Genomic DNA, 60,948 nt, shown 5'->3' on the forward strand with positions numbered 1-60,948 from the left:
GCATTTTAATAATAGGACAAAGATTATCTCACCCTCTGTTCCCTGCAAATGCATTATAAATAGAAGCCATTAATAGTAAACATGCAGTTATTAGGTTGATTGATATTAAACTAAACTGAACTAGAGTGTTTTGATCATGTCATTTCTGGCATTCTAATGTGTGAAAATTCTCGCAATGAAATTTCGCAGCATACAATGTGTCAATTGTTCCATTTTAGCTTTTATTTCTTTTCGAGTAGAGAGGGTTTGCAAAGTGTTTTGGTCATTCATAGATACATTGTTGTGCTTTGTAAGTGCTTTGCAATTGTCTTCAAAATTGTTTTGCATGAGGGAAGTGCGTACTATAAAATATTCTCTTTTCATCATCTCCGACTCCCTCTCAACTGTCCTCTTTTTTTTTTTCCTGACCTGCTTTCCATCTTCACAGAGCTACGGGAAGCCTTCAAAGAGTTTGATAAAGACAAAGACGGCTTCATTGGCTGCAAAGACCTGGGGAACTGCATGAGAACCATGGGATACATGCCCACTGAGATGGAGCTCATCGAACTGAGCCAGCAGATCAACATGAACCGTAGGTGTTCTTGAACATACATGGCTCTGTTTGATGCTGCCTACATAGGAAGCTCACTAAGTTCTGTGTCCTCTGGTCTTATAGTGGGGGGGCATGTGGATTTTGAAGACTTTGTGGAGTTGATGGGCCCCAAACTTCTGGCTGAGACGGCGGATATGATCGGAGTAAAGGAATTGAGAGACGCTTTCAAAGAGGTGAGTGAGGCAGGGCTGCACGATTTGGAAAAATAATCAAATTTGTGATTTTTCTTATAAAAATTGTGATGGTGATTTAAAAAAAAACATTCCAGCTTTGCTGTGCTTGTTTGTAGGGCTGTATAATAATTTGTATAATAAATAATAATTATTATTTATTATATAAAAATATAAAACATACTAAATAAAAAATAAATAAGAAATATTACTAATATAATAATTCACTGCACATAAAATGGAGTATTTAAGAAAAATATGATAATAATTATTTTATTTTACATTACAACTGTAAAAATCAAATTGCTTTTTTTCTGATAAAATTCCAGGTTTGCTGTGCTTGTTTGTAGGGCTGCACAACTGACCAACATTTAGTGATTTTATATCAGTATGTCTATAAAATAATAAATATTCTTATTGTTGTTGTTGTAGTTGTTGTTATTATTTTATAGCAATTATAAAACAATAATAATAAATTATGATTATTATTATTATATAAAATATAATTTACTATTACTATATTTGTTACTATATAATATTTTTTACTATATCATTTACAATTACTATTGTAATATTTCACTATACAATAAAAAAATTCTATATTAATATTTATATATTAAGTAGCCTATATAAGAAAAATAATATGATAATATATTTTATATTATTATTTATATATTAAGTATATATGAAGAGTTCAGATGCAAAAGCCTCTAAGTGCCATCTGAAATTTTCTCGTCTATATTTAAATTCAGTAATTTTACTTAAATGCCAATGAAAATGACCTATTTATTGTCATTTAAGTGAAATTACTGAACTTAAATATTCAAGCTTGATAAAAATGATCATTCTAGAAGAAAATTTCAGATGGCACTTAGAGGCTTTTGCATCTGAACTCTTCACATATATAAATATATAATATATATAAGAAAAATATAATGATAATATAAAAAAAAATTTTTACATTACAACTGTAAAAATCAAATTGCGATTTTTCTGATTTTTCTGATTTAAAATGCAATTTTAAAAACATCCCAGGTTTGCTGTGCAACACAATTTGGCCAGCATTTTGTGTATATATCTGTATGGCATTAATAATGCCCACGTGCAAGAACACAGTGTCGCGCCTCAAACTGAAACATGTAGCGCATACTATGTATATTTCATTAAATCGCAGCCTTTGTGATGATTTTGGTTTTATTTCAATGAATAGTGCAGCCATAAGGTGAAGGCGCCACACAAAATGAAAATAGCTCACAAATAAAATGGCAGAAAATTAAAAACAAGGGGAAAATGAAGAAATAACATTAGCAAATAACAAATAACGTACCGTTTCTGTGTAGACTTCCTGCTTTCTTTTGTAAAACACTGTAAATTTGCCATTCAAAGCAGGATGATTTGGGTCCAGACATGTTAGAGAACAGTCTTGTTTTGTTCTCCTTCTCTCAGTTTGACACTAACGGAGACGGTCAGATCAGTACAGCAGAACTCAGAGAGGCCATGAAGAAACTGCTGGGCCAGCAGGTGCTGTTATTTACTATGCTGAACCATCTGAAAGCTCTTAGCTCTCCTCCAATTCTCTTTTCATCGCTTTATTGATCCTCTTTCCCTCAGGTGGGTCACCGAGATCTAGAGGACATTCTGCGGGACATCGATTTAAACGGAGACGGGCACGTCGACTTCGAAGGTGAGCAACCTTGTGTTGATTTTGCGCTGCTAATCAGTAATGCTAATTTCACTGCTGCAGTGTCTATACTGCTGCGCAACAGCTTGATTGAATCAGTTTATGCGGCCTGGGAGAAAAATGATCTGTCCGCTATAACCCAAAAAAGATTCGATTCACGTTCCCTCAGTGTTTCTGCAGTGAAATGTGATTATAATAAATCACAATTCCAGGGTAAATCCCAAATTTGTTCTCTTTTTGTTTTCAAAGTTGATCAACCTAAAGTAGCAAGCATTCTTGTGCTTTAAGAATAAAAAATACATAGATACTCTTACGTTCACAGCCCAAACTAACCAGACCGTGGAAGATTGAAGAAACCTTGACTAACATAAGTGGACTTCAGGGAAAAATGCAATGCAAAAGATAGGCCTGAGACAAATGATCCCTATTTTTGGATCTATTATTATTTCTTTTGGCGCCTGTTGCTGTGAGCCGCTGTGTCAAACAGTGCTAGTGAATCTCATCACGGTGAAGGCGGTAAAGTGACAGTAGTAGAGCTGTCAACCAGATTATCTCTTAACCACGGGATTATTTCACCTCTCAGATTAACCACGCGCAAAAAGAGCATGAAAACGGGAAGGATAAAAATAGCTAGCGCTGTTACTCCTGTTGATGACTGGAGGTGTGACAGTTCAACGTCCTCTTGCTGTATTTTGAGCTCGGGCTAAATTTGACTCATTCGAGGTCAGTAGTACATTTCTTTTTTTTTTGTAAAGCAAGAGTTTATAGAGCAGTGGTTCCCGAACGGTGGGTTACGACTCAAAACTGGGTCACAGACAGCAAGGGGAAACAATGCCAAATGTAAAAATACCACAAGGCAACATAATAATAATAATAATAATCCACAGTTTGTACTAAATAAATAGACATGCCAAGTTCAAAGGGGGAGAAATATTATTGTTAACAACATAACCTTTGTGAGGGTTACAAATTAAACTTGAACTATAAGAGTAGAATGAACTATAAAACTGTATTTTCATTTTAATATATTTATGGATATTTGTGTGTGTGGCCTGGTAAACCCTATGTTATGAGGATAAAATGTCCCACAAAGATGGCAATATTCGAAATCCTTGGCCTTGTGGGGACATTTTTAGTCCCCATAAAACATGACAACACAAAATTATTGTGTGTGTGTGTGTGTGTGTGTGTGTTAAATTAAACCACTTTCTGGTCTTTCTTCTTTCAGAATTCGTGCGAATGATGTCTCGCTAGAGGAAAGGTGGACAAACCACATCAAAAACTGGATCTCCTGTGCTCTGACATAGGAAGATGAGGATGGAGGAGATGAAGAGGAGAGGAAAGATCAGGAGGAAAAGGGAGCAGCCTCACAAGAGGAACTTCCGGAATATGACCTCAGACCTCAAAGCACAAATGAAAGAACTGCACTGTAACCCTCCATGAAGCCCAGAAGCCAACAGGACGCTCTTGTAAAAGAGATTCTTAATCTCAATGTGCTTCTTCTCCTGGTGTAATAAAGGTTAGAATAACAGTGGCAATGAGAGGATGCCTCACTAATACTGTGATCTCTGATATATATTTGTGAAACGGGTTTTTAACCCCATGCAAAAAACGCCCCGCGAGCAACCTTTCAAAAAAAATAAATAATTAGAGTTAATAAGCATCAAAATATCCAGTATACTTTCATTTACTGGCATCTCACACCTACTTTGTGACAGTAGGGTGCAATAACATTGCTGTTTCATATTTAAGCTATTTATTAATATTTGTAAAGTATATAGAGATGAGTGTGTATAGTTTCCCTTTAAACGACTCTGGCTGTTTTACAGTAGCCTATGATATATTAGATTATCACAAAGATTTTATTTTATATATCAATGTACTGGGAAATGCTGGAAAATCTTTGCTATCGATCATTTGCTATTTATTGTACAATACATCGGACCTATGCACTACTGTATGTGTGGACATATTTTTGAAAAAGTTGAGAAAGATTTGCCATAAAGAAAACATTAAACTGCCCTTTTTTGCACATTGTCCTTGCATGAATGCTAGTGCTGATGCAATTATGAGTCAACACAGCAGAGTAGCCTACTGTAAGCATACTTTGTGTAGTTTTGTCCTGTATTTAAATGTTGTGAGTTTAGTTAACAGTCAGATGAGCGTCTTTGATCTTAATTCACTCTCTGAGAATGTGTGTGTGTGTGTGTGTGTGTGTGTGAGAGAGAGAGAGAGTGGATTGTATCTTGTATCTTATTTGTGTGATTTCAAGTTTGTCTTAATTGAGTTATTCTATGCATGCCAAAACAACTTTTTGTAGAGTGTAGATTTCATTAAAGAGTTGTGCAATCAAAGAGTTGGTTTTACCTTGTATTCTTCAAACACCAAGACCAAACGATGAAAATAATAAAGCAATTGACGTCACATTTTATATCAAAGGATAAGTCATATGTACTCAGTGCAATACATTTTTGTCGTTATAATATATTTGATTTCAAATGCAGTCAACTGTTACCTGCATGACGCACAGAGTTCCAGCTCCAGCATCTGGCCAGAGTTGGTTCTGCATGATGGCATCCAACATTTAATTTATGAATGTCAATTTCACAATCACAATGCTCTCTGTAATAGGAATGACACAAACCATTTTTAGAAGGCCAGACTGGAACATAAGCACTGAATTAACTCTGTAAGGACAATTTTACCATATAAACATTTGAAATGAATTGGAACTGGTTAACTTTTTAAAAAATACACTCTTAAACAAAATGTTCACACTTTTACTAGATTAATTCATTTATCTACCAACAGAATTCATGAACATTTCCACCGCATTATTTCCATTACATCACATGCACTCTGATAACATTCTGTGGTGAAACTTACATTTGAATTTTTTTTATAACAAAATGGCCAACTTATTTGTTTAAGGCTATTCAAATTTGGCTTTTTTTATGCGTTCTAAATACATCCGATTAAATAATATTTTCACACTTATTGCACCATTTGACAAATTAAAGCTAGTAATTTTTCTTTCTTGTCGTTATCACAGACGTCTCATTTCATCTCAGGAAAGCTCTTTACAGACACGGTTGTGACCAAGTACGCTAATGTTTATTGGGGCAATATTGTTAGTTTTGGTGGAAATGACATCACTAATAGAACCGTTTTATTTCATTTTAAAAAATCTAAATACATACATACATACAAATCTAAATAAATAAATAAATAAATATGATCGGTTTTCAATAGTTTTTGATGGATTAATGGATTGGATTTTCAGAGTTTGAACGGTCTGGACAAGAGTCAATCAATCAAATCTACATAAAATGCATTTTAAAAGTTTCAAATTAAAAGTATGGTAAGTTTACAAGACAATTTTAGTGTGATTTTTGTATAGCCTAACAACATGGAAAGTGGACTATTAGTTTAAAAATATATGGCCTAAATATTTGTAACAAAATATTATTAATAATGCAGACGCCGCTGGTCTAGAATCGGCTATCCCCGCAACTATTTATTCCCGAAACACGAGCGCACCATAGACTGTAAATGAACAACTGCTCGGAGATCAGTGGGAGGGGCAAACATCCTCAGTCCACCGGAAGCGGAAGTTGTGGATGCTGCTGATCGAGCAACGCGCCGCTACTGATGCTCTTAAACTTGTTGCATAACAACAACAACAGCAGCGTCTCACGTTGCTAAAATGTCAAATTAGTATTTTATTGAGAGGACAAATCAGCATTTAAACGCCATCTTCAGGGAACAGGTCAGTATAAACTGCGGGTTTCATACATTTAAAGACGTTTGGGAGTTTAATTACGTGATTAAAGCTGTTGATAAGCGCTTTAGCATCCAGTCATTTAACGTTACATCTGCATACAAACAATGTTTCATACAACTGCAGTTTTAACCCATTTAGGGTTCATTTAAGATCTAATTAACATTTATTTCAGATGTTAAGATGAAGATTATGCTTTAGGTGTTATAATATAGATATTTAGCTTTTAGAGTGCTGTTGTATTGTCCGTTACAGTCCGTTAAATACTCATTATACTCGTTTAATAGTGTACATTTCATTACTCTGAATCTAATTCTGCTTTAGATGATTAATCATAAAGGGGGAAAAGCCATGTATCATTTTATTTATTGAATAATGCCAAAATATTTGATGTGGACAGTTGTGAATGGAAGCATATGGGTAAGTTAGCAATATTAAATTTGAAATGTAACTTGCAAAATGACAATGCAATATGTAAAATGGCAATGCATTTCTGTATTTAAATTTACATTTGCCACTTCATACACTAGTTTTAATATGTAAATTGAATACATATTTTAATGCTTTATACGTTGCTAAATTAAAATGAAAATGTATTACAGAAATTATTAGATGTTTAACATGTTAAACAAGCAAAAACTGCAGCACAATTATCATTTAAATGTTATTTTTCTTAATTGCATTTACACTCACAGTTGAGACACTTGCGACACATTTAGTAAAGACTAAACACATTCGTTAAATGTCCCGCAATGAATGTAGTAAAATTCAGTGTGCAAATTGAAAATACATTCCGAGCCGATCACACCCCCGCGCCCTCCCACCCTGTCAATCACTGCGTGAAGTTGGTCCCGCCCCCACCGTCAATCACTGCGTGAAGTAATTATTTTGAAAGAACAACGTGTTTTTTGCTAAAAATCAACTTAAAATATTACACAGTGTAGCTTTAAAAAACGAAGCAGCACAAACAAATTTTTTACCGGCACAAAACAGCACAAACAAACAAGACTATTTTGCGTGAATTTGGAGCATGTGGGGGGTTGGGTGACCTCAGAATGACTATTAATATTACAAAAAAAATGTTTTTTTACAGCACAAACGAAGTTTGGTAGGGTAGGTAGGGTGGTGGGCGGAGCCGGGACCAACTTCACGCAGTGATTGACGGGGTGGGGCAGGGGCGGGGCCAACTTCACGCAGTGATTGACGGGGTGGGAGGGCTGGGCGTGATCGGCTCGGAATGTATTTTCAGTTTGCACACTGAATTTTGCTACATTCATTGCGGGACATTTAACGAAAATGCAATCGCAATTGTCTCAACTGTGAGTGTAAATACAATTAAGAATTTTTTTTAAATGATCATTTTGACCGTTTTTGCTTGAACATGTTAAACATATCTAATCATTTCTGTAATACCTTTTAATTGAGCAACTTTTAAAGCGTTAAAATATGTATTCAATTTTTATATATTAAAACTAGTGTATGAAATGGCAAATGTAAATTATATAATTGAATTATCATTTTCATTTTGCACCAAACGTTGCACAAATGTAATGGAAAATGTAAATTTTAATACAGAAATGCATTGCCATTTTACATATTGCATTGTCATTTTGCATATTACATTTCAAACTGAATATTGCTACCCATATGCATCCATGATGTGGAACTCTTCAAAAACATTTTCCCCTCCTTTTTTCCTAGATATGTCAGAAATGGCAGTGGACGGTGATGTGAGACAATTTCAAATAGGTCATTGATGAAGAAATATTCATTCCAAGAGACTGTGAAAGGAGCAAAGATTGAACATTTATGCACATTTATTTATATTTCCAACACTCCTGTCTCATTCAGGGTTTTCTTAACCCTGATGTGTCCCGCAGACATGCCTGTAGCATCGTAAGGTGTTCATTTGATGGATATGGATATAAAATGATAATTTTCCCCTAAATGCCCATGAAGGCTGTGTTTCAGCGTAGGCTTCAGAAATTGAGGCACTATAGAGGAATCCATCAGTCTGAGTTTAGGTAATCTCGTCACTTTTAAATCGTTCCTTCCCTGCGTCTTGGTCAAGATGGAGTCCTACCTCTTCCCCTTCGACAGCCTGATCTGTATGCTTCTGGGCATTTCCTTCACGGTGTGGTTCACTCTTCTGCTGGTGTTCATCATCGTACCCGCAATCCTCGGCGTGTCTTTCGGGATCCGCAGACTGTATATGAAGTCACTGATCAAGCTTTTTGAGGTGAGTGAGACCATTTACAGTGATTATCTCATGATTAAATGACTGAACAAGAAAATCAGAGGAGCTGTGGAAAGTTAAACCAGGTGAGATGGTCTGTTTGTGGTGCAAACGTCTCATTATATAAGTTGGAAGGTCATTCAGGGAGTCTTTTGCTCTGTGTTTTACTACTTAGTTCAGTAGTCAGCACTCTCTCCCTTCACTAAAGATGCCAGAGGCTAAAAATAGAATTCACGTTTGACTGAATTAGTAAGTCTGGAGGGTCTGGCTGTCATTTGACTTTGCCTCAGACTTTAACCTGTGCTGTCACATATTCTTCCATGCATTGTTGATGCAGGAATCTGGCAGTTTGCGTTGGTTTGAAAATGTGTGAACTTCACCCCCGAAAGTATCCGACTACTCGTTTTAGAAAGTGTTTTTTTTAACCACATGAGAGAAATAATTAGTTTTGCTTCAGATCATCAGCATGTAGCTCTTTGCTTGAATTTATGTGAAAATATAAGCATAAAAAAAAACAAAGTCATTAATTGTGAATCCCACATTGATGGGTCAGGTACATTACCATTCAAAAGTTTGGGATCAGGATAAATTTTTTTATTTTTTTTTGAAATAAATACTTTTATGAAGCAAGAATGCATTAAATTGGCCATTTAGGTGACAATAAAGAAATGTATATTTATTCATCAATTGAGCATAATAAGAAATGTTAAATAATAAGGATTATTAGAATGATTTCTGAAGGATCATGTGACACTGAATACTGGACTTCTGAAAGTTCAGCTTCTTCATCATAGGAATAAAATATGAAATATATTAAAATAGAAAGGTTATTGTAAAAATATTTCACTGTTTTTTGATCAAATAAATGCAGCCTTGGAGAGTATAAGAGATTTTCACAAATATTAAAACAACTTTTGAAAATAGTAACTTGTGTTGAACAAACATTTGATTCACAGGTTGCTTTTGCATCAATATGCATTCATTTATGAAATAATTTAAATAATTCTGGTAACACTTTATTTTAAGGTGACGTAGTTACACGATACTACATGTACTGACTTAAGTAAATTATGCATAATTACATGTAACCCTAAACCTAACCGTAAGTACATGGAGTTAATTAATATTATTCAGTATTTATTTGAGTTATTACAATGTTACCATGTCACCTTAAAATAAAGTGTAACTGTAATTCTTAATTGTAACACTGCACATTTTGGCAATTTAGTAGGTCACCTGTGTGTTATGTGCACACAGATTGAATTGACATACTGGTCATAGTATGCATACCGTGTTATAGAAATAATTTAAGTCCTATTGCATGTTTCCATTGGAGAAACAATGGCCTGTCCTTGATGCTTGGTTTTCTCTTTTTGGAACGGACAGCAAGTATCAAAGATATCACACGCTTGGGATAACATGAAGCAAATCATTAGGTCTAATGCACGATTTAATGCAAAAAGATTGACAATACAATGTAATTTGAAAAATTGAGATGCATCATAACCACTTTCTTGATTCTGTCAATTTAATTCAAATCATGAGGTGCCTAAATGACCGATGTAGTCACTCGTTCAGACCGTCTCCAGACTCCCTAAGAACCTCCAGATGGCTGTTTTTCAGTGACTAACTTCCACTTACTCTTTTGTCCGGTGACCCTGAACAGGGGAGCAAAATTTAGTCTGACAAGCAGCTTGACTGTTCACTCTTTCCCCATCCCGACCGTGACATCCGCAACTCCCTGAGTCACAGCATCATCAGCAACCACGAGAGAGTCACTGTTTACTTTCACACAGCGAAAGGACATCTTTCCACACTCGGTGCTCAGCTGCTGTCCTTGCTTGACTAATCCACTTTTAATGATCCCTTAGGGGAAATTCAGATGCAGCAACATCAAATGTTGAGTGCACACCGCACACATGTACATGCATGTGCAGGTATACATAAACAAGGCCAAACATGGCAGATTTGTACAGGGATTACGCAAGTGTCTTAAATTGGTTACAGGAAGTAAAGACTAAAGGCCGATTCACACAGAACGTGTTTTTGCTGTTAAAAATGTGAGACCCAGATCCATACAAACAATGGAAAAACACGTTCTGTGTGACCGGCTCCAAAGAACTTCATTTTACACATTCAGTATATAGATTTTATTAGTTTTGGCAGAGTAATCTGTATCTTACAAAATCTGTATCTTTTGTATCAGCAAAATCCAATATCGATCAACTTCAAATTCATACATATTTCGATACAAGTACATAAACCAATTTCAATACAAGTTTGTTTAACTAAGTAAAATAATATAAGATGCATGATTTATTTTTGAGTTTCTGCATGGACATACAATATAAATTTTTATTTGTGCAGGTCTTATAAAATATGTTAAATTTGATTTTAAAAACTATGCACTACACAGATACTCTGTATTTAGTTCAGTGTGATGTGGCAGGTTTAAGACAAAGCGGTTCTTTTAGCCTGTTCATTTCAATCTGAACTGATTCTTTTAAGTCAAGTGCTCTGGTTTCAAATAGGTTTTATAGATTCCAATGTGAGGTTGGTAGATGCTTTGTGAATCATTTTAACTGAATCGTCATAAAGAACTGGTTCCACAAAACGATTCGTTCATTGCTGACCCATTCTTTTTAAAAGTTGAACTGTCAGTGGATGGTGTGTATGGGCTCATATGAGGTTTTCAGGGGCTTTGGCTGAACTCCAGGTCTCCACAAGGACACATGGATCAGCCGTTGTATTCTCCTCCCCGGTGGCTGTATCTCTGTGGAATTGGCGCCCCCAAAGGCTGTTTATCGCTTGAATGTTGTTTGTTTCCCCGTCCTCATGACAGCTGGGTGAGTTCTTTTGGGGTCGCAGATCAGCCCGCCATTGGGGATACAAAACAAATGTAACAAAAGGAAGATTAAGTGATCCAATTAAGACTCATGTCATGTAATTCCATAATGAAACGCGTCCATAACAAGATGAAATGGTCAAATAAAATAAATTTTTCACCTTTAATTTGGACAAACACCACAGTTTTGGCTTTGTTACTGCGATACTACAATGGACACAGCAGGATACTGTTCTGAACCATTACAGTGTGCAGTTTATTTCATTTGTCTGAATAATTCTCATTCTTCTTTCAGTGGGCGACCTTAAGAATGGAGCGAGGAGCCAGAGAGAAGAATCAGCATCTCTACAAACCCTACAGCAATGGTGAAACACTAAAAAGATCATTCACATGAGTTCCCACCAACGTCATATTTCCGACATTGTCGTAACCCTGCCATTGTCCCCACCCCACCCCACAGGAATCATTGCTAAAGAACCAGCGTCCCTCGAACAGGAGATCCAGGAAATGAGGCGTGGCGGTGCAGAGCCTGAGTTTGACATGTCTGACATCTTCAATTTCTGCCGGCGAGGCGTGGAGAGCATCGTCGATGACGAGGTGACCAAGCGCTTCACAGCGGAGGAGCTGGAGTCCTGGAACCTGCTGACCCGCAGCAACTACAACTTCCACCACATCAGCACCAGGCTCACGGCGCTCTGGGGGGTGGGCGTGCTCATCCGATATGGGTTTCTACTGCCACTCAGGTGAGAGGGAGATCGATGGATACTGCATGAATGCTTCGTGGACGGATATGGCCAGAGTTGTGGTTTTCAAATGGGACTATTCAATCAATTAGACGTGATGAACTGGCTCTGAAAAGATTTTGTTTCGGTTCCAGCTTGCAGAAATATTAGCAAACTGATGGAGCCTAAGTGAGAAATAGTCGAAGTACTGTGTGGCACAATTCCAAACCTTAAAAACAGATTGGACTTTAAGGATTCACTGGTTTTAAACTGTCAGCACTTTTAAGGCATCAGCAGTTTTAAGGCCTTACGGTGCCCAATGCTAAGTGCTCAAGGATAAACGGACACCTTGTATTTTTATTCAAAAGACCTATGCCGAAAAGGCTGTTTGTAATCTCCACTAGCCCAGGATGATTACTCTAATGCAGACATAATGTTTGTGATTATGTTAAGCTGTGTCCTTCTTTAGATCTTGCTTTTAACATTTGCCGTGTTGCTCCTACAGGGTCACGCTTGCTTTTACTGGTGTCGGTCTTCTTGTGGTTCAGTCGTCAATCGTTGGCCTGTTTCCGAATGGAAGGTATGTCTCGGTACACTTCTGAAGGTCTGAGGCTGTTGAGTTGGGTTTAAATACTTGGTCACAACATCTAATCATTGTATTTGTTTAGACTGTATGTAAGGGAAAATATACAGTTGCTAAATAAATCCCAAAAATGTTACAAGGATAAGGGTTTATTTTGCTACTTTGAGTTTACACAGCTACTTATTAGCTAATTTTCTGGCCCACAAAGGCAAAAACAACATTAACTACACTTTGTCAAAATTGAGCTATGACTGAATTTGGGTCTCTTAGACTATGATCTGTCATGTGACGCAGCAGTTTGGCTCAATTTTGCTGTGATTAAATGAAAACTGTAAAAATGTATAATATGCACTACCGTTCAAAATTTTGGGATCATTAAAGCTCCAATATATATCTTTTTTGTCGCATTTTCAAAACAATAACAAAGACTAAGCTTGATGATGCTATGAAGGAGAGTGGAACGATGGGAGATGTCGTTTTTACCATCCAGAGATGTATAGAATTCACGAATCATATAAATTATTTATCATCTAATAAATTAGTTTTTGTATTACCTGTTCATTTGATCACACTATGTTATGTCATCGTAATGAATTAGCCAGCAGGAACGTGAAATGTAATGCTATATTAGCCTGTTACTCATATGTGACTATTTGTCAAATGATTTGGTGGGTTAATGCTGCGCAGTTTTACACGTTTAAAACAATCGTACTAAAAGTACATTTGAACGAACCCACAGTATGTTCAAGAAATGGATAGACTTGGTCACCGGACTTAATAAAAAGCGTTACTGATTCAAGTACAAACAAAGTGCAATAAAACTGTATGTGTACAATAAATAATATATATTTGCTTACCACTCTATTAAAACACATGCGAGAGCGGAGTCTCTGTGGACAGTCAAGCCCACGTTTGTCGCGAAGCTCTCCTCATCCTGAAAATGCCACGCCGATATTGATTCTTGTTTTCCCAAAGTTGATCTGTTTACGGTTTTGGGATTTTCTGTACTCGTCAATCAATAATTGTGAATCATGATGACTGAACGACACAACAGCGGTGTGTGAGATATTGTATCATAGATTATGCATAGATGCCTCATTAGCAGTTTACGCATAGCGGCCCATTGAAACAATTCCAAGATATTGAGGAATATATGTATTGAATCTATGGTTTCTACAAGCGGAAACCGATAATATGTATTTAGATATATATTATTTAAAAAAATATAGCGTGGATATTATGTCATTGATAGGCGACAATGACCAAGGACGAGCCATTATTAAAAACTGGAATTTCTCTTGATTTACAAATCCTTGGGAACTTTTGGTATAATGTAAGTACACAACTGCATGAAATACCACACTGTGAAAGTGTTTTTTGAAAATTTTATTACAAAAATCTTACCTTTTATAATTAATAACCTTTAAAATGACTTTTATTCCGCAAAGACACTTTAAGTTGATCAAAAGTGACATTCATAGTGATGCAAATAATTTACTTTTCAAATAAATGCTTTTCTGTTTAAAGAATCCTGAAAAACTTTATCACTGTTTCTACCAGAATGTTAGCAGCACAAGTGTTTTCTACTGTCATAATAAAAAGAAATGTTTCTTGAGCAGCAAATCAGCATATTAGAATGATTCCTGAAGGATCATGTGACACTGAAGACTGGAGTAATGATGCTGAAAGTTCAGCTTTGATCACAGGAATAAATTACATTTTAAAATATATTCAAATAGCAAACAGTTATTTTGGATTGTAAAAATATTTCAAAGTATTACTGGTTTTACTGTATTTTTTCCATCATTGGAATAAATTAGCAGTTTTCTATTGTAATATATTATGAAATGTATATAATTTACTGTATTTTGAATCAAATCTTCTTTCAAAAATGTATAAAAATCTTTCCGACCCCAAACATTTGAATGGTAGTGTCAAAATCAATCAAGAGCTGTATAATAATACTTTAAACATATTAGAAAGTGTCTGTCTTTAGTAATAAGATATAAACGCATGCATCTATTGGCTAGTTGGTCTAAACGTTCTCAAAGACCCATTAAATCTCTTGTTCCAATGTAAAAGTGGTTTGTTTACAATGTTTTCTGTGCTCTAATGTGCAGAATGAAGAATTATCTCAGCGACAAGGTTCATTTAATGTGTTACCGGATCTGTGTAAGAGCCCTCACGGCCATCATTACCTATCATGACAGGTATTGACACACAAACACTTCAATATTCCATTATTAAACATTATTATTATTATTATTAGAGTTGTCATGTTGCTTGGTGACTACAGCTACACATCTGTATGCCTGTTGCATTGTTTTATTTTCCATATTTCTTACTATCCACTTACTTTTTTTTCCCTTCAAGTGAGAATAAACCCAAAAACGGAGGAATCTGTGTGGCCAATCACACCTCGCCTATCGACGTCATCATTCTGGCCAGTGACGGATGCTATGCTATGGTAGTGTGATGTTTGTGTTTATAACTTTGGTTCAGTATTGATATTTAATGTAAAATGAGTCCTCCAGTTTTACTCGCACCGCTCTGAGCTGGCCTCATTACACTAGCAATTAACAATTGTGTGTGCATCAGGTGGGTCAGGTCCATGGTGGTCTGATGGGGGTCATTCAGAGGGCGATGGTGAAGGCCTGTCCTCACATCTGGTTTGAGAGGTCTGAAGTGAAGGACCGACACCTAGTGGCCAAACGGTAACAGTGCATTTACTCACATGCATCCATTTTCTTACAATTTGAGCATTTCTGTTTGACACAAATGTATATATTTTTTATATATATATATAGTTTAAGTGACCACGTTGCAGATAAAAGCAAACTACCAATCCTTATATTCCCAGAGGGTGAGTGTTAAAACTCCTGTTTATAAATAACCATTTCATAGTGAAGTATGTGTGGAATAAATCAACTTTTTTTGGTCTTTTCTGAAGGAACTTGCATAAACAACACTTCAGTCATGATGTTCAAGAAGGGAAGCTTTGAGATCGGCTGCACAGTTTATCCTGTGGCCATAAAGGTAAGAACAACCTCTTTTATGTTATTCGTTGTCTTCATCGTCATAAAGTGGCTTTAAATTCCTCTGGCTGCTGTTTTGGCAGTATGATCCTCGCTTTGGTGATGCGTTCTGGAATAGCAGCAAATTTGGGATGGTGAACTATCTGCTGCACATGATGAGCAGTTGGGCTATTGTGTGTAGCGTCTGGTACCTTCCACCGATGAGCCGAATGGTGAGGGGTGAAGCTTCAAAAGAGATGAAAAACTACCATTCAAAAGTTTGTTTTAAAATTCAATTGATCAAAAGTGACAGTAAAGACATTTATATTAATAAATAATATATTATTATAGACTAAAATAGAAAATAGTTGTTTTGGATTGTAATAATATTTCACAATATTAATATTTGCACTGTATTTATGATCAAATAAATGCAGCTTTGGGGAGAATAATACTCAAAAACATTAAGAAGTCTTTCAGACCCCAAACTTTTGAATGGTATTGTATTTTTATTTTCTCCAAACCCTTCATTATATTTAGGTGAGTTTTATTTTTCCAGGAAGGAGAGGACGCTGTGCAGTTTGCCAACAGGGTTAAAGCGGCCATCGCTAGAAAGGGAGGACTGGCAGACTTGTTATGGTTGGTTCCTCTTTAAAAAAAGTGTCAGACACAAATGTAATATGAGTTGGGACTTAAAGAACACACATGGACATTTTAAAATGGAATAAAGCTTAAACCTTTTGTGCTCTGCATGCTCACAGGGATGGTGGACTGAAACGAGGGAAAGTCAAAGAAGTTTTCAAAGAGGAGCAGCAGAAACTTTACAGCAAGGTTTTAGTGGGCAGCAGCGAAGACCGCAGTCGCTCTTGAAGAGATGCAGCTCTGCTTGACTTCACACGTGCTGCTCGGCCCTAGACTGGCCCCTTCCTGAACCTGCTCGGACACAGCTGTAGAACTGAACCGATGAAGTCACTCGTGAGCCGGTGGGAAAGCTGTGTCGCCACTCGCCAGACCCTCGGCTCACTGCTGCGCCTCAGGAGCTTTTGCATTGTTGCACGATTGTCTCTGTTGCTTTCAATTCCTGGGCTGATTATGATTTACGTTTGGAGTGAGAGTTACACATGGCATACTTGAGTGAATTTTTTTTATTTTATATATTTATTTATTTTTTTCCTTCACAGTCTGTTTCAGTTTTGAATTTTTGTGCTCTGTTAATGTAATGCATGATGTCCCAGGAGAAGAAAGAGTGGAAGAGTTTGAAGTGATTTATTTAAGATTGTGTAAAAAAAGTGAAGGGATGATGTGCGTAGAACTGTGATGTTGATAGAACCATGAAGAACAATGTCTGTTAAGTGTTTAGCTGCTCAGATCATCTCCTCATGGCAGCCTCTCTAGTGTGCTGTTTGTTCTTTTTTTAATACACTAGTTTTTTTTTAACATTGCCTTCGTTTACTTTTTCATTTGTGATATATCCATAAAGTATGGAAGCTTGTTTCCGCCACAAAATAAAAAAAATTAAATGATAATTGCGACTTTTAATCTCACAATTGCGAGTTTACATCTCGCAATTCTGACTTTATTTCTCAGAATTGCGAGATACAAAGTCAGAATTGCGTGAAATAAAGTCGCAATTGCGTGTTATAAAGTCAGAATTGCGAGATACAAAGTCAGAATTGCGTGAAATAAAGTCGCAATTGCGTGTTATAAAGTCAGAATTGCGAGATATAAAGTCAGAATTACGTGAAATAAAGTCAATAGCGTGTTATAAAGTCAGAATTGCGAGATATAAACTCGCAATTGCGACTTTATATCATGCAATTCTGACTTTATAACACGCAATTGCAAGTTTATATCTCGCAATTCTGACATATTTTCTCAGAATTGTGAGATATAAACTCACAATTGTGAGATATAAAGTCCAATTCTAAGGGAAAAAAAAAAGACCTCAGAATAGTTAATCTCACAATTCTGACTTTATAACACGCAATTGCGACTTTATATCATGCAATTCTGACTTTATATCTCCCAATTGCGTATTATAAAGTCAGAATTGCGTGATATAAAGTCGCAATTGCGAGAAAAAAAGTCAGAATTCTGACTTTATAAGACGCAATTGCGACTTTATTTCACGCAATTCTGACTTTATATCTCGCAATTCTGACTTTATAACACGCAATTGCGACTTTATTTCACGCAATTCTGACTTTATATCTCAAAATTCTGAGAAATAAAATCAGAATTGCGAGATGTAAACTCGCAATTGTGAGATAAAAAGTCGCAATTATCTCTTAAAATGTTTTATTCTGTGGCGGAAACAAGCTTCCATAATAAAGTGTAGGGCAGTGTAATGAAAAAGGAAAATCATTTAAGTTAGAATGGCAGGTCAAAGGGTTTCTACACCTTTTTTCATTCCACTGACCTTTGTCTCGCGTTTTTATCAGCAAAAAATACATTGTGTGATTGCCTTAACTTTTAAAGGGGTGGTTGATTATGATTTCACTTTTCTAAGTTTAGTTAGTGTGAAATGTTGCTGTTTGATCTAAAAAGTTACAACACTCAAAGTTCAAAGCAAAGGGAGATATTTGCTTTTAAAGAAATTGCTTTTTAAGGACTACAACAAACGGCTGGTAGGAACTACACGACATTCCTCCAGGGTTAGTGACATCACCAACCCCAGAATTTACATAAACCCCGTCTCCGGAACACGATTTAATGATTATCATGACAGAATATGCTAATCAATGACTAGAAGATAACTACACATAAGCTCCATAAATTCATCAACTTAACCATTCAGAAATGTCCTGTTGCTTCTACATGTCACTTCTTGAGTCTCTCCATCATTATCTGACTCCGGTTTGAACATAAAAGGCTAAAAGTTTTTGAATTTTTTAGTGCATGTCTGTGCGAGGTAAAATGCCTTGAGCTGTTGAAGCTCCGCCCTCTGTGCCGCGAGCAGCAGCTCATTTGCATTTAAAGGAACAGACACAAAACGGTACGTTTTTTCTCACCCTCAAAAAGTGACAATTTTAACATGCTATATAAAAATATCTGTGGGGTATTTTGAGATGTTCCTGCCGATTCCTAGGCGAACTCAACTTCTTCCCTTCTGCATTTTGCGCCGTTTACTAACTTGTGTGTTTATAGCCTATTAAAAAATAAGCGTACTTTTATGTAAAATCATGGTTTACCCAAGGGGTTCATTTACAAAACGTTTAATTTCTGAATACTTGTTAAATATAGGCTTTTTGTCAGCTTGATTATTAGCATTATCAGCAGATGTCGAAATTTGCACAGTAGGCCTACCTCCCATGATCTAAAACCAATAATTTATTCCTATAGCCTATTAATAACAAACGGCAAACATGGGATCTATAGCCTAGTTATACTATGAACAAACTCCATGAAATCAGCCCCATGTTGGAAGAAGTTTCTATCAGTTCTCAAACAGATTGTAGAATAGGCCATTCAAGGACGACACAAGTTTTTAATACTAGAAGATCCATCAACATGTTCTTTCTTTCAAAACTCTTTATCATTGAATCATGTTTTAGTAGATTGTGATGGTTTTAACCCGGTGCAAAACCTTTTTTACTCAGTTAACTCTTGAATAATTTTTTTAACAAAGTCAGACATCTCCGGTTACTAAATGTAACCTCGGTTCCCTGAGATGAGGAACATTGCATCGGAATCTAACGCTTTAGGGAAACAAGCATGAGATTCCGAAGCAATGTTGAAGTGACTGAAATCAAAAGGCAACCTAATAGCTAATAAAGTTTTTAGCAAAACTAAATTGTAAAAACATGGTATAGTTTTACCATAATTTTTTCTTGCCATGAAAATAGCCACAGAAGCTGACATGGCATTAAAAAACAAACAATGACATCAGCAGAGATGTTCATGCTTGGTGTGACTGCACAGATCCTCCATATCTCTAAGCTCCAGAAGACCTTTACAAATACACCATAAACACGGCTGACCCCTTTTGTCTTATTGGCACAGGCCAGAAACACAAACCGATTTTGTTGTTCTTAAAGGGCATTTAGATTCAAAGCTTGTGGCAGACAGATGAGTTTGACAGGTGCACCACCATGGGGGTTTCGTATCTGTGGAGGAAGAGCCTTCAAGAGGACTCTGACTGTCTCGAAGGTGAGCTGAACACACGTGACCCACATTTTCTTATGAACAAAACATTTTGAAAGTGTTGAAGCTACACTGTGTAATTTTTTAAGTTGATTCTTAGCAAAAAAAACACTTTGTTCTTTCAAAATGATATGTGCTCATTAATGTGTAATTACTTCTACCAACTAATCAAGTATTCTCGTAAGCGTAGAATCTGCCATTTAGAATACATACGAGCGAGTCGCTCGAATGGCGGCAGCCATGTTGCGCCTCCATTTTGAAAATACATTAGCCAAAGAGGGACATACCTGGAAATTCAAGCTTCGCCTTTCGCGTTTTTACACTCAGTGGAAATGACGAGATTACTTATCTGCCGGCAGATTGAAATAATACGTCCACCGTAGGAGTTAAAACGCCCTCGGAATGGGAGGGGCTAGAAAGTAATATTCAGTTGGTAGTTATATACAATTTCACCGCTATAGATGGGAGAAAATCCTACACAGTGTAGCTTTAAGCATAAGACTCCCTGTTAATTCGGTTAGTTATTCACACAGTTAACTGACCAGCTCTTTGTGAACATAAAGTTAATGTTAAATGTTGCTACAGTGAAGGTCCGTTTAGCTTGTTTGAGTAAAGCTAGCATTGTGACAAGAATCCAGTTTTCTGTTGTGCAACTTCCTGCTGTTATTCTTCAACCCAGGAGGCGTCAGTCAGGCCAAAGCAAACCCATGAATCGAGATAGGGTCACCTGGGTCAACCCAAGAGCTTAGTGCACTAGACCCATGCTGTCGAACAACATCACATGTTTCTCATTGTTCATGTGTTCAGCAGTTCTCAAAGCTTCAAAGCCCCACTGGAGAGAAACTGCAGTCCTAACAGCTGAAACAACATGCAAATACTAATATTACACACGAATAATGTTTGCCTTCAATTCAAGTTTGTACATTTAGTTTAATACCGTCACATGGACAAAATTTCATGTTGAAGGCTTTTGAAAGCTTTGCTGCCATCTTGTGTTATTTTAGAATCACTGATAGACTATCGTAGTTTTTGTTAATATTTTGTATTAAACTTTATTTTTATATTATCTTTTTTTATTTTCATTTGATGTTTTAGTAATTTTGTGTGTTTTTGTCATTTATATATATATATACAGTATACATATATCAATGTATATACCTCTCTCATATATACATGAGAGAAAGAGAGATTTTTATTAAGTTTTCATTTATTTAGTTTTAGTTATTTTACTTCAACTTAAACTAGTAATAAGTTTTATATATTAATAAAATAATATATAAAATATATATTTTTATATATTAAAAATAATATACAGTACCAGTCAAAAGTTTGGAAACACTACTATTTTTAATGCTTTTGCAAGAAGTCTCTTATGCTCATCAAGCCTGCAGTTAAAAACAACAACAAAAAAAACAGTAATATTATGAAATATTATTACAATTTAAAATAATGGTTCTCTTTTTTAATATACTTTAAAATGTAATTTATTTTTGTGATGCAAAGCTGAATTTTCATCAGCAAGTACTCCAGTCTTTGGTGTCTTATGATCCTTCAGAAATCATTCTAATATGATAATTTGATACTCAGTTATTATCAATGATGGAAACAGTTGTGCTGTTTAATATATTTTTTTGGAATACTTTTTTTCAGGATTCATTGATGAGTAAAACGTTAACAGCATTTATTCATAAAAACAGCATTTATTCAAAATAAAAACATTTCTAACAATATAAATCGTTACCATCACCTTTTATCAATTTAACGCATTCTTGTTGAATTAAAGTACTAATTTCTTAAAAAAAAAATAGTTATTGTTCCCAAACTTTTGAACGGTAGTGTATATTGTTACAAAAGATTTCTATTCTAAATAAATACAGTTCTTTTTAACTTTTTATTCATCAAATAATCCTGAAAAAAGTATCTCAGGTTATAAAAAAATATTAAGCAGCACAACTGTTTCCAACATTGATCATAAATCAGCATATTAGAATGATTTCTGAAGGATCATAAGACACCAACGACTGGAGTACTTGCTGATGAAAATTCAGCTTTGCATCACAAAAATAAATTACATTTTAAAGTATATTAAAAAAGAGAACCATTATTTTAAATTGTAATAATATTTCATAATATTACTGTTTTTTTTTTTTTTTTTTTTTTTTTTTTAACTGCAGGCTTGATGAGCATAAGAGACTTCTTTCAAAAGCATTAAAAATAGTAGTGTTTCCAAACTTTTGACTGGTACTGTATACCGGTATACTTTTTAATATATTAGTATATATATTTTTTTTTTTCAGTTGATGTTTATTTTATTTCAAGTAATGTGATTTTTTTATGTTTTTTGTTAATAATAATATTTCCATTTATTAATTTCAGAAGGTTTCCACCACAGGACACAACTTTGCATCTGATTGGATTCCAATATTTCAATCACAGACCACCAAGAAAAAGTAATACCATCTATATACAGTCATGAAACTCTAGAGGGCGCAGGCTGATTTTAATTCAGGTCCTTTGCATGCATTCTGCAGGCAATCACATCATTACCGCATGGCACAAGCTGATTGGCTCTGCTGATCCTGCAGCCAATGAGATTGCTTGCTCAACAACATTTAAATAGTCTGGTTCAGTGTTTGCTGTAAGCTAGTCCTGCTATCAGAGTTCCTCTGAAACCCGCCACCTCCCCCAGCTCCACCTGCCTAGATCTGCTACAGGATTAATGTGTCTATTTAGTATTTGTGCAGCAGCAGCAAATCTTACATGATCACAGCAGTGGGTCTGTGTGTCTGTTAGCAGCAGGAAATGTATACTTGCTCTGCAGCAGCAGCAAAAATCTATCATCTTGTAATACATTAAAACTGCCATAATAACAATAACATGCTATAACTATTCAGAGCGTTGTCATGAGTGATTCATCTCAATTCTAGAACATAAAAGAACATTAGGATGTCTTGTTGAACTCATGATCTCTGACTCTTGTCTCAGAGTGAGCTTTAATTATCCAGTATGGATACCCGAAGAGCTCAGGAGAATCAGGACGCAAGTTCAACCTCAGCGACTCAGACAGTCCAACACTTTCAGAATACTACAGGAAGGACTAGAACGTGAGTATTTCATTTCACTCTTATCATATGATTCATTCTTGCATTAAAACCTCTCAAAGCCATCTGGAGCGATCCAGCGCAATCAAAAGTTCCGCACTTGTGAGAGATGTGGCTACGTCATTGTGTGAGAACCCTAAAACAGAGGACATATTATGCTTTTTTACATTTTCTACTTTTTTTTAGTGTGTAATGTTGCTGTTTGAGCATGAAAAGGGTCTGCAAAAGCACAAAGTCACACCAAAGGGAGTTATTCTCTATCAGTGCGCACTGATTCTGAACTCCCTGAAACTCCTCGATTGTAGTCTTCAGTTTTCTTCCAGGAATGGACATGTCACAATATCCCTCATTTAAATAATTCCTGCACAAAACATACGCAAAAAAAGGAGTGAGGCCTGGTTGAGTTGCGTTATAAATGTGTTGAAACTCTTGGTTATGGCTGTAACATTCTGAAACAAATTCAAAACGGCTGACCAATAACAACACACTGGTCCAGCCGACCAATCTGCACTTTTCAGAAGGAGGGGCTTCATAGAGACCGGAACTAAACAGAGCGTTACTGACAGACTGGGAAGAGAGGTGCTGCAACAATATAAAATAGTAAAAAAAAAATGCTTTTTGAACATTCAAGCATGAAAATTCTATTCTATTCTACTATTCTAGTTAACCCCCAAATCAAAATCAAGACTCTAAAAAAAAGGCATAATATGGCCTCTTTAAAATAAGCTTATATTTTTTCCATCCTGCGAGTGAATGGATGTTCTTGTCTCAACAAGAAGGAAAAGTTGAGAAATATATTTTTTTATTAGACATTTTGTCTAATTTTAAGCATCCTGCACCCTTCAGTATGTTTATTTGTATGTTTTAATATTTTAAGCAGTGTTATTTTAGTATCATTGAGATGTTATTATAGTTTTTATTTACAATTTGAGTCAGTTTAAAATTTTTATATTTGCCATTTCATTTTTATTTTAAAGTTTTTTAAAAATGTATTTTATAATTTTAATTCATTTTTATCAGTTTTCATTTTCATTTTAGTAAACTTTTTTTTTTTTTTTTAGCTATTAGCATTTAGCATTTTAGCTATTATAACCCTGGTTTTTAGCAAGTGGATGTTTTTTATGATGCTCATCAAAATACAGTTGCTCCAAAACTTTTATAATAGTGGCAAATATGTAATCTAAAGTTCACCTAAAATTAAAATTCTGTCTTAATCTACTCTACAGAACAATGAAAGTGGATGATAACCATGGCTATCAAGCACCAAAAACGAATGAACATAAACATGTCCTGAAATCTTCAAGTCCCCTGTGTGAAAATTAAGCTGTGGTCTTAAGATGTGGTGTTTTTAATATTCTACAAGACAAAACATGCAAATTCAAGTCAACAGAGTATTTTCAGTGAACCAAAGACAGTTTTAAAAACACGGTTTATGACGTCACAAACCACCTGGTAACCAATCAGATCAACGTGTGATCGTCAACGAGTGAATCTCTGAGCTGGTGTGAGTGAGTGGAGACGGAGCTCATTTGCATATTCATAAAACCGCGTATACTAAATGAGACAAGGAGTTACATTCAAGCTATTTAAATATTTCATTTTGGTGATCAAAGATGAATTTTAAGGGATAAAATTATCCCTACAGATGGACTTTAAACCATACATTAGCTTTGTGTTTTTCATTGTATGAGTCTTCTTTTGGGTTCCACATTATAAAGAAAGTTTCAAAAATCCACGAGTAAATGATGACCATTCAGATTTTTGGCTGGATTTTTCCTTTATTGCATTGGTTCTTAGTCCTCTCTAGAGGGCAGTATTTTCTCATGATTCACTATCATAGTAATTCAATACATGCAGTCCGTGACTGAATGATAAAATTATGCTTTCAATTAGTCTCTGGCATCTTTGTGGAAGAGATGACATAACATAGAAAAAAAAAAAAAAAGAGTGTGACATTTCATAGATGATTTTTTTATATTATGAATGTATTTTTGCTTGCTGTAGCAAACAGCCTGCAGTCTGACCTCAGTTTATTATGCAAAAGAATCCAATGATAAAGAGTTAGACGGCCGTGCCCTGTTGACTTCCACTCCCCATGTAGAACTATGAAGGCCTTGAACGACAGGTTTCAGGGACAATACAAGCGCGCATTATCCCCACGAAGGAACTGGTGTTTATCCTCCTCGTGTTTATTAACCCTGAATGACAATGAAGGTTCATCAGTAATGTATGATGGTGACTTTGTGTCAATACCTGCATGTGTTTTGTAGAACAACAACAGATTAATATACAATTATAAATTATGAAACAAGTAAAGTCACATATAGCGCTTTATACAATTCAGATTGCTTCAAAAGCAGTTTCACAGTAATAAACAGGAAAATACATGTTGTAAAGTTCGTCACAACTTTAATTTCAGCTGTAAAGCAGCTGTACGGTATACAGTGGTATAACTCCCACAAACAATTCTTTGTTTTGGTTGAATCTATCTCTATATTAGGTCATTATAAAACTTTATTTGAAGCAATCAGGGTGGAAGTGTTTGTTTTAGTATCTTAAATGGCTTATCTCTGTTGGTTTGCTCTATATATCAGAGTGCGGTGTTCTTTGCAGAAAAGTCTTTCTTTTAAGTTTTAAGTCTCTTTTGCAATAAGATCAGAATAGATCCTGTTCATTTGTGTTCCTATTTTCATGAACAATGAGAACTGGTCACTGCCAGCATGACAATTTAGTATAATTGTTGCTTTGTGACACTGTGCAGTTCTCCAATGTCTAAATTTAGAGGATTTAATTATACATCTCTATAGTCATAGAAGTGTCATAATTGAAAGAAGTTGAAAGTTATTTTAAGCTACAAAATACAAAAGTAGCTGGGTACTCGTGTGTGCAATGAAACAAGTTGTTGCTTGTTGCTAAAAACAAGTTGCAAGAAGCATTAGTCATGGTTTAATTTAGGCATTGTCATGTAAATAAAATCTTAGAGATTAGTCCATAAACCTTCCTTAGAAATCAAAATGATAGTGTGTATATATATATATATATATATATATATATATATAGAGAGAGAGAGAGAGAGAGAGAGAGAGAGAGAGAGAGAGAGAGAGAGAGAGAGAGAGAGAGAGAGAGAGAGAGAGAGAGAGAGAGAGAGAGAGAGAGAGAGAGAGAGAAGAAGCACAAAAATTAAGCCTTTTTCAGAGAGTTTCCAGCTTATCCAGTTTCCAAATATCAAAACAAACAATACAAATTCAATACATTTCAAATGTTAGGGGGAGGTATAAAAAGTATTATAGGAATACTTTAAAGAATGTAGCCTACATGTTTGTAAAATTCGAATAGCTTTTTGTTTCTTCGAGGGCAATATTGATTCAGTATAATGCGCCTTCACTTCATTTTTAAATGCACATTTATGAATGTGAAATTTACACTATCAAAATAAAAAAAATTAATAAAATAAGTGCGGGGTAGATTGTTTCCAGCTCTGCCCAATGAAACAATTATTCGTTGCGTCACAACAGGCCACGCCCACACGCAGTTGCTCCACATGAACAGGCGTGTGGGCGTGGCCTCAGAGTGACGCTCACTTGTTGCTTCACAGGATAAGTGAAACTTTTCCAGCGAAACATTAACAAACCTTTGACACAACTTCTCTTCTGGGCAGGACGGCTCGCGCGTCCTTGTTGCTTTTTCAGGTCCAACGTAAACTGGTTAGGTTTTCACAGAAATGTCTCTGGCAGAGCAAAGCCAGCAGTGGTATCCCACCAGCGTCCAGGTAACGGTGCTCCAGGCGCGGGGGTTGCGGATCAAAGGGAAGAATGGCACCAACGACGCGTACGCCATCATGCAGGTGGCCAAGGATAAGTTCTCCACCACGGTGGCCGAAAAGAGCGTCGCGCCGGTGTGGAAAGAGGAGGCCGCGTTCGACCTGCCGCTCTTTCACCCCAGTAACGCGGAGCGCTGCACCCTACAGGTGTGTGTGATGCACCGGGCTCTGATGGGACCCGATAAAACACTCGGTCAGGCGACCGTCAACCTCCTGGAGCTCCAGGACGATAAATCCCGTAATAAACCAGAGTGAGTGAACGTGACATTACATGTATTCTGAAGACTTGTGCATTCTTGAGTTCTGTTGCGTCACACTGAAACATTTTATATATATATAAATGCCTATGAAATGCCATAATAATAATATGAAATGCCTTAGTTTGTCAGAAGGATATCAGATATCCTCTGCCAAATGTGTGTGTGTGTGTGTGTGTATATATATATATATATATATATATATATATATATATATATATATATATATATATATATATATATATACATACACACACACACACACACACACACACACACACACACACACACACACACACACACACACACACACACACACACACACACCACACATTTGGCAGAGGATATCTGATATCCTTCTGACAAACTAAGGCATTTCTCAAGTGCATGTAACTTTTCTCTGCTTCTTATTAGTGTTTGAATGGTATTTCACAAGCATACTTCTGTGCTGAAGGATGCCATCAAATCTTCCTCATATGGAAATAATGAGCTGAGCTTGGCGTTCTCTCATGCACTTGGTCATGGTACACTAGACCGAAGGAAACAGGATTTTTCCCCCCTCAGCCAGAACCGTCACAGACCTCCATATTTTCTTTTAAGGATCAGAAAATCCTAAATGAACGCTAATCGAATGTGGAAACTCAAAATAAGATCAAACCGATAATAACTTGTTGGATAGAAATTCCTATTTTGGGTTTATTTGTTCAGAATTTCAGTTTAACCAGTCCAGTGGGATAATATGTGATTCTTGTTTGACCTTATTAGGATTGTTTGATGGAAATTCCACTGGTGTTCCATTGGAATGTTTGTTAAAGGTCTGGTGAAACCAACAAAAGATCTGGTGATCGTTCCATCTCGCTGTAATCCAGAGCCACACGGTGTACGCTATGCACAGACTTCATGAATAAATTAGTTTAGCTCTAGACATCATTGTAACATAAGTCACGGCAAACCAGCAAAGGTCAGAACTGAAATGTAAAAAGTGGCACACAAATCCGTCACAGTGTTCTGACGTTCTGGATTTAAAGAGCTTGTTTTCTTCTCCTGCTCCCTGAATGACTTTCATTGTTTGCTTGTAAATGCATAAAGCTTTTGAGTACACCTCGTCTGGTCATTTTCATTACGAGAACTTATTCAGTCTCATGCTCAAAGGCAGCCAGCGCACGTCTGGCCTTCTGCCGAATAATTGTTTTTCTCTATAAGTTCATCTCACTGTTGAGTCAGAATGAAAGCTGTTTTCTAATGAACTGGCTTCTATGCCGTCAGGTTCTTTAGAGTCTGACTGAGACGTTTCCTGTTGTGATGTGATAGAGTTTATTATGCTAAGTAAGTGATATCTAGTCCTGTTCCAGCGTGGGCTGCTGTTTTCCTCAGGTCAGAGGAACCGGAAACGCAGTCAGGTGTCTCGAAGTAAGCGGACTCGTATGATACTGGACCTCTGTGTTTCTTGTGAACTGATCTGCCGTTCTTATGGTGATTTAAAGGATTAGATTGCCAATCTTGTGGCTGACTGACATCAACAGGGTGTTATTGCTGGAAAATCTAATTTGAATATTCAAGATTCAATGCTGTTGAGCTCAATTTGCGGCAGTGTCGATTACCACAAAATTAATCGACCCTTCCTTTTCTTAAAAAAACAAAAAACAAAAAAAAATGAAGGTTGAATGGGGCCAATTTTTGGAGGACCTAAAAGTAAAAATTTGAATCTTTAATACATTTGTATTTTTTTTTTTTTAAATCTGCTGTTTATTTTTTCCAAATGTAAGTTTAACCTAAATTATTTTTAAGATTTTTTTTTTTTTTTTTTGTGATAATCAACATTATGCTACATCATTTAAGCATAACTTGTATTGAAACCAGTATATTGTTTAATTTCCAAGAAGCTGAGTCATTCTTTCTGCCAAAACTTTAATTAATTCCTGTACTTCTCATTGCTGTCAATTTCACTGATACCAGTATTTTCTTATCTACTGTTCTTAACTAGTTCCTGGTTTTTCTTTTATCATAACATTAGAAAATAAATGTCATTACTTATACTTTTTTTTTATTACATTTTTTTGGCATTAGTTAACATTTATTAATTTTGGTATTAAGGCTAACAGAGTCAGTTACACTGCCGTTCAAATGTCAGATGAGATGATTATTATTATTATTATTTTTTTGTTTTTTTATTTTTAAAGAAATGAATGATTTTATCCAGCAAGAATGCATTAAATTGATCAAAATTGACAGTAAAGACATTGAAGTTATAAAAGATTTCTATATCAAATAAATGCTGTTCTTTTGAATATTTATAACAATAATAAATGTTTCTTGAGCAGCAAATCAGCATTTTACTTCTGAAGAATCATGTGACTGAATGGCGTAATGATGCTGAAAATTCAGCTTTGCATCACAAGAATAAATTACATTTGAAAATATTTTAATATTAGAAAATGGTTATTTTAAATAGTAATATTTCACAATATTGCTGTTTCACTGTTTTTCTGATCAAATACATGCAGCGTTTAGCATAAGAGCCTTCTTTCAAAACGTTAAAATACCTTACCAACCCTAAACTTTTAAACATCGGTGTATGTGTTTTAACACCCAATCAGAACCTTGGTGTGTAACTCACACCCCTTCTGTGCACATTCAAGCTTGCACTCAGATTCCCCTCTTATATTGTGCAGGTATTTAAATAAAACCGTAGTTTGGAGAAGGTCAAATATCTAACATCCCTTTTTGTGGTTTCTGATTGTCCTGTTTGTGCCCCAGTTCTCTCTCAGGCTTTGACACATGTTGCCTGATGAACTCCAGTTCTGTTAGCGTGGCATAAAGTCAAGGCTTGTCAACTGCTTCAGACTTCAAAGTCAAGAAAGCACTTAGTTTTCTCTCTGTTATACATATAGAGGATGCTTCAGAGGATATGCCTAAAATATGCTAATACAGAAGCTCCCGAAAGGCATCAGCCGTTTCTTTCTGCGTGACCTTATCCATTGAGACTTTGACACAGTAACTCTTTCCTGATTCCAGGCAGAATGGGAGCACGTCTTCTCCGACTGCTAACAGAGTTTTCGTTGTTGGCGGTCTGTTGTCGTCTTGTCTCCTTTGAACATTACAGGTTCTGTCAAAACCACTATCGTCAAATACGATTGACAGTTAGCATACAGTTAGGATTGGCGGTATAGCTCTGTTCTGGGTGAGAACTCCCTGCAGCCTAGCATGGATAAGAGCAGGAGAGCAGCGATAACCCCCCTTAGGGTAAACAGAACAGAACCAACATGAATGTATTGCAGATTTCCTTAATTCAAGATTTTTAAGGAACACAGCGACTTTTTGGGACTTAAGCTTATTCACCGTATCCCCCAGAGTTAGATAAGTCCATACATACCCTTCTCATCTCCGTGCGTGCCGTAACGCCTTCTGAGAATATAGTTCTCAGTATGTATACGGTTAGACGATGGCTATGTCTCATGTGACCTTGTTATTTGTACATGCTGTGACTATACAAATCACAACATATAAATCGGAAAATGTTGCCGTTATTTTGTCACTTATTGGGAGCAGTATGCTAGCTGGAGCCATTTACCTCCAGTCTTTTTGCTTAGCTAGGCTAGCGGTGGGTGTGTCAGACAGAGTTACGGTACGCACGAAGATGAGAAGGGTATCTATGGACTTAACTAACTCTGGGGGATACGGTGAATAAGCTAAAGTCGGCATGTTCCTTTAAAGGGACATTGTGTAGGATTTTCTCCCGTCTAGCGGTGAAATTGTATTTTGCATTCAAACAAATAGTGCTCTCCAGCGCCTCGCTTTTTCAAATGCGTGTTGCAACTACGGTAGCCGTTATGTACCAAAAAGCTATGAGAGGATGTCTTATAATAGCACTTCATCGAGTTTTCCTTCGGGTGAACTGGTTTGTTATTTCAAACAAACTGCAACTCGACACAACGAACAAACGAATGTTACAGTTTTGAACAAACAAAACTTACAACCTTGTTTTTAGGGCCTTCTCTACTTTACACAATAGCTGTTATTCGTCAAAGAGCCTGTTTAACTTTTAACTATAAATGTTCTACTGTCTATATAATAAAGTACACAACCAAGCAATGAAAAAAGCTTGTAATTAAGACCGTAACATTGACTTACCTGTCGAGAAGAAAGCAGGCAACTTTTCAGCGTCTCTTTTGAAAACTTTCTCCTGCATTAGCTATCCCGACATTAACCCGTTTTTTTGTAATCTCCGGTCATGTTTCCTTTTACGGTCTATGTTGGACTTTTTCAACGACGAGTCCTCCATTATAAATAACCGTGCAGTGCAGCCTTTTAAACTTGCCGGGGTAGTGACAAGCGTCTCTCACTGCTCTGCTCCTCCGCTTCTGCTGGTTTCAGTCACGTGACGCTGGCTCTGAACGAAAACACGTTGTGGAAACGCGTTGACCTAGTACTTTTTGTCCCTCTCTGCTATTATAGTTTTTCAAGATGGCGGAACTACAAGAAGTACAGAGTCCGATAATTAGCAGAGGTATTTGTACACCATTGAGGACATATTTATGAATAAAAATATTGATTTTAGATAATAAAATACCTAAAAAGCTACACATTGTCCCTTTAAAGTACAACATAATTCGAGAATCTATTCTGATTCAAGGGGAATCAGAATGCCAAATCCTGACTGACGACGAGAGGAGGAGCTGGGGAGAGAGGAGGAGCTGGGGAGGGAGGAGGGTAATTCGCTCCTGAGAAACGCGATAGCAGCTGATAATACTGAAGGAGCTTATATACAGTGACAGGCGTCGTATTCCTATAGGTAGACGTGGATCAGCTGAGAGTCAGCTGATTGCGCACTTGACTAACGTGACCTGCCAGAACTAACGCTACACTTGATTTTTGCATTAAGTTGAATTTAATGTCTTTTACCTCAGCAGAAATAATTCAAGATTATGAAGCATGTTGCCGTCCAAGGCCGCTTCCACCAGTCTGCTATGGATAGGCTTACCAGAGTCAAATATCACATTGCTTTAGTAGGAAATACTTCTTAACAAACTTTTAGTCATAATGGTGTCGACTTGTACTGTTACCGGGTGCAGGAAATTCAAATAGTAAACCTTTAGCGGGAGTGAGTTACTTGCGGTTTCCAGTGAAGGATCCAGAGCGTTGTAGGCCGTGACTAAAGGCTGCGAAGAGTCGTAAATATGGAGAGAATTCTGCCATGGAAAATCAGAAAATCACTGTTTGTAGTCAACATTTCAAACTGGTGTGTTTTGCTTCATCTGGCAGACTTTTTCTGACGAATAAATTTCTCGGCCCAAGTAACATGGAGAACGAGTAAACATTGTTCATTTACATGCACTAGCAACATTGTTTATTTTCAACCCAGTTTGTATTATTACTAGTGCTGCACGATTAATCATATCGCAATCGCGATGTCAAGCCTACGCGATTATATGACGCAAAATGCTGCGATTTTTATATTAAATAAACAAATTAGCGCAGCATCTGTTCATTTTTGGCATCCTTTGGCTAGTGTTACATGATCCCCCTCTTATTCATGCAAATGCTTTTAAACCATTCATGCGCGATAAGACAAAAAGTACGCGCTGCTTGTGAAGGTCCTGACTGTGACACAGAAAGACTCGCGCTAATATCGTGCGTGCGCACAAAACAGCATGCCAGAAGAATACAGCTCTCTTTCGAGCTTGAACGAACAATAACACACACAATTATGCCAAAATGTCTTTTTGTCGAGTATCTTCATAACATAAGAGTAGTCTTATGATGAACGTGAAGAGTTGTGACTCGTGAGAGCGAACAGCGGCTAGTCTTAAAGGGACCGTACACAGTAGCCATATCTGTCGATAAAGTTAATCAAAGAACAAAGGGAACAGAGAAAAACACTCACTGCTCTTGACTAAAGAACTTTTTTCTTTAGGCAGATTATCACTAATCTGTGTGTGCATTTATTTTCCTTGAGAACCAAGCAATTTTTGTCTCATGAAACCATTTGTTTATTATATCGCAATCGCAATATTGACCTCAATTATCGCAATATGACATTTTCCCCAAATCGTGCAGCCCTAATTGTTACACAAAATTACTGGTTTGGTAATATCACATGACAAAATATGTCTGAGCAACATAGATAGTTTGTTGAATATCAACAACTAAGTGAAGCAAGGTCCCTGCGCTGCTGTGTGTGATAAAACAGTCCTGTCAGCCAGCGGTCTTATCAGCGCACTGGCACATACAGGAAGTCAAGCTGTTGAGAGACACACTGGAACAATGAGACATCCAGTGCTGATTCATCTGATGCTGCGAGTGCTTCCTGTCAGGGCACAGCTGTTATTGAGGATCTTTCAGTGCAGAACATGAGTTTATCAAGAACTTTACTTATTTAGCTTTTTTTATTATCTTACCTGACACTTTCCATAAGGAGGGTACAAAATAGTCACTTCAACAAATGGTCAATGAACCATCGGTCATATAAACAATTATATGAGCATGTTTTAATGTGTTAAATTAGTGTTATAATAATTGTTTTACAACTTTATTACCACATGTTGGTTTGACAAGTGTACATTTCACATAAATTAATAAAAAAATAAATAATATTTTGATCCCTTTGTCCTCTGCTGTATGGTTGAGCTTGACCATGTAAAATGTGAGAATACAGAATGATTATTTAGCTGTCTAAATTTTATGTACAAAAAAACGTTTTCATGTTAGGTTAATTCTTGACTAGATAATAGCTTATCTAAAAGGTCTCACAAAAAAAAAAAAAAAAAAAAAACCCTCTCAAACAAGACAACACCCTGTTGTAACTTCCCTTCTGTGAAGAGAGCTATAATGCAACTTGTGCAGTTGACCGCGGTCTGAATGACATCACAGTTTGCATCAGTGCATTTCTATGGGTGTGAGATGTTGTCCTAACATGTCGTGTCAAATGAGCACCTCCCAGATGTGCAAAGCCGTTTCTCTTGTCATTGTGTAATTAGTTGGTTTGAACATGTATTGTTTAAAGGCATAATTGTGATTTTTCTTATGGTTCAGTCTCTCCAGGACTTGATTCAGCAACTTTCTGCTTACCAGCCCTTTAACCACTTCTTTTTAATGCCTTGAAATTCCTGTTTTACACCATGATTTCAGTTATTCAGGCTCTTAGTTTTATGTCTAGTAAAGCCAAAACTCTGCCATATCAAATATTAGATTATTTCCATGTAGTAAACATCAAAACATCCATGCTGTGATTCAGAAATGTAGTCAAGCGACATTAAAAGCCTGGTGATAAAATCTTTATTGCAATATTGCTTTGTTGTCAGAACAAAATTAACCAACATTGTGATGATTTGAATGATTTTACATGCTTTTTAAATGTTTTAGTTAATATATAGGTAAATATTGCTGTTTAGATATATTATGTTACATAAAAATCATTCAAATCCACAAATCCGTGTTGAAAACAAGACTTGAGTATTTTATCAAACTAAATTGGTGCACTTCTTGTTTTACTTCTGCTTGGCAACAACAATCTATATTTTGATTATGATCTCTCTGATACCCCCCCCCCCCCCCCCCCCCCCCCCCCCCCCCCCCCCCCCAGCTTTTTGAGCCATCTCAGAGCAAATATATAAATATCATGGCCAAAATGGAGTTGTTTTTAGCAATATTGTCTGTTCCTACTAGCCAGCATGTTATTCTCTGACGTAGATGTGCTGTGTAATGGTGCTAAATGTTGTTGAGGCGTAGGAGAGCGGCAGAGATCATTTACTAATAATCCCAGGGTTAGATGCTATATTTAGCTTCAGAGTCATCACAGTATTATTATTCATCAGATAGACACAGAGTATTTAAACACACGCCCAACATGTTGTTTTCTCCACAGCATTATCACTGCATTACTCACTGTGTCCAGTGCATGTTCTGTCGTCATGAACACAAACCCCTGGTTTCACACACTAAAATGAGCTGTTAACTGAAAAATATCTTCAAATATGTCAGCCATTGTTTTGTGTCAAGATGCACACCGGTAATGTTTTTTTTTTCTTTCTAAGGCACGATTAAAAAGCTACTTAAATGTCTAATCCTGGCTTAATCTAAGCCTTGTCTGTGAAACAAGACCTTAAAGTAGCAGCTGCTGTTTAAGTGGCTTGTTGAGACGCATAAAGACTCTATTCAGTAGTAATCATCACCAGTTCTCCATTTTTTTCCCCCCCTGGACCTCTTAGAAGAAAACAGGACAATTATCCAAGCATTTCATTGCCAAACCCTGAATTTTAGCCTATATAAAGCTTTTTCCTATTTTGTCTAAAATGCACTTTCATTTGAGACAATTATCCCTCTATGCAGTAGACTTTAAGTCATTGTCCTCCGCTAGTGTCCTTGTGTTACGATAAGACAGTCACTTGGTCATTGAACTGTAATGTGGCATTCTGGTTTATTGGCGTTGAGGAATGTCAACAATCACGTGAATCTATTTACACAGACTTGGGGATTTATTTTATCGCCAAACCTTGTGCCAGGCACTGTCTGTCATATTTTATATGGGGTTTTCCTGCAATGATTAAAGTTGTTTAAAGAAACTTGTTTGGCTCTTATAAGGTTTTAGTGAACTGCCTTTTTTTTCTTCTTTTTTTCGTAAATTCCTCATCTGACCCTAATATGCCAAAGTGTGTTTTCTGCCCTGAGTGTCAGTAATGTGTCATTCACAGAGCTTTCTCTAAATTGCTTTTCTAAGCCACCCACTCAATTCTCACAGCCATACGGCACTGCTTTTCCATAAAATGAGGTTTGTGTGCCGTTACAGCAACCTTGTCCTCATCTTATTCCTCTGTTTTTCATGGATCTAAGTTTATTGTTTCTTACAGTCATGTTAGCTCAGTAGCTCAGTCATTAATTTCCTACAACATGCTATGTCTCTTATTGTTGCTCAGAAACAGCTTGCTCAAGGCTGTACATTGTTTTTTGGGCATTTTAGATTGATGGACCTATTTTATTGATGCCCAAAAGGAAAATGCAGGGTTTTAAATTCAAACTGTCCAATGCAGTCGATTTTGTTTGTTTTGGACCCTGAAATCATTCTCCGCCATTGTCCTTGAGTTATAACAAGTCAGTGTCTAGGTCATTGAACCATAATATGCCACTCTGGTTTAGTCGCTGAGGAATGTCAACAATCACATACAAGTATTTACTTGGACTTTGGAATCCCATAGCTTTAAGTGCACAATAACCTTGTCATTTTTGCAATTCTGACCAGTTTTGCAAAGTGTAACTACATGATACAACACAATCTTATTCTAAAATCTCATATTTTATCTCAATCTTGCCTCTGGCTTTCTTTTTTCTTTGAAGACAGGGGTTCTCTGGGAAATGAAAAATGCTTGAAACTAAACATCCTGTGCTGTTTTGTTTCCAACAGATGGTTTAAATTGATGGGCAAGACGGGGAAAGCTGACAAAGACCGGGGTGAGGTGCTCCTAGATATTCAGTTCATGAGGAACAACATGACAGCCAGCATGTACGACCTCTCCGGGCAGGACAAGTCACGCTCACGTCTTGGCAAGCTTAAGGATAAGCTTAAAGGGAAAAAGAAAGATGGGATGTCAGATTCTGCGTCCGCCATTGTCCCTTCATCTGGACAGGTACTGACTGACAGCGAGGGTGAGGAAGAACCTGACGTCACACCTGGAGCCAAAAAGAAGAATAAACTGAAGTCTCTCTTTGCACCCAAGCCGGGTTTGCATCGTAACATGTCCCAGTCCATGTCCACGCTCGCCACCCTGCCTGAAAAAGACTCGGCCATCAGTCTGAGCAGATCGTCTGGCCTAAATGTAGAGTCTCCTGAAGGTATCACCACACAATGCATTGCTGCAATATTAATATATCTGCTACCATATTGTTCTTGTAGGTTAATACAGTTTAATGGTAGCAATGCCATTAAATCATGAACTGATTAATATATGCTCTTGTATCTGCCAAATGTAAATATTGATATCATCCATTATTAATTATACTGGTTTAGTCTGATTTAGCTGAAGTTGGAATCAAATCATATTTATTTATTCTAAAATTAAAACTATAAAGTACTTCCCCATGACATAAGGAATCAAGTCATATTCATTTCAAATTCTGACCTATATTAATAGAGATGCACCAGTCGACCGGCCATACATTTTGTTTTATTTTGGCCGATCTCTATTCTGGACTTGCGCACAAACTGCATTGCAATCATTTACCAAAATCTCATTTGTGTGGAAATAATTAGAAGTTTGTAAACAGGACGTTAGCACAGGACAGAGACAGGACACGCTGAAGACTGATGCGAAGAAGAGAGCAGACGTGCCAGCAGAGCAAATACTGTACCAAGCACAAACAAGAAGAAAAATATTAAATTTTAATTGATTGCATTTTCTTTTCCTCTTACCTCCGCATTAAATAGTGTTTACAAGTGTTACCTAAAGAAACTGCTGCTGTTCCATAAGCGCCACCTACTGTCAGAGAGTGAATTTGCATTTTCATTCAGTCCGTCTGCTGTTTTTGTTTTGTGCAGGTGTCTGCCAAAATCTTTAAATTAGTGAGAAGTTTCAGTGGTGTTATATTATTGATCTCTTTTTATCTTCAAAGGCAAAAAGACATTTAAATTTCTGAAGCACAAGCGGACTGGAAGCTCCGACAGCAAGGTTTCCCAAGGTACCGGCAATGTGTGCATCAATGGCAGTCACGTCTACACGAAAGAGCAAGAGAACAGAGCTGGTTCCACCTTCAGCCTGAACAGCTCAGGCCATGGGTCCATGGAGGACCTGCGCAGAGGTCATGACCAGAAGACCTCAGTGGACTCTCTTAAAACCTCTGACCTGCAAACTCAAGAAAATTCAGTGGAAGAGAAAGCAAGAGGAAAACAAGAGGAACAGAGGAAACAGGAAGCGAAAGTCAGGGAAAGACTAGAGGAGGAAAGGAGACAGGCTGAAAAGGAAGAGGAGAAATGGATTGAGAGAGAACAGGAAAAAAAGAGATTAGAGGAGGAGAGGAAATGGTTGGAAAGAGAGGAAGAGAAGAGGAAGCTAGAGAAACAGGTAGAGGAGAGGAAAAGGATTGAGAGAGAGGAAGAGAGAAAGAGGATAGAGAGGGAAGAGGAGCGGAAACGGATGGATAGAGAGGAAGAGAAGAGGAAGCTAGAGAAACAGGAAGAGGAGAGAAAAAGGATTGAAAGGGAGGAAGAGAGAAAGAGGATAGAGAGGGAAGAGGAGCGGAAACGGATGGTGAAGGAGGAAGAGAAGAGGAAGCTAGAGAAACAGGAAGAGGAGAGAAAAAAGATTGAGAGAGAGGAAGAGAGAAAGAGGATAGAGAGGGAAGAGGAGCAGAAACGGATGGAGAAGGAGGAAGAGAAGAGGAAGCTAGAGAAAAAGGAAGTGGAAAGAAGAAGGATTGAGAAAGAGGAGACAGAAAGGAAAAGGATTGAGCAGGATGAAATGATCAGAATAAAGAAGGAACAGGAAAGAATTAGACAGGAAGAGGAAAAAAGAGGGGTTGAGGAGGAGAGGATCAAAGAGGAGAAAAGGAAGAGAATGGAGGAAGAGGAAAAGGCAAGGAAGGAAGAAGATAAACGGAGAAAAATGGAGGAAGAGGAGAGAACAAGACTTGAGAATGAAAAGCTGCGAAAAAAAGGAGAGACGGGAAAGATTGAGATGGAAAGACGCGCTGAAGAGGAGGAAAGACGACGGAAGGAAAAAGAAAAGGTGGAAGCAGAGGAAAAGAGGAAAAGGGAAGAGGAGAGAAGAATGACTGAGGAGAAAGAAACGAAAGAGCAAGAAAGGTTACGGCTGGAAAAAGAGAAGGTGGAGTTTGAGAAAAAGAAAATGGAAGAAAGGATGAGAGAGGAGCAGGTGAGAAAAATGGCTGAGGAAGAGGAGAAGAGGAAGCTGAAAGAGAAAGCAGACCAGGAGAGAATCAGGCAAGAGAAAGAAGAAATGGAGAGACAGAGGAAGGAGAAAGAACAGCGGCCCGAGGTGAAACCCAGGAGTGCTCGACTGAATACAAGTAAAGCACCTGACAAGATCAACTCAGACTTCACCCCATCCACCAATCCCTTTGAAGACCTTCTCTCAGTAGACGAGAGCTCCACCAATCCCTTCGAGCAAGCCACCGTTCCTCAACCTGAAGCCCTCAGTCGCTCAACCAAAGTGTCTGCGGTCAAGCCAAGGTCAGTTTGTTACCTGAAATCACAGAAGCTTCTGTATTTAAACTACACCCTTTGGCATTATTCATGAAACATGAACAGATTTTTCATGTAAATACTTAGAATGTTTTTTATTGATTTATTATGATTTACACAGAATATCTGCTTGTGTTACATGAATCAGGCCCTAAAACACAACATGACAACTTAATTTTTCTGTCCTCAGTGAAAGCAAAATGCTGTGGGAAGTGTTAAAATCAGCCAATCAGAACACTTTTTTTTGTTTAATATGCAACTACTGTATGTGGGGTAGATTTTGGACAAATGGGATTTTGCATAAACCGTTCTAAAATATAAATGAGCAAACTACTAAATTTTAAAAATTGTATTTAGCTTTAAGAATGTATTTAGCTTGTCAAGTCACATTTTATTTATATAGCGCTTTTTACAATACAGATTGTTTCAAAGCAGCTTTACAGAGATGGCAGGAAAATAATGCAAAAAAGTTTGTTTCCAGAAGAGAATAACGTCACAGTCCAACTTAAGTTCAGTGATGTTTCATTTTTGTTTTAAAAAAGTTCATTTATATATAAACCGTGATGTCATCGTCCAGCTCAGTTCAGTTCTTGTATAATAGTGTTAATGCAGGCAGATCAATATTGTTGAATATTAAATTAAATGTTAAATTTAATGTCCCCATCCCTCCAAGCTTGTTTACCAATCAGAACCAAAAGGAAGCACTCCTTTTTCATGAAGTTTGTGGCTTGACAGACATCCGGCAGACTCTAACAACTCAACGTCTTTGGAGCATACTGACAGTCCATGTTCTTCATAACTCATTCATGTATCATTTCACAGAGCTGTTTCAAATCATTCTCCAAACTTCTCCTTTTTACCAATTCTGCTGGAAGGCAAATCCATGACCTGTGATCACAGCTTTAATATTAAAGGCATGGAAGTGTCTCTCAGTGTTTCTGTGGTATGCTTAGACTCGATTTCAGTGTGGTAGGGTCCATAACACCACGCTGCCATGATTAACACCGTCCTCTAAGAGCTTTTGGCACCATTATGAAATATGCATACTCTGTGTGTGTGTGTGTGTTGTTGTGTGTGTGTGTGTGTGTGTGTGTGTGTGTGTGTGTGTGTGTGTGTGTGTGTGTGTGTGTGTGTGTGTGTGTGTGTGTGTGTGTGTGTGTGTGTGTGTGTGTGTGTGTGTGTGTGTGTGTGTGTGTGTGTGTGTGTGTGTGTGTGTGTGTGTGTGTGTGTGTGTGTGTGTGTGTGTGTGTGTGTGTGTGTGTGTGTGTGTGTGTGTGTGTGTGTGTGTGTGTGTGTGTTGTTGTGAGCGTGTCTGTTCGTGTCCTAAAAACGTCTGGCATGAGAAGCAGTTGTTTTGAAACTTTTTCAAGGACTCCCAAGTATAATATAGACATGTACAACTTCTGTTAGTCTTTCTCTATCATATTTTCTGAAGATGATTGCCATACGGACTAAGTTGAATAACCCTTAACCAAATGAAATACAAAAACCTGAATAAACGAAATCTTTCTTACTGTCGTATCTGTTTATCTATTTATTTTCTGCTGAGATGCATTAATGCTGACAGATATTTATAAGGTCTCTAACCCTCATTGTGTTAACTCTTGTGTGGTACTTAATTGAGGTCTAACCCAGAGGACACTGGAGAAATCTGTTTCCCTGGAAAACAGCTGATCAAGCAGTTCCTTTTCTCTGACTCATGTGTTTAGACTTGAGGGCTTCATAATGGTTCTGGAATGTGTAGGAGACTGGAAGTAGACAACACGATTTGTGGGTGGCTTTTTAAATCTAAACCAGTTATCTCTAGCAGTTAAAGAAAGAACGTTCTGTCCTCAAATTTTCCTTCTGAATTTGTCTCAAATGTAATAAGTGTCCATAGACTTATGCCAAATAAGTTTAGAATGACATGAGAGTGAGTAAAGTATGGCATAATTTTAATCCTGTTTTTTAATGAAAGTAAATAGGGTTAGTTTTAATGTGTTTAATGCTTTCAGTGGTTTTGATCTATTGAGGGCTATTGAGCAAAGCTAAGTAGCTTTATCTTGCAACGTATTTAGACTTTTAGCAGGTGTGTTTGATCGAGTTTAATCTTCCCTCTCATTATCCTGCTCCTTCAGTTCTTCTGTTTCTGGAAACTTCTTTTCACAAGCATCTGTGCCAAACACCAACCCATTCTTAGATGATTCTGATGTTATTAGCGGAAACACAGAGAGCGTTGTCCGGCTCAGAAACATCACAGAAAGATCAGAGAAGAAACGACGTGCCCCGGTGCCTCCCCAGAACAAGGCGCAGATGGAAAAACCAGACATCCCTCCAAGAGCACCAGCAATTCCTCAAGCCACACAAAGTTTTCAATCTAGAGCATCTGAGGAAGGTGGAGACTCTGATTCCTGCAGTTTACGACTTGACAAACGTCCCGCACCTTTACTACCAGATGTCTCAAAGAACAGGCAAGAAATGCAAAACGAACATGCAGACCAATCTATGACGACTCTTCATATTGGAGAATGGAGAACTACTAGATTCCAGGAAAAAGACCAGATGAACCAAGGGCGCCCAGTCTCGCAGGATGAGTCAAGGACTTTTGACGCAGACAATTTTAGGAACACCAGTTTATCACCTCTTAGCCAGTTTATCAGCCAGAGTCTTCCCAGTAACAGACAAGAAACCAACCCTTTTATATCTACCGAGGTCAAAGTATATAAACACAACAAGGGTCCAGCTCCAAAGCCTTTATTACAGTCAACAACAAGCAAGAATTCTGCATCTGAACCTGAACCTGAACCCGAACCCAACAACCTAGCCATTCGTAACTTCTATTTGACTGAACATGCTGTATCCCTTGATGAAGACCGAGCTACCTCAAACTCTTGCATTGATCAACTAGATGAGTCTTCAAACCAGTTTACTGGAAAGCTTGTATCTGAAGAGCCTTCCACCAAACCTGAGTCTGTGCACTCTGATGACCTTTCCTCGAGAGAAAGTAGACAAGAGGATTTGCCAGCAAAGTGTAAACTAGACTTTCTTGAAAGAGACATTTCTTTAAGGTCTGAACCAATCCTTGGAACAGTCCTTTGCCATATCGAAAATGTCCTGCCTGATATTGGTGTTTCCAAAAAGAGTCGGGCCCCTTTGCCTCCTGCCAAGTCAGCAGCAACTGGCAACCAGAACTCAAGCCAGCAACCAGAAGCTGTACTGAAGTCAACCAGTCAACCCACCAGACCAGATCAAGACAAGTCATTAACTATTAATAGTAGCATGTCAACCTCATGTTTTACCCAATCCCATGGAAACCCTTCTCTAATCTTGAATCAAGCTCTCAAGAAAAATGAAGCGCAAACTAAGACTGAACATTCTCCTCTGAGAGTGGAAGCAGGCCAAGGGTCAGGGCACCGGTCTCTGCCACAGGCCATAGTTTCACCGATTGATGTTAAGTCCATCACTGTGCAGAATAACGGAAGTGAACATGAGAGAACAGGTGATACTGCTGCCTTCAAACTCTGCAGGTGAGGCCTCTCGTAGAACTTTTAGAGACCTTTAGAAGTAGTTGCAGATGTCGACGGTAGGTTCCTGTTAGCCATTAGTTAAAATTCAAAGTTCTTGAGAATTGAAAAGTTTTAAGTAATGTTCGACACAGAATTACTCTCAAGAGAATTTTTTTTGTTGTTGTCATTTTCAATTACTCAATTTCAATGGAGAGCAGACAGTAGTATTAGAATGATCTTGGCTCATGAATATTTTGTGAGATGATGCACACCTAGTTTCTGGAGGGCCACTGTACTGCATAGTATAGCTCTAACCTGCCACAACACACTGGCATGGACTGTGTTTCCCAAAAGCATAAGTAGATCGTAGAAACCATTGGCACTAGTGGTCTATGATCTACTCGTTTTTAGGTAATGCAACCCTAGAAGTTTCTAACAATATTGGAGACCTTGATTATCTTGTCCATGTGTGTTTATTTGAGCTTGGAGCTAAAATCTGCAGGAAGTTGGCCCTCCTGAAGCAGGATCTAGTACCCCTGTCTTGCCCGAATTGTTGCTTACTGCTTGTGTGTTTGATAACCAACAGAACCCTTTGCTTGGTGTTTAAGTTGTCATTTGATGTGGCCAACTGTGTTTGTTCTTTAGACAAGTAACATCAAAAACTCTTATAATTGGCTCTTATAATGTTTATGTAATTTCCCAAAAAGTAGCGAGGTTATTATAAGTTATTTATTATGGTGTCTGTTGAAGACAACAACAAAAGTTCATGTAACTTATTGCCTGACTGCAAGATGTGCATATTGGTCTACATCAGATCACACTCTGGACCCTAGATTACTCATTGTTGGGACTTCCATGTGATGTTCCACATCGCTAGTCTTTCTTAAAAACACAATGGTATGAACTTCTTCAGGTCTTTTCAGAGTCTCTGGTGAAATGGATGGGGTGTTTAATTTCCCAGTGAGAACCTTCTCATTTTACATTAACTCTAAAATGGTTATCCAATCATTGAAAACCACAGATATGAACACTTTCATCTTTGGAAATAAAGGCTTCAATTTTCAGTTGTACATTTAGAGCAATGTTTCCCAAACCTGCTCGTGGAGGCACACGTCTCCCTTATCTGACCCATATATTTCTGGTCTAGAAGTCTACTAACGAGCTGATGAGTTGATTAAGGTGTGATTGATTAGGAAGAGTTGGAAAATGTGTAGTGTTTGTGTGCCTCCAGGAACAGGGTGGGGGAACACTGCATTAAAGCCAACAAATTCAGGGCTCAATGTATTTGTTCTTTTAAAAAAATAAAAAATAATTATCTTCTTGCAGAGTCCTCCGATTGACTGCTTTGTATTCCACCCCTATAATCTTAGATCTGCCTGTAAGACTTACAGCTCTCCTTCTCTTGTCAGGCCACATGCAGTAAAACCCTTGAGCACCACTGACAATCATCCAGACCTCAGAGAGACCCAAGACAATTCCAGATCTGCTACAATTCCAGATGACATGCAAGTCAAGATGAAGGTAGTGTAAGCTTTTTTTTCCTTTTTGTTTCTCATCTACTATTGTGCAACCGTTTACCATGCATTGAACAGAAATTTGATATGGTGTTTAAGATGTTGTTCCTCTCACTTGACTTTTTTTTTTTAAAGATTATATTTCTGTGTTCCAACTATCTTTTAGGTCCCAGAGGCTAAAGGGACAGGGCCGTACTCCCAGTTAACCAACGAAGAACTCATAAACTTGTTGGAAAAGCAGAAGGTGCAGCTCTCACAAAAGGACTCTAAGATAGGGGAATTGGAGCAGTATATAGACAATCTTCTAGTCCGTGTCATGGAGGAGAACCCCGGCATCTTAATGTCCTTGACCTCGATGAAGAAATCCGTTTGAGGGACAGTATTTTTGTAGTAGAGGGTTTTGTATCTAATGTGCACTATCACAAATATGGGATGAACAACAATACAAGGTTGTGGGCAAATCACAGAGGCCTTTCATTAAACCACACTACTGAGCTGAAGATCAGGTTGATGTATACCTGATTTGACATCTCACACTAAATGGTGACAACATGAATGTTTATTATTTGGCTTGCCGCAGATCCACCTAACCATGTAACTGATAACATATGATTTATTTCAAGGTTTATCCCCAAAGGTTTTTACTGTCCACTTTTGCCATTTGAATTGCTAATATTCTTTGATTGGTTTTCTGTTTTCATGTTATCTATTAAATGTTTTGGTCAAAGCATTCAATGGAAGTGATCCCCACATTTTCACTAAGTAAACAAAATTGCGCTAGCCTATATATCATTCTTTATGCAAAATATTTTATATTGTGTATGAAGCTATATAATGTTTTGTAGACAGAGCACTGTATTGATACATATTGAAGCACTTTAAAAGAATCAGGTCATCTGTAAATAATGAAATATGTGATCATTTGAATGTTATGCCTTTTGTCAGGTAACTTTACAGCATTATTATTCTCTTATTCTCAGAATGTATTATTCTGCTTTTGAAATAAAGAATGTCACAGGTGTGGCCTGCCTCACAACATTGTCTATGTTCATTTTTAAGAAGGCAGGTTAAGCTTTTAATTATAATGAAAAACATTGAGTGAATTCCAGATGACTGTCTACACACAGCACTCTTGGTAATGTTTACATGCTGCTGTTCCTCTGAGAGGAAGACTAACCACATTTATTTTAGTGTTACATTGATGCGCAACGATAACTGGTTAATCTAATATTACCCTGCTAGTTCACACTTAATGTATATTTATTTACTCATTGCATTTTACATTAGTTTTATTGTAATCTCTGTTATTTTATTAAACTGATATCTTGTCGGACACTAATTTCCCATGATGGTAACTTGTTAACTAACAATAAAATCTTTCCATCTACAAAATAATTAAAATAACCGTTATTACGTCAGAAATGCATAGAAGAGAATATTATTTGCTGGTGTGTTAAGTTTTGTCATGTAAGAGACCTGTGTTAATTATGATGACAGTTTTCTTTTTTTATATTTTATTACTATTATTATTTCTCGAACATATGTACATAATAAAGGAACTTTTATTGACAACAGTCTTTTTTTCCGCCCGGACCAAAAACGTCATCAAGACGCGCGGCGGCGACCCGTTCAAAACAAACGTTCATATGTCGCAAGGAAGGGTGATAGAAGCCGCTTTCAGAAGTTTGTAATGTGCATAACAGGAGCAACGCATTTTGATTGTCTGCCATAGTAATACTCCGCCGACCATTTGAAGAGCAACTGCCACCAGTAAGATCTTCAAAATCCCCAAATATTTGTATAATAAATATTGTCTGTTTGTATTGATACGTGCGGAACGTTCACGATTCTCTTTCGTTTGTCTCATATTGCATAACATTGCATGTTTGTCATTTGCTGATCAGAAACTAAGCGCTGCTAAATGCCTTTTAATATAATTATAGAGATTTTCTGTTTTCTTTTATGCAATGCTTGCATTATGTGTCAGCTGATATACTTCTCATGCAGGAATGCCGAGCACTTGCCCTGAGTGTGGCTCGTCCAGTGTGGTGGAGGATGATCTGTACTCTCAGAGGCAGTGGGTGTGTGAAGACTGTGGCTCAGTGGTCGAGGAGGGCCTTCTGACTACCTTACTGAGCGATGAGACCCAGGGCAGAGGTAACCCAGCACGGGACATTTCGCATTGAACTGATCCTAATTCACTCTGCTTGAAAGCTTCTGCTTTAACACCCGTTTCATTTTATCCAGATGTGCCCTATCATGCTTCCACGGAGGAGATCAAGAAACCGTGCAGAAATCTAATTGCGGGTAAGATCAATGGCTCACGTTTAATCATCATTGGGTAACACTTAACAATAAGATCCCGCTAGTTAATGCAACAATGAGCAATACATTTTTTACAATATTTGTTCATATTACCTAATAAAAGTACAACTGTTCATTGCTAGTTAATGTTAGCTCAGGTCCATCAACTAATATTAACAGAGAGAACTATAATGTATTTGTAAATGCTGAAAAATTAACATTAGAGGTACAGGGGTTGGACAATGAAACTGAAACACTAGCCAATATAGTGTTGAAGGTTTCACACGGACGCACAGCCTGATGGCCGATCTTCATCTTCACTTCACATTCCATCAGTAAGAGCAGAGTGTTCAGGTTGAATTAGCAGAGCAATAGCACAGCTGTACATAAAATATTGCAGTCCACACAACATAATGAGAGACATATCAGAGCTCAAAAGAAGGTAAATTGTTGTTGTGCGTCTCTCTGGCTCATCTGTGACCAGGACAGCAAGTCTTTGTGGTCTGTGGTGTATCCAAAGCTATGGTATTCAGGGTAATGTCGGCATTTCACCACATAGGACGAATGAAAGTGAAGTTGAACATCTCTCGTGGGCTGCACAGTCACCACATCTGAATATTTTTTTGAGTCACTTTGGGGTTTTTTGGAAGAGCAAGTGACCTCTGGCTGCTGTGAAGGACTTGTATCTGTCATTCCCTAGATGAATTGATGTTGTATTGGCCGCAAAAGGAGGCCCTACTACACCGTACTAATAAATGATTGTGGTCTAAAAGCAGGTGTTTCAGTTTCATTCCCCAGCCCCTGTATTATTGTTAGTTCATGTGAACTAATGTTGACAACCTTATTGTGTTACTTAAGTGTTACCATTTTTTGTTATGTAAACGGTCCCTTTCTAGTGTCTTGGTGCATGCCATTTTTGTATTATTTATGTACCATTATATTACTTATAATTAGTGTTTTTTATGTTTTCAGTTTTCTCAATAGGTCTTACAAGCCCTATCTTTATTTCTGTTATAGTTTTAGTAATTTTAGTACTACAACCTTTCTCATTTAGTTGCTAAGGCAGCATTTCTAAAACATGTTTTCTAATATATTAAAATTTTCATCTAATATTGATTTATTTTCAGCTTTATTTGTTACCTACAATTATTTTTAATAGTTTTAGTACAAAAGTTAAAGTGTTTGCTGGCTTTTCATGGTTTTGAATTTTGTATGGACAGTATTATGCAATTGTAATTTTTCGGTAACACTTTATTTTACAGTGTCCTTGTTACATATGTTACATGTACTTACCATAGTAATAACAGAAAATTATGCATAATTACATGAAACTAACCCTCAACCAAACCCTAATCCTACCCTAACCCTATATTAAGTACGTGTAGTTAATTAATATTACTCAGTACTTAAATATATAATTATGACACCTTAAAATAAAGTGTAACCAATTTTTCTCTTCTTTTTATCTGTCACTCCAGGCTTCATTCGGGTGCGTGCGATGTGCCGTATCCTCAGGTTATCCAACGACATGGAGTCGGAAGTAGTGAGTCTGTTTGAGCGCGCTTACAATCTCCCGAACTTCCTCCATGTGACCATAACCAAGAAAGAAGTGTTGGGAGGCTGTTGCATACTCTGCGTCTGTCGCCAGAGAAACTGGCCTGTTTCCATGGGAACCGTTGCTTACCTGTTGGGGGCGGACAGTTCGGTGATAGGCACGGTATATCAGGAGCTCATGAAGAGTCTGAACATTAAGGCCACCACTACAGGCATCACAGACCTGATGGAGAGCTTCTGCTATGGGTAAGTCTGACGCCGTCACGACTTCCACAATATTATAATCAATGTAAAAGTCTGTTTGTTTACTTGCAGTGTTTTTGTAGTTTTAAGCTGGGTCCTCAACAGGTGGAGGAGGTGCTCTCTGAAACCCCCCAGCGGCTGCTGGACCGGATGTCTGCTTTGATTGAACTTGCTTCTGACACCTGGATCGTGACGGGACGCCAGCCTTTGCCTCTCCTCATGGGATCAGTGTATGTGGCTTGGCAGTCGCTGAATCCTTCGGTGAGTGACGTAATATTCTGATGAGTGTGTGTTTCTGAAAGCGAGACATTTGTGTTCAAAGAAAACTATGCAGTTTGTAAGATGACGATATCGGGCAACATAAAACAAATGTGCACTACCATTCAGAAGTTTTCCTTTTTTTTTTTTTTTAAAGGGGTGGTATAATGCCCTTTTCACAAGATGTAAAATAAGTCTCTGTTGTCCCCAGAGTGTGTATGTGAAGTTTTAGCTTAATTCCCTACAGATATTTTTATATAGCATGTTAAAAGTGTCATTTTTTGAGGGTGAGCAAAAACGCACCGTTTTTGTGTCTGTTCCTTTAAATGCAAATGAGCTGCTGCTCGCGGCACAGAGGGCGGAGCTTCAAGAGCTCATGTCCTTTTACCTCACACAGACATGCACTGGAAATGTCAATGTTTATGTTCAAACTGGAGTCAGTTGATGATGGAGAGACTCGAGAAGTCTGCAACAGGACATTTCTGAATGCTTAGTTGATGAATTTATGTAGCTTATGTGTAGTTATCTTCTAGTCATTGATAGCATATTCTGTCATGATAATCTATAAATCGTGTTCAGGGGGCGGGTTTATGTAAATTCTAGGGTTGGTGATGTCACTAACCCGGGAGGAATGTCGTGTAGTCCTGTTGTAGTCCTTAAAAAGCAATTTCTTTAAAAGAAAATATCTACCTTTGCTTTGAACTTTGCAGATGTTGTTTATGCTCAAACAGCAACATTACACACTAACTAAAGTTAGAAAAGTGAAATCATAATCAACCACCCCTTTAAAAGAGATGCTTTTATTCAGTAAAGACACTTTAAATTGATCAAAAGTGACAGTAAAGACATTCGTAATTTTACAAAAGATATCAAATAAATGTTGAAGTTCTTTGTTGAAAGTATATGACGTGATATTAAGCAGCACAACTGTTTTCAACATTGATAACAATCAGAAATGTTTCTTGAGCAGCAAAATCAGCATATTAGAATGATTTCTGAAGGATCATGTGACACTGATATGGAAGCCCATTTCTGTCACATAAGGGGAAAAAATCTTGCTTTGGTAAATTATAATTATGATTTACTTTTGTCTCACAATTTTGACTTTTGTCTCATGATTTCAATGTCATAAATTTGACTTCGTATGTCATTTCAATTTAGTTAGACAATTTAGAATTTGTATTTATCTCATAGACCTTTTAAGTCACAATATTGACTTTAATCTCATATTTTAATATCATAATTATTTAATTTTTTTTTTTACTCCAAATCTCATAATTTCGATGTCATAATTTAAATTGTCATATCATGATTGACTTTTTAATCTCATAATTTCTATGTTAATTTCACCTTTTTGTGTCATCATTTTTATTTGTCATAAATTTGACTGTGATAGTTTTGACAATCTCATAATTTCAGTTTAGTATTTAAATTTTAAATTAATAAAACTTTTTAAATGCTAGGTTTTGACCTTTTGTTCTCAATTTTGATTTGTCAAATTCAACGTTTTAAATTTAGTATGTCAATTTCGACTTTATCTCATTTTTTTTATTCATAATTTCAATTTAGTATTTCCATTTCCAAGTTTTTAAATGGTAATTTTGACTTTTTAGTCAGTTTCGATTAGTCAGTTTCAATTTGTCATAATTATGTGGTGGAAATGGGCTTCCTTACACTGAAGACTGGACTAATGATGCTGAAAATTACAGAATAAATGATATTTTAAAATGTTAAAATACAAAACGGCTATTTTAAATTCTGTTTTTGATCATATAAATGCAGCCTTGGTGAGCATAAGAGACTTCTTTCAAAAACATAAAAAAAAAAAATCATACCAATCCCACACAACCCCTTATTTTTTGCAAAAAAAGCATACATTACACTGGTTTTTCCTGCAGGGAAATGTTGATCGAATTATTCACGATTGTTTAATCTTTTGCAGGCTCGCATGAAATACTCCTTCACTAAGTTCTGCAAGATTGGTAAAGCAACGGATCAGTCGTGGCGCAGAAGCCGAGATACGGCCCTGAAGCGTGTGAGCGAGCTGCTGGAGGTGTTGTGCAAACTGGGCCGAGAGCTGCCGTGGCTGAGGGGCGCCCCAGTGGAGCCCAAAAACGTGACCACGCTGGTGGAGGACATCCTGAAGCACCGCAGGGCTTTGCTCTCGAGGGCCGTTCAAAAATACCAACAACAGCTGCAAAATCAACTCTCAGAGACCCAAACGACAGAATGTGACGACGACCCATCAGAGCCGAACCGCTGCGAACCGCCTTCCTCAGAGAGCCCTGACCAGGCCGAATGCGAGAACCCTGCTGATGAAGAAGCTACGGATTGTGAACTACCACCGAACCACTGGGGTAAAAGGCACTTGTTTTTACCCCCCTGCGTGAAGAGTCGCAAGCGGCAGAGGGTGGACGTTCCACAGCTGGAAGTGACCGGAGACGAAGACATATCGGACAGTGAAATTGAATCATACATTCGCTCTCCGGGTGAGATTAAATTGTATCTAAAGGCTCAGAAGGAGCTAAAGCAAGAGTAATTGTCATATCGTTTACACATAATTAATCACTACTGATTCGTTTTCCGTTAAGTTGATATTTATTTTTTGTTACATGGATTTAGTTGTTTTGTAAATCTTACAAATTTGTATTAATAAAAATATTTTTGTCTGAACTGATATATGTCTCTATTATTTTTTATTTATTTTTTTACTGTTTTTAGATTGCAAAGCAATGCCATTTTATCCTGGTTTGAATCAATGAATAAGTGCTGTTAAGAATTTCTGCTTCTGCAGGAAGTAGTTTATAATCTTGCCGGAGCCTGTGACTTCATATTTGATTGGCGCTGGATGCCTTTGACGTAAATAACAGCCTCTAACGCCCCGGTGTCCAAAACAAAATGATTTTCCTTTGCCATCGTCCATCGGATGTGTTATTCCAGGATGGTTCATTTCCGAGACCTTGATATTATAAGCGTTAGCGTCCAGGTCACAGCTGTTCCTGCTCACGTCGTGTGTGTGATGGAATCATTAATATCAGCCGTTCTCATTCTTTCATTTGCTTGAGGCTGTGATACAGACCATTTAAATTGTCCTGCAGGTGTGTGATCTTGACTACTTGACTATGGCAATGATTTAAAGTGCTTGTTCTCATTATGTTGTCGTATTTGTGTGCTCCTTCAGGAGATATTTTCCTTTTAAGATCAATAGCTGCTTTGAGTAAAAGGCTTTCTGGCAATTGGAGCTCATTCAAGGACTTGTATTCTGATGTCTGATGCATGAGTCCCATTTCTAAAGCGAGCGTACGCACAGATTTGATTTTAGATTGTGCAAACGCTGAAATCCACGGCAACATTCATATTTATTAAAACGGCCTTTGATGTGGAAAAGTGCTTAGCGTCAAGTCAGGGTCTGGTTATAATGGTAGTGTACACTGAACATCCAAAAATCACCAAAACACCAATTGATTAAAAGGAAATCTTTATTTATTATTTAATGGATAGCATGCAATAACAGCTTTTTGCAGAAGCTTTGTCTTCGAAGCACAGATGAATCAGTTTACTTTTTTGTTGGTTGCCATCATGATGCATCAGACTTTAACATTGCTGACGTTGCACTGCACATTCACAGAGCTCTAGCGCATTGAATGATTACTAATCCTTAAGCAGGAAATTGCTAATGGAAAAGTGAATGGCAAAAAAAGTAGTCATTACTGGACTCTCAAAGTCAACATGAAAGGTTTCTGGTTTTATTGTGCATTATTTCAAGGAAAGAGCTTTTTTTTTTTTTTGCTATGTCGTCTCGCAGTTAAATGTAATAGCTGAAGTCACCAGAGACACTTTCCCTGATGAATATCCATTGATTTTCCTGTTCCACTCATAAAAACATAACATTGCAGAAGAAAAATTGGTTGTGAATGCCATTTCATGTTGATTTCACCCTTGTGGATCCTTTGAAAACGGCCTAACAATGTTAGAATAATTTGTTACAATGTCAATAAATAGCAGTAATGAATCAGTCGATTTAACACAGCCGTCCTAATGGAGCATCCTTCAATTACATTAAGGCTTTGTCCACACTAATCAAGTCCATTCTTTTGAAAATGCCGTTTTCACGTTGTAGTGTGAGATGTGAAAACAGGTATTTGAACACGATTACGCATGTTTAGTCATGTGACGCATATTGTACCCATACAGTAGATATCTAGGAGTTGTACGTTTACACGACAATGATGTACAAAAAACGGAAAAGTTTGTCCTTTGAGTTTTTTTGCGTTAAGGTAAGGATGACAATGTTCTCAAAACAATAACCATTCACACGGATCCGCGAGAACGACTAAAAACGAGCATGAAGTCACTGTTTTCACAAATGCACATTTTTGTAGTTTATATAGAGATGATAATGGTATGGTTTTCAAAAACTTGCATTTTGGGGCTGTTTACTCAACACCATTTTCAACAAAAAAGGAAAACTTTTTATGCTTTTTGGCCGTTCATTTACAAGACAACAACGTTTTGGGGGCCTAAAAAAACTAAAACTTTTGGAAACAGGATTCAAATGCAAGTTTTTGAAAGCGATACCGTTATCATCTCTGTGTAAACTACAAAAACACGAATTTGTGAAAACTGTGACTTCATGCTGTGTTCAGTCTATAGACCTTATGCGCCAGAGAAACGAGGTCGCCGCCATCTTTAGAATATTGTCTTTTAACTTCCGTTTTGCGGTCGCTCTGTATATTTCGATGGCATTGCTGTCCAGGAGTAATTCGATTTTGAAGTGGATTTACTTAATGTAAAGTTAACGAAAGTTATCATGAGGACTGTAATGTTTAAAGCAGATGACTAAACAAATGTCAGTCAACCGGGAAGATTTTAAAACGAGCCGTTCATTAATAAACACGCAAAATTGCTGTGAAAATACAGACCGGAAGTCAAAAGACAATGAGCGCAGCGCTGAAAAGGGGCGGGGCTACATAAGGTCTATAGGCACCTAGTGTTTCTTTACAAAGTGACATATCGCCAACTACTGGCCAGGAATGAATAATGCATTGTTTTCGTTGATCTGTGTAACTGGGGATCGTTTTGACAACGTTAACTGTACGTGAAAAAACGCATAGGAAAAACCTTTCCATTTTTAGTGCATCGTTGTCGTATAAACGTAATTTAGACATCTGTTTTCAAAAGTTTGGGTTTTCAGGCCACCAAAACGCTGTTGTCATGTAAATGAACGGCCAAAACGCATTCAAAGTTTTCAGCTTTTAGTTGAAAATGGTTTTGTGTAAACAGCCCCTTAGTAAGCAGCAAGAAAGCACACAAGACACAAGTAGCGAACCTCACACAAGTTAGTGAACATTACACAACACTTCAAAATAGTAGTCAATAATACAAATGGTTATACCGGCATTGTTGTGCCTGCTGTTTCATTTTCATAGTATTGTTAAAATAAATGTTTTACTTTGTACAATCTTCATATTACATTCCTGCAAAGATGACAAAAGATTGCCGTCCTGTGGCAAAACATGAGGGCAACTGCGTTTTAGACCATTCATGGAATAGTGACCCACCAGTGGTGCAATATATATATATTTTTTTAGCTAGTTATTTTACTTTATAAAGTTTTAAATATGGATATTTTTTTTACACAAACGCATCGCTTCACTTCAGAAGGCCTTTATTAACCCCTGGAGCCGTGTGGATTACTTTTATGATGGATGGATGCACTTTTATGGACTTCAAAACAGAAACGGCCATTCACTGCCATTATAAAGCTTGGACCAAGCAAGAGCCAGGACATTTTTTAATATAACTCCGATTGTATTGTCTGAAAGAAGAACGTCATATACACTCACCTAAAGGATTATTAGGAACACCTGTTCAATTTCTCATTAATGCAATTATCTAATCAACCAATCACATGGCAGTTGCTTCAATGCATTTAGGGGTGTGGTCCTGGTCAAGACAATCTCCTGAACTCCAAACTGAATGTCAGAATGGGAAAGAAAGGTGATTTAAGCAATTTTGAGCGTGGCATGGTTGTTGGTGCCGGACGGGCCGGTCTGAGTATTTCACAATCTGCTCAGTTACTGGGATTTTCACGCACAACCATTTCTAGGGTTTACAAAGAATGGTGTGAAAAGGGAAAAACATCCAGTATGCAGCAGTCCTGTGGGCGAAAATGCCGTGTTGATGCTAGAGGTCAGAGGAGAATGGGCCGACTGATTCAAGCTGATAGAAGAGCAACTTTGACTGAAATAACCACTCGTTACAACCGAGGTATGCAGCAAAGCATTTGTGAAGCCACAACACGCACAACCTTGAGGCGGATGGGCTACAACAGCAGAAGACCCCACCAGGTACCACTCATTTCCACTACAAATAGGAAAAAGAGGCTACAATTTGCACGAGCTCACCAAAATTGGACAGTTGAGGACTGGAAAAATGTTGCCTGGTCTGATGAGTCTCGATTTCTGTTGAGACATTCAGATGGTAGAGTCAGAATTTGGCGTAAACAGAATGAGAACATGGATCCATCATGCCTTGTTACCACTGTGCAGGCTGGTGGTGGTGGTGTAATGGTGTGGGGGATGTTTTCTTGGCACACTTTAGGCCCCTTAGTGCCAATTGGGCATCGTTTAAATGCCACGGCCTACCTGAGCATTGTTTCTGACCATGTCCATCCCTTTATGACCACCATGTACCCATCCTCTGATGGCTACTTCCAGCAGGATAATGCACCATGTCACAAAGCTTGAATCATTTCAAATTGGTTTCTTGAACATGACAATGAGTTCACTGTACTAAAATGGCCCCCACAGTCACCAGATCTCAACCCAATAGAGCATCTGTGCCCTGGATGTGCATCCCACAAATCTCTCCATCAACTGTAAGATGCTATCCTATCAATATGGGCCAACATTTCTAAAGAATGCTTTCAGCACCTTGTTGAATCAATGCCACGTAGAATTAAGGCAGTTCTGAAGGCGAAAGGGGGTCAAACACAGTATTAGTATGGTGTTCCTAATAATCCTTTAGGTGAGTGTACACCTGGATGACTTGAAGGTGAGTAAATAAAGGGCTAATTTCATTTTTGGGTGAACTATTCCTTTAAGACCACAAGCAAAATTGAAGAACGAACTGGTGTGACATTATTTCGAACAAACGCTAAAACCAAGTTAGTTTTGGGAGTTCGGAACAGCGAACTTTCCAGAAAAGTTCGTTCCAGCCAGTAAACACCTTTGAACTTCCATTGGTCCGTGGTGACATCATATTAGGTAGGTGTGGCTCAGCAGCTCCACCGTCTTTGATGTGGAAATACTCTCCAGTTAATTTGGGATGTTCTCTAACTGAATACCACTGCACTTTTTTTTTTACCCCTAAGTGAAGAATGAAAAAGGATTTCGCTGTGAGAGGCCTCAAGTGTTTCCATCCATCTTGTCTTTTCTTGTATTTATATTTTGTTGGCCTTTATTAAATGGCACTTCACGAGTTTTCATCTTTTCTGAAGCCCACAGTGACGTCATAGTACGACGCTCGCCGTCGCGCAGTGGTTGGCGGGAATGCCAATGCGACGGTGGCAGGTGAACATCTTGCGCAGTTCTGCGCGGAAACGGTCGTGCAGCCACGCGTACAGGAACGGGTTGCAGCAGGACGAGCTCATGGCGCACAGGTGACACAACAACTGGATCAACAGGAAATGGCGCTTGTTGATGAGGCGGATGTCGATGTCGCGCAGGACGTTGAACACGTGGATGGGCAGCCAGCAGACGGCGAACGCCGCCACCACTAGAGACACCAGCCTGAAGATCTTCCGCTTGCGTGCCCGCTGGGCCTCGGCCTGGTCCCGCGTGCGGTGTCCGGGGGCCACGCAGTTCCGGAGTTTGACGGAGATGCAGAAGTAAGAGACGCAGACTGCGGATAAAGGAAGGATGTAGGTCAGTAGCAGTGTGCTGTAGGCGTACACCAACCGCTGGGTCTCCTGGCCCAACCAGAACTCCTCACAGATGGTCAGACCCTCTTCTCTGAACTCCACGTGATACGTGTGGGCCACAGCGGGAGCGACTAGCACACACGACAGCAGCCAGATCCCAGACAGAACGTAACCGCAAGCCGCCATTGAGATTCGCTTCTTCAAAGGGTGAACTGTAGCGTAGTACCTGTTACAACACACAGAGATTTTATATTATATTATAAAATATATTTCATTCTTTTTCTTTCAAAAATTAAGCCTGTTTTTAGAACATATGAATATTTTTTGTACCATTAAGCACTTTTAAACTCAAATTCTTATTACTGTAATTCATCTGGACATTTTACGTTTAATTCCTGTTAATCTCATTAAAAGAATAATGCATAAATAATTCTCATAATCATAATTTATATTAAAATATCATTTTAATTCTCAAAATAATCAAAATATAGTTATTTTTACAATAGTAAACAATGCAGCAATGTTTTTTTCTTTCTTTTTCTTCCAGATATTACCCCAAAATTAAATTAAATAAGAAAAAAGACATGTTTTATATAAAGACAATGAAGCCTGTCTTCAGAACCATTAATATATTTGTTTATATACATATATAAGCTTTTTAACCCTCAAATACTTATAATTGTATGCTGTTGTACATTTACAATCAATATAGTTATATTTTTACTATGGCGAAAAAGCAGTAATAGATTGTTTTTTATGTATTTAAATCAACAAATTAATTCACTACAAAATGTTAAAATGAAATATAAAAACAGTATTTTACAATTAATATTATTATAATTTTTTGATTATAGTAAAAATATTTTTTTTATTATGGTAATGAGAAAATGTGAAATAATGTCACAATGCAAATATCTTAAAATAGGCTTAATTTTTCTACTATAAAGTATAATTATTTCTTTCTGTATTCGATTTATCGAGTGAAATATGACATATTTTGTGAGTTAAGAAAGCAAGAAACAATTCAATTTTGTCAACAAACATCAAAGCAGTAGTGGGGAAACAGCACGGACAGTGACCTTCTCTCAAACTGCAGACTTCACTTCAGAGACCTCTAATGGTCTCCAAAAACGCAAAACCCTTTTCAAAAGAACCATCATTCAGTGCACATCCTTTGGACGTCCTTTCATCTCAAGTGATCTGACCCACTTTAACCCCACTCAGCTCTGATATCTAGCGTCTGAGCCATTACTGAAATCATTAGAAGGTCCGGTGGCCTCACTCACCTGTCGACGGCAATGGCCGTGAGAGTGAAAACGGACACGTATACAGTGACGGGCTGGATCAAGAACACCAGGTAGCACATGAAGCGTCCAAACGTCCACCCGTGAGCGCTGAAGGCGTAGGCCAGCGTGAAGGGGACGCAGGTCACGCACATCAACATGTCCGAGAAGGCCAGGTTACCGATGAAGAAGTTGGTGACGTTGTGCATCTTCCTCGTGCGGCAGATGACGTAGATCAGAAGGTAGTTGCCAAAGACGCCCACCAGCAGCACAAGAACGTAACAGGGGATGATAAGTGGCTTGAAGGTCCGCAGCAAGGCTACGTCTGCGAAGGGAAAGTTGTGAGGAGCCGTGGCGTTTTGGACCACCGTCACCTCGTACACGTGGCTTCCAGGAGGCTCTTCTCCACCTTGCCAACCAGAACCCTCCATCCTTCAGTCAAAACACTTCTGCTGGATGAAAACACAAGGGTTTTTCAAAGGTCTCACTCAGTCTTGAATATTTTATTACATAACTGGCTGCTCATTTATGAATCAAAGTGCTTTAATGTACCTGTTTGAAAGCGACTATAGGAAATGAAGGTCGTAAAAAAGCTTCTCGTTCACCTTGTTCCAGCATCCCAGTATTTTAAAACACAGTGTGCCTGCAGTGATGTATTTTTCAAAAGGGTTTTTGTAATCTTCCTACATTAATCTACTTTCACAGTCAGACAAACAAGAATGATGAATGTCAAAACGTAGCAGGTAAACGCTTCTTAAATTCAAATGTTGCACTCACGTCATCTGTGTAAATGCTAAATTGGTTTAGTTTAAACTCAAATGCCAGTCATTTTGATGAATTGGCATTGTGTTCTCTGTTCTTGCTGACTTCAGTTTTGCAAAAATGAAACATTTGCAGTGTCATAAAATAGCCCCTTTCAAACATCCATGGTGGATATGGGAAGAATCATGAGATATGTCTATTAAGTTGACATTAAATTCTTTTAGAAAGTTGAGATCTCTTGCAGTGCAACAGGCTAAACTGTTTTAAACTGAATTTTACTATTCTTCTATCATTCATTTGCATGCAGGCTGTGTGATCATGTTAATTGAGAGGTTGCATGGAATATTTGTACTTTTCAAAATTCATATTTGGAGGTCATTAACATATCTAAAGACATTTTGAATGCAGAATTTCATCATATTCATCAGGACAGCATCTTATCACATGCAATCATCTAATGAGGACCGCAGATAGAGCTACTTGAATAAATATAGACATGAGAATAAAGGTCATGTCATATGGATCTATATGGTCTGAGAAGGAATTAGTACCAGACAGGGTAATTATGTTATTTATGGGTGTGAATCTGCAATACCATAATTATCTTACTGTCAGTGTAATAATACTGATAATGGAACTTTCTTCACCAGTCAGAAATAAAGTCTTCTGTTCTCGGTTACATCCATAGAGTGTTTTTTTTATTTACGGTATTTTATTTTTTACATTTAATCATTCTAGCACACATAAACTGCTAAATTAAACAGATGCATAGCTTTGATCCATCCTTGATACCTGTAGCCAAAATGTAGGTTTGATGGTGAAATTCTTTAAAAAAAAAATCAATCTATCAATCCATCAATCAGTCAATAATACAGCTATCACAACTACATATCTATTGTTAAGTTGTGCAGGGTTGGTTTTTTTTATTATTTCAGGGCTGAACTAAAAATATATTCTCGTGTCCACATGCTTGAAACGAACATGCGGAGCCAATGCTGTTTTTTTTTTTAAATCATTTAAAAAAAAAAATCAAAACCTTTACTGAGATGTGTTGTGTGACGGGGAGAGTGACAACCAGCCCCGGGATCTTCTAAATATATAGCCTATGCATACTTTAAATATCATTTGACTAAAATGTATAAGAACATTCGACGTAGAGTCAAATTAGCAGTATAGCCTAGATGAACGAGACTTCAGGATATTTGCGTTAGAATAAAAAAACAATACATTACCTGAGACACAATACTGTTTCTGAGAAGTGTGTGAAAGCAGCGTTTCTCCGGTGTGGTTATCCGAGTGTCTCTCAACATCTGATGCGCAGCTTCTTCTCCGAGAAACAAACCACACAAATCAGAGAGACCGAATGTGCTGCAGGAACAAGTGCTCCACAACTGCCACTCGTTTACTCAAGCAAACCTGAAGCCCAGCAACTTCTGTCACTCTGTCAGTGAAGACCGTTGCGGGTGCGAATGGAAAGGTTGGGAGGGATCTAATTAAAGCTCGAACTTCGTCAAGGAGGTTTTAATAAGAATATACAGGATACTCGACAACGTTTTTAAACAACGTTGTATATCCACAAAAGGGGTATAATTATAAGGCGCGAAACTCATCAAAGGAGTTCAAGTATGGGGTGAGATTTCGGTCACAATTCTGCGCGCGCAAGATCACATTTTGAGCGTGGAAAAGGGCATTTCGCACGCGCGTGAACTGAGTTTTGCGGAGAAATGTTCGTCTCGCAGATAAGAAAATATTGCGAGCGAACGAAAATCAATTTTGCATTTAAAATAAGTATTTGGATGTGCGCGGACGTTCTCTTTCGCGTGTGCAAAGTTTCACTTTCTTGCTCCTTTCATACCAGCCGTGAGCGCTCTCTAAGCGCAGACGGCTCGCTTGCTCAACACAACCCAGCGTTACAATATGCCATAATTCCAGCCAATCAGAGATGAGACTGCTAAATTCTGATTGGCTGGCTTGAAAACCAATCACAAGACTCCCTGCATCACCTACTGCAGATTCAGAGAACTACTCGTGAGCTAAACGTTGTTACTGCACAAATGACACCTCTTTTTAATCGTAGTAATGTAGACAAGCAGCTACAACCTAATTTTCCTCCAAACGAGCTTTCCCTCGCAGTGGACAAAATACATTGATCTCTATGCGCAGGACCGTCTGCAAAGTGCAAACCCCAAAAAGCGTTACTACGAAAACAGTCAATAACTTCACTGTCACACACTGTAGTGTCATCAAATTCAGGTCACACATCACTGCTGTCCTGATGGTTATACTACAACACTTATTTTGTATAAATATCGTTTTGCATATTCTTTATGATTATTATTTATGAAAAATATTCAATAATTTCACTGTAATTCACTGTATTGTTGGCAAATTCAGTTCACACATCACTGCTGTCCTGATGGTTATACAACAACGCTTATTTTGGGAAAAATATAGATTTTAAATTGTATATACTATTGTAAATGTAG

The 60,948-nt window shown here is 37.6% G+C and overlaps 5 protein-coding genes across 7 annotated transcripts in view; 4 read left to right on the forward strand and 1 right to left on the reverse strand.

Annotated features, from left to right (window-relative positions):
- cabp1b (calcium binding protein 1b) overlaps positions 1–4,794 on the forward strand; it is a 30,302-nt gene extending 25,508 nt beyond the window's left edge. For both annotated transcript variants that reach the window (XM_084400874.1, XM_084400875.1), the window contains 5 exons: positions 428–571; positions 656–765; positions 2,209–2,283; positions 2,374–2,446; positions 3,672–4,794. In XM_084400874.1, coding sequence (XP_084257000.1) covers positions 428–571; positions 656–765; positions 2,209–2,283; positions 2,374–2,446; positions 3,672–3,697 — 428 coding nt within the window. In that variant the 3' untranslated portion in view covers positions 3,698–4,794. The remainder of the gene's footprint in view (positions 1–427; positions 572–655; positions 766–2,208; positions 2,284–2,373; positions 2,447–3,671) is intronic.
- Positions 4,795–5,986: 1,192 nt separating this feature from the next.
- On the forward strand, positions 5,987–17,059 carry gpat4 (glycerol-3-phosphate acyltransferase 4). The gene is made up of 13 exons (XM_084399827.1): positions 5,987–6,212; positions 7,926–8,463; positions 11,601–11,670; positions 11,766–12,048; positions 12,533–12,607; positions 14,731–14,820; positions 14,984–15,077; positions 15,209–15,324; positions 15,418–15,473; positions 15,561–15,646; positions 15,729–15,857; positions 16,184–16,263; positions 16,386–17,059. Exons 2-13 carry the CDS (start codon positions 8,296–8,298, stop codon positions 16,492–16,494), a joined length of 1,356 nt encoding a protein of 451 aa, XP_084255953.1. The 5' UTR covers positions 5,987–6,212; positions 7,926–8,295; the 3' UTR covers positions 16,495–17,059.
- Positions 17,060–26,407: 9,348 nt separating this feature from the next.
- rab11fip1b (RAB11 family interacting protein 1 (class I) b) lies at positions 26,408–45,170 on the forward strand. 2 transcript variants are annotated; one of them, XM_084399734.1, is made up of 6 exons: positions 26,408–26,939; positions 36,343–36,770; positions 37,548–39,123; positions 41,253–42,641; positions 44,030–44,141; positions 44,301–45,170. In XM_084399734.1, the coding sequence occupies exons 1-6, from the start codon at positions 26,590–26,592 to the stop codon at positions 44,505–44,507; spliced, it is 4,062 nt and encodes a 1,353-aa protein (XP_084255860.1). In that variant the 5' UTR covers positions 26,408–26,589; the 3' UTR covers positions 44,508–45,170. The 2 variants fall into 2 exon arrangements, with proteins under 2 accessions (XP_084255860.1, XP_084255861.1); XM_084399735.1 differs by lacking the exon at positions 41,253–42,641.
- Positions 45,171–45,724: 554 nt separating this feature from the next.
- brf2 (BRF2 general transcription factor IIIB subunit) lies at positions 45,725–51,170 on the forward strand. The gene is made up of 6 exons (XM_084399736.1): positions 45,725–45,904; positions 46,142–46,291; positions 46,382–46,441; positions 47,917–48,238; positions 48,319–48,496; positions 50,436–51,170. Exons 2-6 carry the CDS (start codon positions 46,144–46,146, stop codon positions 51,030–51,032), a joined length of 1,305 nt encoding a protein of 434 aa, XP_084255862.1. The 5' UTR covers positions 45,725–45,904; positions 46,142–46,143; the 3' UTR covers positions 51,033–51,170.
- Positions 51,171–55,900: 4,730 nt separating this feature from the next.
- Positions 55,901–60,288, reverse strand: prlhr2b (prolactin releasing hormone receptor 2b). The gene is made up of 3 exons (XM_084399733.1): positions 59,695–60,288; positions 57,704–58,149; positions 55,901–56,643 (listed from the first exon to the last, which is right to left on the reverse strand). The coding sequence occupies exons 2-3, from the start codon at positions 58,129–58,131 to the stop codon at positions 56,007–56,009; spliced, it is 1,065 nt and encodes a 354-aa protein (XP_084255859.1). The 5' UTR covers positions 58,132–58,149; positions 59,695–60,288; the 3' UTR covers positions 55,901–56,006.
- Between the last annotated feature and the right edge of the window lie 660 nt (positions 60,289–60,948).

Source organism: Rutilus rutilus, assembly GCF_951802725.1.
Source record: "Rutilus rutilus genome assembly, chromosome: 25".
In the NCBI taxonomy this organism is placed as follows: domain Eukaryota; kingdom Metazoa; phylum Chordata; class Actinopteri; order Cypriniformes; family Leuciscidae; genus Rutilus; species Rutilus rutilus.

What these genes read in the sequence shown, in the direction of transcription:
- rab11fip1b (XM_084399734.1), top strand. Translation starts at nt 26,590, where the DNA reads ATGTCTCTGGCAGAGCAAAGCCAGCAGTGGTATCCCACCAGCGTCCAG. An exon ending in AAATCCCGTAATAAACCAGA is followed by an intron (nt 26,940 to 36,342) that starts GTGAGTGAACGT and finishes TGTTTCCAACAG; the next exon opens with ATGGTTTAAATTGATGGGCA. An exon ending in GTGTCTGCGGTCAAGCCAAG is followed by an intron (nt 39,124 to 41,252) that starts GTCAGTTTGTTA and finishes CTGCTCCTTCAG; the next exon opens with TTCTTCTGTTTCTGGAAACT.
- prlhr2b (XM_084399733.1), bottom strand. Translation starts at nt 58,131, where the DNA reads ATGGAGGGTTCTGGTTGGCAAGGTGGAGAAGAGCCTCCTGGAAGCCAC. An exon ending in ACGGCCATTGCCGTCGACAG is followed by an intron (nt 56,644 to 57,703) that starts GTGAGTGAGGCC and finishes GTGTTGTAACAG; the next exon opens with GTACTACGCTACAGTTCACC.
- brf2 (XM_084399736.1), top strand. Translation starts at nt 46,144, where the DNA reads ATGCCGAGCACTTGCCCTGAGTGTGGCTCGTCCAGTGTGGTGGAGGAT. An exon ending in ATGGAGAGCTTCTGCTATGG is followed by an intron (nt 48,239 to 48,318) that starts GTAAGTCTGACG and finishes GTGTTTTTGTAG; the next exon opens with TTTTAAGCTGGGTCCTCAAC. An exon ending in GGCAGTCGCTGAATCCTTCG is followed by an intron (nt 48,497 to 50,435) that starts GTGAGTGACGTA and finishes AATCTTTTGCAG; the next exon opens with GCTCGCATGAAATACTCCTT.
- gpat4 (XM_084399827.1), top strand. Translation starts at nt 8,296, where the DNA reads ATGGAGTCCTACCTCTTCCCCTTCGACAGCCTGATCTGTATGCTTCTG. An exon ending in CACTGATCAAGCTTTTTGAG is followed by an intron (nt 8,464 to 11,600) that starts GTGAGTGAGACC and finishes TTCTTCTTTCAG; the next exon opens with TGGGCGACCTTAAGAATGGA. An exon ending in GGGTTTCTACTGCCACTCAG is followed by an intron (nt 12,049 to 12,532) that starts GTGAGAGGGAGA and finishes TTGCTCCTACAG; the next exon opens with GGTCACGCTTGCTTTTACTG.